At 48.5% G+C, this 69,635-nt stretch overlaps 3 protein-coding genes and 1 long non-coding RNA gene across 49 annotated transcripts in view; 1 reads left to right on the top strand and 3 right to left on the bottom strand.

The window, feature by feature from the left end:
- Positions 1 to 12,390: 12,390 nt before the first annotated feature.
- On the bottom strand, positions 12,391 to 23,091 carry Nolc1 (nucleolar and coiled-body phosphoprotein 1). Of its 3 annotated transcripts, none has more exons than XM_087587143.1 (13): positions 22,920 to 23,061; positions 20,177 to 20,232; positions 19,926 to 20,065; positions 19,691 to 19,821; positions 18,711 to 18,879; positions 16,569 to 16,693; positions 16,308 to 16,443; positions 15,618 to 15,746; positions 15,350 to 15,460; positions 14,614 to 15,237; positions 14,348 to 14,458; positions 14,117 to 14,205; positions 12,391 to 13,992 (listed from the first exon to the last, which is right to left on the bottom strand). In XM_087587143.1, exons 1-13 carry the CDS (start codon positions 23,037 to 23,039, stop codon positions 13,834 to 13,836), a joined length of 2,100 nt encoding a protein of 699 aa, XP_087443269.1. In that variant the 5' UTR covers positions 23,040 to 23,061; the 3' UTR covers positions 12,391 to 13,833.
- A 2,905-nt stretch (positions 23,092 to 25,996) lies between these two features.
- Pprc1 (PPARG related coactivator 1) lies at positions 25,997 to 42,264 on the bottom strand. Of its 39 annotated transcripts, none has more exon segments than NM_001437549.1 (14): positions 25,997 to 26,246; positions 26,462 to 26,613; positions 27,044 to 27,165; positions 27,284 to 27,350; positions 27,443 to 27,580; positions 29,151 to 29,868; positions 30,696 to 30,766; positions 31,484 to 31,541; positions 32,870 to 32,923; positions 33,196 to 36,052; positions 36,148 to 36,249; positions 36,362 to 36,511; positions 37,093 to 37,266; positions 42,083 to 42,264. In NM_001437549.1, coding segments are annotated over 14 exon segments (4,920 nt in total). In that variant the 5' UTR covers positions 42,236 to 42,264; the 3' UTR covers positions 25,997 to 26,142.
- A 7,317-nt stretch (positions 42,265 to 49,581) lies between these two features.
- On the bottom strand, positions 49,582 to 54,057 carry Ldb1l (LIM domain binding 1 like). Its single transcript, XR_015653456.1, has 2 exons — positions 53,957 to 54,057; positions 49,582 to 49,926 (listed from the first exon to the last, which is right to left on the bottom strand). It is a non-coding gene; the product is annotated as an LIM domain binding 1 like (long non-coding RNA).
- Positions 54,058 to 54,275: 218 nt separating this feature from the next.
- Ldb1 (LIM domain binding 1) overlaps positions 54,276 to 69,635 on the top strand; it is a 26,241-nt gene continuing 10,881 nt past the window's right edge. Inside the window, exons 1-11 of one of the 6 annotated variants that reach the window (NM_001438053.1) lie at positions 54,276 to 54,558; positions 63,348 to 63,450; positions 63,577 to 63,621; positions 63,741 to 63,816; positions 63,917 to 64,019; positions 64,146 to 64,318; positions 64,813 to 64,935; positions 65,115 to 65,198; positions 65,292 to 65,415; positions 65,627 to 65,769; positions 66,462 to 67,211. In NM_001438053.1, the coding sequence (NP_001424982.1) occupies positions 54,534 to 54,558; positions 63,348 to 63,450; positions 63,577 to 63,621; positions 63,741 to 63,816; positions 63,917 to 64,019; positions 64,146 to 64,318; positions 64,813 to 64,935; positions 65,115 to 65,198; positions 65,292 to 65,415; positions 65,627 to 65,769; positions 66,462 to 66,692 (1,230 nt within the window). In that variant the 5' untranslated portion in view covers positions 54,276 to 54,533 and the 3' untranslated portion in view covers positions 66,693 to 67,211. 6 annotated transcript variants of the gene reach the window in all.

Here is a 69,635-nt window from a genome sequence, read left to right as displayed (position 1 = left end):
GCTGTCTAGCTTTCTAGTACAGATGACACCAATCATATTCCAATCCTGTGGGAAAACCCTATGTTGTGTAGCCCAGCCATTCAGCATTTCTTTAACAAAAGGAGAATGTAACCCATACAGTATAATAGCCTCTTTTTTTTTTTTTTTGGTTCTTTTTTTCGGAGCTGGGGACCGAACCCAGGGCCTTGCGCTTCCTAGGTAAGCGCTCTACCACTGAGCTAAATCCCCAGCCCCGTATAATAGCCTCTTTAAAATGCTTTCGATCTAGCGTTTCTTTCTTTTTTTTTTTTCTTTTCTTTTTTTTTTTTTTTTTTTTTTTTTTTTTTTTTTTCGGAGCTGGGGACCGAACCCAGAGCCTTGTGCTTGCTAGGCAAGCGCTCTACCACTGAGCTAAATCCCCAACCCCTTCGATCTAGCGTTTCTATTTGATACCAGGCCAATCTCTTTATGCTGCACAAAGACTGGGAAGTCTGAAAGTGCCTATATAGCCCCAAGCAAATGCCCTGTGGCACACTCGGCTGAACACTATCTGGTTGTACCTGTACTATTTCCTGTTCTTCCCAGTCCCTAGTTTCACGGAGGTGCTCTAGCAGTGAAAGTATATGGAGCAGGGGAGGCAGTTTACCTTCCAGCCTAGTTTGCTTCCCATTTTCTTTTTCTTTTTTTTTTTTAAAGGAAAGACATTCTTGTAAAGATTTATTTATTTATTTTGTATATGAGTACACTGTAGCTGTCTTCTGACACACCAGAAGAGGGCATCGAATTCCATTACAGATGGTTGTGAGCCACCATGTGGTTGCTGGGACTTGAACTCAGGACCTCTGGAAGAGCAGTGGGTGCTCTTAACCACTGTGCCATCTCTCCAGCCCCCGCTTCCCATTTTCATCATGTGGTAAATTCCTGGTCTCAGACAACAAGCCTGGCGGCCGGTGTTAGTTCTCCTCCCACTGGCTCTATTCAAACACTCTCTAGGTGCACAGCCAATTCTGTAATCTTCTCTAACAGAAGAGAATTGCTGAGTTTCCCCCTTAAACTTTTTCAAAATAGTATACATGAAAACTATGAAGGAAAACCAAAAAACCCCTCTGGGAGCATGGCAGGAGACGACCCAGCAACAGCTGCTGCTATTTTGCCAACCTCTTTAAACAGCATGGCTAACACAACAAAACCTGCCTTTTCCTCTATTACATTAGAAGCTGAGTTACCTGTAATTCCTAAGCCACACTGGGCACCACCTGTAGGCTTAGATTTTTCAAAACCTACCTTTAATACGGGTTCTTAGATGCCTTAACCTCCCTTCTATCCCACCACCCACCAGAGGCAGTGAAAAGGAAAGGTTAATAGAGCAAAGGAGGATGTGGGCCTGTTTAGAAACAGTTCTTTGGAGCAAATCCAATCTGCATGGTCAGGATATCAGCAGTACAGTTCCCATGAATCAGCAGAGGCTGCTCAATCCACCCGCAAACACCATTCACAAATCGGCAATGGCAGGTCTCACAAACAACATTCATGAATCCCCAGAACACTGCCAGAAGGTTTTTTTGGGTATTTCTCTCTATGAAGTCATGACAAACAATGACCAACAAAGAGTGGCAGGGTGTACCAATACCATCCAGCATCTTCCGCTGTTGGGTTATGTTTATGTCCTTTCTAAATATCAAGGGTTCTCATAAGTATCCACTCTAGCAAAAACATCACATGCCCCCTTTTCCAGGCTGCCTCTGGAAAAACACTATGTGTCTGTTCTTAGCAAAACATCCTCTCAGGGGTTTGCTTCAGCCAAAACATCCTCTCATAAGAAGGCTTCCAGAAGATCATCACATGACACAACGGAGTCTCCAACGAAACCAGAAATTTCCACTTGAAGAACTCTCAAATCATTAGCATAATCTCCCAAAGTGTTAAGCATGACACACATCTTCTCTTGACTGTTCATGAAAGAAAGGAAAAAAATAAAGAATTGAAGACAGAATTTATAACCAGAAGCAAAATGTAGACTTGAAAAATTGTAAAAGGAGATCGTATGCAAGGCATGGTAAGTCATGCCAATAGTCACAATTATCAGACTGAGGCAGGAGGATCACTTGAGGCCAGTAGTTTAAGGCTTGCTTGGACAGCTAAGGAAACCTCATCTTAAAAAAAAAAAAACAAAAAAAAAACCCAAAAACTAAAAAAAAAAAAAAAAAAACAAAAACAAAAAAAAAACAAAACAAAACCCACAAAACAGAAAACAATGACCCAAGTATGCCTGCATTCACACCTTGTTAATGCCCAGTTTGAGAGAACCCCAGGAGACTGCCAGAGATCACAACACGGATGTAAACACACAAGAGTCTTTTATTCAGAGTTCAATTTCGGGACATAACTCTCCCTTCTCAGCAGGTTAAGAATAAGACTGGGGATTTAGCTCAGTGGTAGAGCGCTTACCTAGGAAGTGCAAGGCCCTGGGTTCGGTCCCCAGCTCCGGAAAAAAAGAACCAAAAAAAAAAAAAAAAAAAAGAATAAGACACCCGGGGGTTGGGGATTTAGCTCAGTGGTAGAGCGCTTGCCTAGGAAGCGCAAGGCCCTGGGTTTGGTCCCCAGCTCTGGAAAAAAAAAGAACCAAAAAAAAAAAAAAAAAAAAAAAAGACTACGACACCCGGGTCTAGGGGCTCCGAGTTTATATATGGGAAATGCATAAACTGGGGTTTTCGAGCCTTGGAATTATATGATTGGGTGAGGGGTAAAGTCATGCTATCCTACAAAATGGATAATGTTTGTTCAGACAACAAGGAGGGACCATATGTCTGGAAAAGGACCTTTTTGACCTGGGCAGAAATGAGTCATTTTGTTCTCAATGTCCAGGGCATTTTTACAAGCTGGCCATAGCTCTCTGGAATTGCTTGGCTGTCTCTTTCTCGTAGTTTAAGAGTGGGGGCCATATCACTTCAAGGGCATTAATTTTCTGCCTCCTTCAAAGAGAGGAGACATCTGCACCAAGGGGCAGTGCTGGCTGTCTAGGGTGGAGGGTTGCTGAAGTCCACGCCAGGGCTAATGTAGAAAGGAGTGCTGAACTCTGCACCAGGGGCTAACTGGGAGTCGAGAGTGGGCTGCCAGAGCGGGCTGTCTTTTGTCTCTTCTACCTGTGGTCCAAGAACTAGAGAGGTTGGCATAGGAGGATTAAATTTGAAGTCAGATGGGCTATGTAGTGAGTTCCAGACCAGCGTGGGCTACCTAACAAGCCCCCATCTCAAAATAAATGAGTAAATGCTGGAGAGATGACTCTGTGGTCAAGATTGCTTCCAGAGGACCAGCATTCAATTCCCAACACTTACATAGGGCAACTCACAGCTGCCAGCAATTCCAGCTCCAGGGACTAGTGCCCTCTTCTGGCTTCTGTGTGCATCTGCGGACACACGAGAAAATCAAGCACACACTCTTACATGTAAAGGTTTTAAAATTATTATACGATTATTAAAATAGAGAAGAAAGTTTTGGTACACATGCCACACCACTTGTGCAGAGGTCAGAGGACAACTTATAGGAGTTATCTTCCATGACGTGTGTCTTTGGGACCAACTCAGGTCATCAGACTGGGCAGCAAGCATCTTTTCCCACTGAGCCATCTTGTGTACCTAAAATTAGTAACTCTTAAATACATTTCTCTCTGTTGTTTATTTTTATTTTATGTGTAGGAGTTTTGCCTGCCTGTACATGTGTACTGTGACTTTGCTAGTGCCCTTGGTGCTGACATTTTGCGGGCAATGCTTTATCATTATAAAATAAATTAAAAATTTCTGCAAGTTGTATAACCAATCCACTGTAAAAATACTTTTAACCTGTAAACGTTTATAATGCATTCCTTAAAATCTTTAGTTATGTTGTAGTCAAACTAAGCTAAACTTAATGTAGGATTGACATTCTCTCTATAGATAGAGATTTCCCATATCCTGTCTTCGCCATTGTGTTGGTTTCACAATATGGTACCTGCAGGCCACCTTTTCTATTTTAATCTCAAATCCTCAGAAACCAACTGGTTTTCAGCCTTTTGGTAGTTAATAATATTCTGTTTGGGCTTGGTTTTGGGTTTTGGGGGCTTGAGGGGGTTTTGTTGTTGTTGTTGTTTGTTTTGTTTTGTTTTGTTCTGTTCTGTCTTTTGAGACAGGGTTTCTCTGTGTAGCTCTTGGCTGTCCTGAAACTCTCTTTGAAGATCAGCCTGGCCTTGAACTCAGAGATCTACTTGCCTCTGCCTCCTAAGTGCTAGAATCAAAGGTGCGCACCACTGTGGGGAGGCACTGTTCCAAGATGTGTCTCGGGATATTCAATTGTTAATTCTGTGCCAGCAGAGAGCTAGGGCCCATCACTGAACATCTTTCTTGCTCCATTTCCTCTCCTTTAATAGCGTGATTGGGCTGGAGAGATGGCTCAGAGATTAAGAGCACTGTCTGCTCTTCCAGAGGTCCTGAGTTCAATTCCCAGCAACCACATGGTGGCTCACAACCATCCGTATTGAGATCCGATGCCCTCTTCTGGCCTGCAGTCATACATGCAGGCAGAAAGCTGTATGTTGTATACATAATAAATAAATATTTAAAATAAAGGGGGGCTGGAGAGATGGCTCAGTGGTTAAGAGCACTGTCTGCTCTTCCTAAGGCTCTGAGTTCAATTCCCAGCAACCTCATGGTGGCTCACAACCATCTGTAATGGGATTTGATGCTCCCTTCTGGTGTGCATGAAGACAGCTACAGTGTACTTATACATTAAAAATAAATAAATCTTTAATGGCGTGATCATCCGAAAATGGACCCCTGTCCTGAGAGAGAAGGACTTCACTAAGGAACTCATTTAATTGGGGGTAGCAACAGTCAGTTAAACCTTTGTGAGGTGAGTAGGGTCTGTGGACTGAGTGTACAACACTGCCCAGGGCTAAAGTGCTGGGGATGCCTCATTTGCATAAGGGAGGAATCCCAGGTACTGCTGGACATGACCTCATAAGGGGAAAGGAAGTTTAACCTGGCTACCTCGCTACTGGATCTCCTCTGTTGCGGCACAGGTCTATGAGTGCTGGGACACGCAGGCCTAGGGCCAGGAGGGGCAGACTTAAACTTGTCAACCTCAGGATCAGATTTCTCAGGTTTGGTCATGCCTGGAGCCCATTTTTGTTCCAGGCCTGCTCCTCCTGGTTCCACAGCTCCCCCAGCCCCATCAATGTGTTCTTTTCTATTTTGTAAACACTCACATTCCTTCCTTACCGACTGGCATTAATAAAGATCTGACGCCCAATATCTGAAGCAGAAAGGGAGGGCAGAATTTCTGGGCAGAGTTAGGAATTCTGGGAGGAGAAGACAGAAGCAGGGGATTTGCCAGCAGGAAATGAAGCTGGTCAGATGTGAACAGGAGCAAAGAGGTGGAGAACTGACCATGCGATGAAACACAGAACTGGAAGAATAATGATTCAGATGGAGCTAGCCAGTGTCTGGCCAGCTAAAGGCCTAAGCTATAATAAATATTAAGTCCCCGTGTTCATGCAGGGCACGGTGGTGCACGCCTTTAATCTCCGGTCCCGGTACTTTTTGTTCTGAGACAGGGTCTTCTTGTTGTGCATCCCAGATTAACCCGGCACTTGCTGAGGCTAGCCTCAGATCCATGCCAATCCTTCCCCCACCTCGGCCTTCTAAGTGCTGAGATTACAGGCATTTGCCACCAAGCCAGATTCACCTTTTCCTTTTGTTTTGCTGCATGGTTTTCTGAGATTAGATTCACCCCCAGAGCAAACCCTCTTTTAACCTGAGGTCACTCAGGGAAAGGTCTTTTACCTCTCCAGGCTGTTTGCCTTCCTTTGTTAAGTTCAGGTTGGTGAACTTAATCCTTTTGTCCTAGGTTTACTTCTAGTGAAAACACTTGCCCAGATTTTCTTTTTGTCATTGTTGAGACACGATGTCACCACAGAGCCCTAGCCAAACTATGACTTGCTGCTTTATAGACCAGGCTCCAAGCTCACAGAGATCCACTGTAACCAGACTGTGGAGACTTTATTGGGTTCTTATTCCACCACCTTCTCCTTTATCTCTTCCAACCCCCAAAACTAGATAGAAGACAAAGAAGGTTAAAGGAAAAGGGGGTGCCCAGTTCCTTGGGGCAGGTGAGATCTTGTAACCAGCAATCCAGCAACCAGCAGCAGCAGCTCCAGCAGCTTGGGGAGCAGCGCCTCCTCTCTCAGAACTCTGGCATTTATACCCTCTTAAGGGTCCCCAAAATTCCAAATGTAGGTTATCTCTAGCTAGCAAAATCATTCCCTTGTCAGAGCACAAGGCAAGTCATAGCTGCTGTGGACAGTCGGAAGCAGCCTCATGTCCCACATGTACTAAACAAAACCAAACCATATTCCTATAGCAAAACATATTCATATAACACTTCTCTGCTCAAAGAAACCAAAATTGTCACTATAATCCCCCTGCCTCTGCCTCCCAAGTGCTGGGATTAAAGACATAAGCCACCATGCCTGGCCTTACACAGTTTTCTTTTTTAATGTGTGTGTATATATGTTTGTGGTCATGTGTGTGGATACACATTCACATGTATGTGCATATGTGTATGGAAATGAGAGACTGACATTAGGCATCTTCCTCAGTTGCTCTCTGTCTTACTTTTGGAGAGAGGGCCTTTTACTGCCTGAGGCTCAAGGATTATGCTAGACGGGATGGCCAGCAATCCCCAGGGACACGCTGGTCTAACTGCGTCACCAGACCTAGGATCGTAGATATACACACACGTGACAAACCAGGCACTTTACGTCAAACTCAGGCCCTCAAGTACTTCTTTGTCTGAGCTGCCTCCCCAGCGCTCAGTTTTTTTGCTTTTGGGGTTTTGTTTTTTATCTGGTTTGGTTGGTTTTTTGGTTTGTTCGCTCATCTTTGAGGGTATCCTAGGCTGACCTCAAAGTTCTTTTGTAGTCAAGGATGACCTTCAAGTCTTGTTTTTCTGTCTCCACACAAGTACTGGGCTTACAGGCACATGCCACCAAGTTCCAATTTATGTGTGGCTGGGGACTAAACCCAGGGCTTCAAAAGAGCACGGTAAGCACGTGCTCTACCGACTGAGTCCCACGGTTACTTTCTAAAGGCCTTTTCTAAACTGGTCCTCAAGTCTTCCAACCAAAAATCGATGTGTTCTTTGGAACAAAAAGTATAAATTAGGGAAATGGCTCAGCGGCTAAGAGTGCTCACTTTTTTTGCAGAAGACCTGAATCTGGTTCAGAACTCACAAGGTCGACTACAATTACCTATAACTCCAGTCCTTCAAGAATATGATTCCTCTGATCGCTGAGATCTGCATTCATGTGTACACACACACACACACACACACACACACACACACACACACACACTCTCTAAAGGTAAAATAAAAATATTTTTAAACTACACTAAAGGTAAAATAGAAGGAAAGCCGGAGAGATGGCTCAGCTGTTAAAGGCTAGGCTCACAAGCAGAAATAGAAGAATATGTGAAGGCAGTCCTCTGTTTTTCTTGGCTTCAATCTCCATTCAAAAGCAGCCGGCAGTGAGGGCTAGAGAGATGGCTCAGCAATTAAGAGGACCTCCTCTTACAGAAGACCAAGTTTCAATTCCCAGCACCCTCCTCTGGTAGCTCATGACCACCTGTAACCTCAGTGACATCCAACAGACACTCCTATGGTGCACACACCTGCATGTAGGCAAGAGTTTCATACTCAGAGGTAATATATAAAACATATTTCCTATTATTGTTCCAGACGTAAAGGTGCTTATATAAACAGATATACAGCTTTCTTATGCTTTTTGTTTTAATTAATCATTCCATTCGTTTACATCTCAAATGATATCCCACTTCCCGGTCGGTCACCCCTCCACTAGCCCCCCCATTCCACATCCACCCTTTCCCCTCCCCTTGGCCTGAGTGAGAGTGCTCCCTCACTCACGCACACTCTCCTGCCCCACCACTCCAGCATCCCCCTATGCTGGGGCATCAAGCCTCCCAGGGACCAAGGGCCTCCCCTCCCGTTGCTCTCAAGCAAGGCCATCCTCGGCTACATGTGTATCTGGAGCCATGGTCCCCTCCAGGTACACTCCTTAGTTGGTGGTCTAGGCCGAGGGAGAACTGGGTGGTCGGGCCAGCCTATGCTGCTCTTCCTGTGGGGTTACAATTTTTTTTTTCTTTTTTTCGGAGCTGGGGACAGAACCCAGGGCCTTGCGCTTGCTAGGCAAGTGCTCTACCACTGAGCTAAATCCCCAACCCCGGGGGTTGCAATTTCTTATGCTTTTATAAGATGTAATTATACTGTGAGATATTTTACAGTATATAAATATACTGTAGAAATATAATTATACTGTGAAGAAAGTGAGTTCTCCCTCGGTCTTTAGGGAGTTTGACTCTGTGGGTGTCTGAGTGTCTGAGGCCATCTTGCCTGGAGTTCACACGCTGACTCTGGTCTGTTTAACGTACCTTTGCCTCTGTCGCAGGAACTGTCTTAGTTATTCTTCTTTGCTCCAGGATTTCCTTTTCTTGCTGGTTTTTTTTTTGGTTCTTTTTTTTTTTTTTTTTTTTTTTTCGGAGCTGGGGACCGAACCCAGGGCCTTGCGCTTCCTAGGTAAGCGCTCTACCACTGAGCTAAATCCCCAGCCCCCTTCTTGCTGGTTTTTAAGCTGTGCTTTTTATGCTACCGATGTTGTATTTGGTAGGTGCACACCAAAGTGTTAGGAGTGTGAAAGCAACAAGCCAGCCAGCTCAGAAGACCTGATGCTGACCCCTGCAACCCAGGTAAGGTAGCAGAAGAGAACGGAGCCCAAGAAATCGTCCTCTGACCTTCACACGTGCACCCTGGACTTCACTCCCTCCACATTCTTCCTGTACTAGGAAGGTTGTATAGGGGTCTGGAACTGATAGAACACGCATTCATTATAAACTTCGGGGCCACTGAGATGTCTCAGCAGCACGAAGTGCTTGCCATCTTTGCTGAGGACCAGGCTTGGGTTTGGGAAACCCACAGCTGCCCCAGCTCCAGGGCTGTGACAGCCTTTTCTTTTGGCCTCTGGAGTTAACTGCACATAACGTGGCATAGACACAGCACATATACACAAATAAAAACCAAGCTCTAGAGGGGCATTAACTAGAGTGGCACACGATAGGGGCTGGGTAGTCGGGTAACACAGTCCGCACGATGATAGAGAGGTGGAGAACCTGTAGCTCCTCAGTTCATAAACCAAATGCCTCAGTGGGCCCAGTCTGGCCCTGCAGGTGTCTGTGTGGGAAGGCCCAAGCATGGAGGTGTCACTTTCACAGAGGATAGTGCAGCAATCGCAGTAGCCACAGAGATGGACACGCTTACCAGTAAAGCATGCCGGGTGGGCAACCCTGCTCTCCCTTAGATAGCTTTGTATCTGGGCTAATAACATGCACCTGCTCAGAGGGAGGGCTTCTCCCCTCTGGTAATCTGCCTACCTTGGTGAAGGGTTTATTTCTCCCAGATAATCCTTGCTGGGGAAAGTCCTCACAGACCTGCCCAGAGGCGTATCGCTTATCTGATCTCAGATCCCATCAAATCGACATTCAAGGCTAACTACATCACCCCATCAAATCGACATTCAAGGCTAACTACATCACCCCACCTCAGCAGTCGCCTTGGCATTTCCATGCCTCGGGGAAGGTGTTGAATGCAAGCACACGATTCCAAGAGGTGCACGTTCCACTGCTCCCAAAATTAGAAATAGAACTAAGAGAAACAATGGCCTACTGTTCAGGGAGGGAAGCTTGGGTACATGCTGCTCAGCTCCCTGGCTTCTTGTTCCCTGTCAGGAAGGTCCGTCTAGCTGTCCTTTGGAATGGAGACAGCAGCAGAGGTGGGTATCCCAACTTTAGGGACAGCAGAATGAGGCTGTCTTCCCCACGTTAGCTGTCCCACTAACAGGTCCCCACTGCTTAGTCATCAGCAGGTCCAACGTGCACAAAGGAGGTATAAATACTGCTATCATTATATATCTCTGGCTAAATGGAAACTCACCTTGTAGACTAGGCTGGCCTGAAACTCAGAGATCCCCGGCCTCTACCAACTGAGTGCTGGATTAAAAGGCAAAGGCTACCCCTACTGACTCCAGCTCGATTTTTATTTACCCTAGGATATATCTATTTTGTACATACATCGATTCTCCTTGTCTTTGTTTTTTCAAGACAGGGTTCCCGTGTCCCCCTGGCTGCCCTGGAACTTTGTAAACCAGTCTGTCCTTGAACTCAAGAGATTGGCCTGCTTCTGCCTCCCAAGTGCAGGGAGCACGCAAAGGTGTGCGCCACCACCGCCTGGCTTTTTTGTTTTGTAATTTTTGGACATCGCTTTTTTTTTTTTTTTTTTTTTTTTTTGGTTCTTTTTTTCGGAGCTGGGGACCGAACCCAGGGCCTTGCGCTTCCTAGGCAAGCGCTCTACCATTTAGTTTTTTTTTGATTTGTCATCAAGATGGTTATTTTAGGGTCTAGAGAGAGCAATGGTAGAACACTCACCTCACGGGCACAAGGATCTCGGTTCAATGCCAGGGCTGGAGAGATGGGCAGAGGCACTCAGTTATTGTATACCCATGGGCATCCATTGGAATATGAGTGGTCATACTGCCCCCTTCCCTCAATAGATTCCCCCTCTTCCAGGAGCCAACGGCCGACTGCCAACAGTTCCTAAAGCAGGGGTGGGGCTAAGCCTGACTCTCTCCCACTACTGTTTCTTTACGTAACTGGTGATTTTGTTAGAATCAGAACATTTAAAGCTAACAGTGTGATAACTCAAAATCAGATCATGCCTGGTACCTACAGATGGGCCACAGGGTTCCAGGAAAACTTGGCTTCTACAAGGCACACTGTTTGCAGTTGGCCTTCAGGTACCAGGCAACCACACATGGCAGAGGTCTTCTTTCACCACTCTCTAGAACCAGAGAGCCTCAACTGATATTTTACATCTATATTTAAAAGCTCAGAGCAGGAACAGGCTTCCTATGCAGTGGGTAGGAGCGCCACCTGCTGGCCCCTTCAGTAACTGCAGGTTAAGCAGGCTCTTTGGCGTGCTTGAACTGTGAAAAGAGCCTTTAAAATGCTTTTGTTTCCTGGCAGCTGTGTTTGAGTCAAGAGTCTGAACTCTTGCGTTACCTATCATTCACGAGGACTTGGATTTGATCTCCTGCATCATGTACAACCTGGTAGGTTGCACACTGCAATCCCAGCACCCAGGAAATTGAGTTCATGGTCAGCTACATAATGAGTTTGAGGCCTGGGTTACATGAGATTCTGTCTTTAAAAAAAAAGTAAGCTAAAAATAAGACACTGAGCCGGAGGTCCTGAGTGTATTAACAAGGACCCACCTGGTGAAGAAACCTGACTCCTAAGTTTGTCCTGTGACCACATGCACACTACGGTGTTGTCCTCCCAACACATACAAGTAACTTTTAACTTAGGTTTACTCACTTTGTTTCCTACATGCATGTTTACACACGTGTGCTCAGTGCCCAAGGTCAGAAGAGGACACTGGATCCTCTGAAACTGGAGTTACGGATGTGGATGCTGGGAATCAAACAAGTGCTTAATTTAAATAAATATAATTTTAAAAAGGTTCTTTTTAAGAAAAGCATGTGCAGGGTTAGGGATTTAGCTCAGTGGTAGGGCGTGCCTACCAAGCGCAAGGCCCTGAGTTCGGTCCCCAACTCCGAAAAAAAGAAAAAAAAGAAAAAAAAAAAAAAAGCATGTGTGAGGCGGTGCAGGTGCAAGCCTTTAGTCCCAGCACTCGGGAGGCAGAGCTCTTGAATTCGAGGCCAGCCTGGTATAGAGTTCCAGGACAGCCAGGACCATCCGAAGAAACCCTGTCTGTAGACTCTGTAGACTAGACTGGCCCAAGAAATCCTTCTTCCCTTGTCTTCCCCAAGTGCTGGGATTAGAGGTGTGGGCCAACAATTGCCTGGCTAAAATAAAAACATGCTAATGTGGGGTTGGGGATTTAGCTCAGTGGTAGAGCGCTTGCCTAGCAAGCGCAAGGCCCTGGGTTCTGTCCCCAGCTCCAAAAAAAAGAAAAAAGAAAAAAATGCTAATGTAAAAATTGTTTTTTAGTCTCCAGATGATGCAAACACAAGTAACAGAGCTAATTTTGGTTTACAGGTAATTAGTTGTACTAAAGCCTGAAAAAGAGCTAAGCATGTCAGACAACATCTTTACAATACAAAAATAAAAGTTAAAAGGGGGTGGGGAGTTTAGAGGCCAGAAAAGGTACTGAGGTAAGGTTGGTTGAGAACTGGCAAACTGAGAAGCTTCTATAGTGAACTCGTAAGCAGGTGTCAGCCCCCCCCCCACTTGTTCTGCTGTGTACAAAGTTATGAGGCCTCATTCGCACAAAAATACAACTCTGAACACATCAGGGACCATCCATTTTATTGTTTTGTAGTAAGACACAGAACTTTGACCATGCAGACTTCCTCAAGGAGCTGCCACAGGCACCCACTTTTAGCAGGTTACCAGGTGACCATGGAAACCAAACCAGGGAGGCTCCGTGTCTGTTCTCACCAGGTTAGCCAGGGTGCTCTTCTCCCTTCCCTCACTCTGGCTGAGCTCTGCCAATGGTCAAATCTTACGGCTTTATAATTTACTCCCTTGGCCCAGGGATCTCTGCTCATTCACTTCCTGCCTTGATGGAAATCACACTCTGTCCTTGAATGGTAGGTAAGCGCCACTATCACCCAGATATGCCTCCCAGCCCCCCCTGGTTAGCCTGTATCAGTAACATCATATAGTTAAGGTACCAATAATCAATCCAGGGGACCAACTTAAATAAGACATAATCACTCCCATGTGATCCCTTTGAGGGGAGGGATCCAGACAGAACGGTCCTGCCCAGACCTCTCCCAGCCTCACTGTCCTTCGCCTGCTCCTCACTGCAGGTGCCCAGGATCTATCCACCGTACCTACTTCACCCAGAGGCTCAGGTAGGTCATCTCCACTTCCTTGACCAGTGCCTCAACCATGCAGGAGTTTACCATTCTGCTCTTGATGATGTTAACAAGAATCAAATATATTCATGAGCTTATATACAACAGCGGTAAGAGTCAAGTTGTTGCAAATGCCTCTCAGTGTCAGAAAAGCTTACTTCGAAATTAAAACTAGAACACACTGTAAACACGTAGCACTAATAGCTACTGAGAACAAAACAAAAACCGTTGCATCGCACTCACATCGAGAATCCTGCCTGTCAGTTCAGTAGGAAATTGTACCAAGAACTGCAATTTTATCCCCAAAGTTGGCAGATCCACGCCGGCTTCGGGAAGCTTCGGTGTCAGGCCCAATGGATGAAGATGAGCACAGGGCATGCTTAGCAGTCAAACATCACAAGACTTATGTCAGGGCCCACCGGGGCTTTGAGGGGTGGGATCAAATGTGGGTCTGCGCACTCACATAAACAGAATCCTCCATGTGACTCTGTGCATTGCCTTAGGCAAAGACTTTAATCTGTGGAACTCATCTCTGAAAATCACAACAAAAATCTGTATGACATGATTTAATATAAAATATACAATTTCTCAGTATGAAGACCAACAGAACAGGAAGGCAGCTGACAACCAAATGGATTTCTTAAAAAATAAAACAAAACAAACAAAAAAACTTTTTGTCTTTGACAATCAATGCTCAAAAACAAACCTGTCCAGAAGCAGGAGCATGGAAGGACTATAGACTGCAGTGTCAAAGAACCTGCTTCAAACTGTCCGTGCCACAACTCTCTCCTAATAACACTGAGTTTCTGGGTCCATTGGAGGTGAGTGCCAGCCTCCCAAAGTCACCCTTCCTTTGCTAAAGATGACACAGGTCACTCGCTGTCAAACTTGACGGAATTGACCTGGACAGAGATGGAGCCTCCCCGGTAGCTGCCTCGCTTCTTCTTTGTTTTTTCGTGCCGGAAGGACTTTCCTTTGGTGAACTTCAGAACCTGATTGGCTCGCTCACCCCAGTCTCCAGCTGCACCTCGCTGGTAGAAAATGAGGTTATTACACAGAAGATACACTCCAATGCCCTGTCACCCTTCCTCTATTGCCCCTTCAAAGCAGTCTGTCCTTCCCTCCCAGGCCCCAAGAGTGGGAAGCACCCCTCACCTTGGCATCGAAGGAATTGTCTGCTACTCGAGAGTCCACCTCAATCTCCTCCTCCCTGACCCTTCGGAAAGGGGAAGATGCCCTTTTCTCTCCCTAGAGAGAAAATGAAGTAAACGTTAAATTGGTGACAGCTAGCTCTCCTCAAAAGAACGTGGTATCAGGACAGACTGAGCCAGGAATCAATGGTCCCATGAATCTATGGGCTGTGTTCTGAAAACAATGTGGGACAACGTGCCTTCTTCCTTTTTGGAAACGTATTAGGGGTCTGCAGCTTAACTTTCTTAGATTGAGGAGTTGCTGCTTCATCTGCTGTCTCATTGTGCTTCCGTTTCTTGCCTGAACCTACAATAAAATAAAAAAGCCAGACTTAGTTAGGAACCAGGCCTGCTGAGAGCCTGCCACGAGCACTTGGGAGGCAGCCATGCCATCTCCCTGTGCACCTCCCTCCTGAGGACACCCCAGTACAAGACAAAACCCAGGGGTGACTAGACACGTGCCTGGCTTGGTCCCGGCTGCCTTTTTGTTCTGTTCTGTGTCTTCCTCTTCCTCCTCACTTTCCTTGCCTGCTTTTCCGTTCTGAGAAGCTGGAACGCCATTGGCCTTTCCTGCCTGTGGTTTGGGAGTAGCTTTGCTCTTGGGCTTCTTTTTCTCTTCTTCACTGGAATCTTCGGAGGAGCTGCTGCTGCTGCTGCTCTCGGCTGCTGCTTTCTTCACAGGGGTGGGTTTGGGAACGGCTGCACCTGCTGCCTTCTTCTTAGCGGGGGGTTTAGGCGGCGTCTTCTCCTCCTCACTGCTGGAACTCTCTGAGTCGGAGCTGCTGTCTCCACCAGCCCGAGGAGCCTGTTTGGCAGGTAGAGAGGGTGCTGCTTTGGCGGTCACCCTGGCCTTAGGGGTTGTCACACTTTTCTTGGTGGCCTCTTCCTCACTGGAGCTGCTCTCCTCCTCGCTGGAGCTGCTGTCAGCCTTTCTGCTCTGAGGTTTCTGGCCACTGCCCGCAGGCTGCTTAGGAGTTGCCACTGCCTTTGCAGCAGGCGGCTTAGGAGTGACAGCTGGCTTGCTTAAGGGACTCTTGGTGGCACTGACTGGCTTGGCAGGAGCTTCATCCTCAGAACTGTCAGAATCTGGAGAGAGAAGACAGAATGAACAGCTCCCCAAACCAAGTTCAGGGGAGCCCTGTAACGACAGCCCAAGACAGTAGGCACCCCGCTAGCCCAAGTGTCTGAGCAGCGTTACCTGAGCTGTCTGAAGAGCTCTCGGCCTTTTTCTTCACTGGAGCTGGTTTGGCGGGTGTCTTGGAGACGACTGTCTTAGCTGGAGTTTTCTTCTCTTCCTCAGAACTTGAATCTGGGGAGAAATTGTGACATTAGGATGGGTCCAAAATTGCAAGCCAACCAGAAGAGCACTGGGAAGAGCGCAACAACGCACACACGGTCCTAGCCTTCTCTCCAGTCACATCGCAGCTACAGATCCCCTCCTTTCGCTCACCCTCCCCGTGACTCACCAGACTCCTCGCTGCTGTCTGCACTGCTGTCTGCAGGCTGTGTCTGCGCGGCCGCTTTCTTTGGAGACTGGGCTCCCACGGACTTTTTGGATAAAGAAACAGAAGGTGGTGGAACTGAACTGTAGGGACCTGTTTAAAACACAGAATAGTTTTGAAACATGCATTTGGGAGATTCATGCCTGTAATCCTGACACTCATAAGGCTAAGTAGAAGACTGATGTGAATTTGGGGCCATGGAATACAGAAGAAAATATTAAATAAGCAGTAAAATAATAGGTCTGGGGGTGATATACACCTTTAACCTCAGCTCTTGGGAGGCAGAGGCAGACAGATCTGAGTTCAAGCCCAGCCAGGTGTACAGAGTGTTCCCAGAGCGTCAGAGCTACATAGCAAGAGCAAAAGTGCACACAGGCCTGAGGACATCTCTCCTAAGTACAGAACCTGCCTAGCATGCACAAAGCCCTGGATTTAAGCTCTAGCATCAGCAAAGAAAATAAGTACTTAAATTCTTTGAACCTGTCTGTCTTTAGGGTTTATTCCTTTTCTGCAGATTGTGTGCTGGGTTAACAAGTCATTTCCAACTTCTGGGTCTACATTACATGATGCACTGTGGCTGCCTTCCTTTCTGTAGAAGCTGGATGCTGTGCATTAGGACTTATTTTATGGACATTGACGCCCCTGTCCAGTCACCTGCTTTTTTCTTCATGGGTTTTTTCTGTTCCTCTTCCTCTTCACTGGAAGAGTCCTCACTGCTAGAACTCTTTTGGGTGGGGGCAGCAGTTACTTTTACTGGTGCCTTGGCCACGACTTGCTTTTTAGGTGCAGTCTTCATTGGAGAAAAAAAAATTTAACATTAGAGGAAAACACCCTCCCAAACAATCCTGACAGAGGACAGACACTCCCTGAAGCCCCTTTACATCATTCCCGCTACAGAGTTATAACCCTAATAACCTTCTTGAGAGGTGCAGCTGCCTTCTTCTCTTCCTCTGAGTCATCACTGCTACTGCTGCTGCTACTGCTGCTGCTGCTGCCTGCTTTGCCATTGGCTGCTTTAGGCTGTGCTTTCGCTGGTGGACCTGAGAAACAAAAGCAATATTAAACAAGTTGGGGAACTTCAAAAAAATTCCCATTGGCTACCACCGGACTTAAAGAGTCTCTCTAATTTTAAGGCTAGTAGAATGGCTCAGTGGGTAAAGAATGACCCGAATTTGATGCCTACATGTTATATAGTAATAGGAGAGAACCAACTCTTGAAAGTTGTTCTCTAAGCTCTATATGTGCATGCTGTGAGATGTGCAGATTCATCACACGTACAATAAACCATATAATGCCCGCTTCTAAAGTCTTTCTCTTCAGACTCTAATCAGAAGGAAGAAACAACTCATTTGTGGAATGGAATGAAAGGAATACAGGTGGCTGTGAAGAGCAGCAGAGAACACACGCGGGCTGTGTGCACCTAAAAGACAATGTAATACTTACCACTGGTGGCTCTGCTGTGCGTCAGGCTCTAACCCCAGGCTGAGCTTAGGTGTGTATAACTATGCTAAGAAATGTCCATTAATCCCAGCACTCTAGGGCCAGGCAGAAGCAATTACCAGCTCTAGGCCACTGGACTACAGTGAGACCTGACCTGACCCACACGTGTGATGCGCATACCCTTGGCAGAGGTAGGTGAATCTCAGAGCTCCTTGGTCTACAAAGCTAGTTCCAGGACAGCCAGGGCTAAAGAGAAACCCTGACTCAAGAAAACTAACCAAAAAGGGGAAAAAAAAAATCAAAACAAAAACCCTGTTTTAAGCAAACAAAAAGAAAATTAAAGATTAAAAAAATAAATAAAGATCAAGGTGATAGATGGCTCAGCAGCTATGAGCATTTACTGTTCTTCTAGAGAACCTAAGTTCAGTTCCCAGCACCCACATCACATACCCTTTAGTCCTCTGGAGTCACTGCACACATATGGGGCACTAGAATGGGCACTCACATACATATTTTAAAAGTGCATTTTATTTACTTACTAGACTTATTTATGTGTTTTATATCATGGCTACTTGGTTTACAAGTACATCTCTACACCAGAAGACCCCATCAGACAGTGGTGAGATCCCACGTGGGTGCTGGGAAGTGAACCCAGGACCAGGGTAGCAAGTACTCTTAACCACTGAGCCATCTAGCCAGCCCCACAAAACTTTGTTTTTAAAGGAAAATGAAGGTCTGTGTGTTTGTTTTTGAGGTAGGGCCTCATTACCTAGTTCCAGCTAGGTTGGACCCGAGATCTGCTTGCCTGTCTCTCAGGTATAGAAATTAAAGGCAGGCCGCAACACGCCCAGCCAAGCAGTACAGCATCCCCCAGGAATTCTACCATCAGGAGAGTCTGATTCTAAGACCTTGAATTTAATTGCACCTCAGCACCCTGACTCAGGACCATCTATCTTTCAAGAGTGATATGAGCTGCTAAGCAGAACACAAACCTTAGAAAAATTAAAAAAAAAAAAAAAAAAAAAAACTGCTTCTCTTATTATATACTGGTCCTAGCTATAATGTTTTGTTAAATTGTTTGATTTTTTTTTTCTCTTTGAGTGGCCTAGAACTTGCTGACCTTAAATTTTCAGCAGTCATACTGTGACTGCAAGGATTATAGGCATACACTCACCACATCTGGCTGTGTACATGTGTGTAGTACTGAGAATTAACCCCAAAGCCTCACACATGCTAAGCAGGTACTCTACCTCAGCCCTGTCTATCCACGGCCTTATTTTTCCCACTAAAATTTTGAGACAGGGTCTGGGGAAATTTTCCAGGCTTAGCTGGGGTGTGGTGGTACACAAACACCTTCAATCCCACCAGTTGGGAGGCAAAGGCATTAGGGGTGGGTGGATCTCTGAGTTAGAGGCCAGCCTAGGAGAATCCAAGACAGCCAAGGGCTACAGAACAAAACCCTGCATCAAACAAACAAATTCCAGGCGTTATCTTCTAGTTCCCCAGCCCCACCTATCTGGATGGGGCAGAGAGAGCAGGCTTTTATAGCCAGGTCTGGCTAAGGGAAGCAAAGAGCACCACTTCACACTGGTCCCAACTCCCCTCCCAGGGAAATACCTGGTTTGGCTGGGGCTTTAGTCGGGGCTTTAGCTGCCGTAGCAGCTGCCTTTGGCTTCTGGGTCTGTGGTGCTTCATCCTCTGAGCTTGAGTCAGACTCGGACTCAGAGCTCTCTGCCTTCTTCGGAGGAGGTCTGACTGCCTTGGCTTGGGGCTTAACTGCTTTCTGCTAAAACAAGAGAGCAAAGATGGTGGCAAACGCCTTTAATACCAGCAAGTGGGAGGAAAATAACTCTGGAAGTTCAAGGCCAGTCTGCTCAACACAAAAGTTGCAGGATAGGGCTGGAGATGGCTCAGCGATTAAAAGCGCTAGCTGCTCTCCCAGAGGTCCTGAGTTCAATTCCCAGCAACCACATGGTGACTCACAACCATCTGTAATGGGATCCGATGCCCTCTTCTGGTGTACTCATATAAAGTAAATAATTTAAAAAAAAGAGAGTATTAGAAAAAACAACAACAAAAAAGTTCCAGGACAGCCAGAGCTACAGAGAGGATCAAACAAACAAACAGAACACAGGACGATGAGCAAGGGCTCCTGAACAAGATGCTTTTATTTTGGGTTTTTTTGAGACAGTTTCTCTGTGTAGCCTTGGCTATTTAGAACTTGCTCTGTAGACCAGGCTGGCCCAGAGCCTTTTTTTTAGGAGCCCACTGAAAGGGCAAGAAAAACTCAAAGATACAATCTAAGAATATCCAAACAACGACTTGATAAAAACTAGCCAGTTCCTGACATAATCTTGTCAACAGCTCCCAGCAAAACCCTTGTATTCTCAGGGCCCTACACAGTATCTCGAAGACCACAGAGCCCCTGGGCAGAGAAGAGAATCCTGCCTGCACCTCAATCTCATCATTCAGACTTCAGCATCTCCATAAGCCCCCAGAATTATGCAATATAGAGCGGCCTCCACCACCCAGCCGGCCAAGCTAGATGCTCCATTTAGTTTCATTTCTGAGCCTTCCTTACAGCCAAGGCTACATACCTGGACAGGCTTTTTCTTTTTGTCCTCCTCCTCCTCTTCCTCACTGGACTCTTCACTACTGCTGCTCTCTGAAGCTTTGGCTGCTGCTTTCCCAGCATGCTGAGGCAAACTGGCTCGCTTGGCAGGGGCGGCTGAGTAGAAAGAAATATAAGTGCCCATGAGAACAAGTCCTCCAGGCAGATGCCATAGGGTCTCTCTGGACCCCTGCCCCACCCCACACCTCACACAGTCTCACCAGCCTTCTGTGTGGGAACTTGGGCTTTGTCCTCTTCCTCACTGCTGTCCTCACTGCTGTCACTGGATGAAGTCTCTTTCTTAGCCTTTTTGGCCACTGGTCCATTTGACTGCAGTTTCACCTTCGGGGCTTTGGTGGACCTGTTGATGTAGATTAGGCTGGTTTCTGAGGGATCGACCTTCTCAACCCAAGGAGCCCAACCCAGCCCACCTAGGGGAGAAAATAACCCAAGTACAGCAAGGAAAGCTTACTTGAGCCAAAAGCTATAAATGTCCAAGAGGGAAGAGGCATTGGCGTCCTGCTGTGTCTGTAAGAAAAGAGGCTTGGTTAAGGAAAGCGTCTCTCGGTCAGATTCTGTTACTCTTTGATCAATGTAATTTGTCAGCCTGGCATGGTCCCAGCACTTGGAAGACAGACTGGCAGATCTGTGAGGCCAAGGCCCAACAGGACTATATACAGAGTTCCAGGACACCAGGGTTATGTAAAGAGACCTTGTCTCAAAAGTTGTTTTACTGGCTGGAGAGATGGCTCAGTGGTTAAGAGGTCCTGAGTTCAAATCCCAGCAACCACATGGTGGCTCACAACCATGTGTAATAAGATCTCATGCTCTGTTCTGGTGTGTCTGAAGACAGCTACAGTGTATTTATATATAATAAATCTTTTTTAAAAAGTTATTTTAAGGGGCTGGGGATTTAGCTCAGTGGTAGAGCGCTTACCTAGGAAGCGCAAGGCCCTGGGTTCGGTCCCCAGCTCCGAAAAAAAGAACCAAAAAAAAAAAAAAAGTTATTTTAACTACCTACTCAATTTGAAATGGATGTTACATCTTAAGACTTTTCCTACTTGTATAAATTAGGAGAAAAATATTCCACTTACATATCACCTAACACTGAACATGAAAACTTTATAGCATAGCTATTCCTATGCCTTTCCATCCACACTTTTACCAGCGCCCACATCTGTTAACTCCAGATCCACGCAATCCTGACACCTGTGGCTTCATATTTTCTAACTATTAACTTTTTTCCTAAACAATTGACTTTTAAAAGTCAGAAAGGAAAAAAAAAAAAGTCAGAAAGGCGGGGCTGGAGAATTGGCTCAATTCCCAGCACCCACATGGTAGCTCTCTACTGTCTGAACTCCAGAATCTAACACATCACACACATTTACATGCAGGCAAACCACCAACGTGCATGAGAGAATACATAAGCAAACAAAGGTTCCAGGTGTGGTGGCATATGCCTTAAATTCTAGCATGTGGGAAGGAGAGACAAGTAGAGATGAGTTTAAGTCTACACAGTGAGCCCCAGGACAGCCATAACTATATATTGAGACCCCATGTCTTAAGAAGGAAGGGTGGGGGGGTTGGGGATTTAGCTCAGTGGTAGACCACTTGCCTAGCCTGGGTTCGGTCCCCAGCTCCGAAAAAAAGGAAAAAAAGAAGGAAGGGCGGGGAGGAGTAAGGGGCACTGGAAGAAGGTCCATCGGCTAAGACCATTCAGGAACAGGTGGGCATGTATCATCAGATCACATGCCAGGCTGCCCTGGCTCAAAGAACTCTCTTATGTGGTCTGGTGGCCTGTAACCCAAGATTCCCAGGATCTAAGGCAGGAAGATCATAAGGCCAAGGCCAGGTCAAAAATGGCCACAGAAACAGGAGGGGACCAGGCAGTTATGATGGTGCAGCCTTTAATTCCAACGCTGAGGAATCAGAGGCAGGGGCATCTCTGGGAGGCCAGTCTACTCTGCATATGAGTTCCAGGCTAGCCAGGGTTACACGATGAGACATAGAAAATAGAAATAGAAATAAAGCAGAAGAAACCTAAATTGTCAGTCATGCTATCACCCTGAAAAAAAAAAGACCGTAAGTCTACACAGTCTTTCAAGGTGTTTCCATGAACACTACAGCTTTTCTTAAGATGCAGACGAGACATTTCACATTCCTTCACTTAATTTTGCTCTTACATGGATTTGAAGTGACACAATAGCTGTCACTCATCCCATGGTCCCTGTGTGTCTACAATGAGATTACTGGCTTGTGTATTTTTCGCTTGGTGAATCTCATTCACTCAAAAGCTGTAAATAGGGCTGAGCACACCTTTTTATCCCTGCTTTTGGTAGGCAGAGTGAGAGCTGAGTTCAAGGACAATCTGGTCTACAAAGTGAGTTGCAAGACAGCCAAGGCTACACAAAGAGAAACTCTTGTCTTGACAACAAAAACCAAAATGGCATCCTGCTATGTTCAGGCATGCTTAGGATGAGGAGGCTGAGGCAAGAGGGACAGAAGTTTACATCCATCTTCCACTCTACAAGGACTTTTATACACAATATAAAGGGTTGAACTTTGTTTTAAATAAAAGGATGCCCAGGATCATCAATGTAGAAAGTGGTGGATCTGGCCTAAGCCTCCATTTGCTTTATATCACTACCTGAAGCTCCAAGCCCAGTGCCAACTTGACAGGGAAAGATGCTCACGCTTTCTATGGTATACTGAAAGCAGCCTATCCCTGCACTCATTCATTAAGTAACTAAATAAATAATGATATCCTAGTTTTCATTGCTACGCAGTTTATCCCTGCACTCACTCATTTTTTAAAGTGTATAAATAAATAGGATCCTAGCCTTCACTAGTAACAATTTATCTTTGAGTCTCAGGTAAAACTGCAACCAAGTGTAAGTCCAACAAAAAGTACAGCAGAAGCAGGCACCGCCAAACCAATGCTCCGGGAGGGATCTATCGCCACATGTCCTAGGTCACGAGGGACCCATGCCTGCCACCACTGCAAAACTCACCAAAAGCCGTAAGATTCGGAGCTAGTCAGACGTGATGGAAAGAGATGCCGAGACCTTAAGCCTCAGAAAGGTCGGCAGAGAGGCTTCACAGACATTAGACTGACAGACCCCAGACCTCGATTTCTTGACTTCTAAACCTGACAAGGCCTAGACTACCTTGGAGAGTCGTCCCACCCCGGCCCGCAAACCAAACCAAGGACTCACAGCGCCTGTCGCTTTTGCAAATTTACTGGCCACCTCTGAGAGCTGGTTATCTCGCAGAAAGCCGAGCACAAGGGGATAAAGGTCGCTGGGAACCACGCGGCGCAAGCCGGTATCCGCCATACTCCGGGTTAAACGCGTCACTACCGTTGCGCACGCGGTACGACTGAAGAACTCCAGAGCACAGCCAGGGTAGAGGGCGGGCCCAGTGTCGTCATCACGTCGCGCGGCGCGCAGCGGAAGAGTGGCCCCCACGAGGCAGGGCTCCCTCCGCCCCGGAGGCAGGACGCATGCGAAATCTATAAGTTCCTTCCGGTCTCACACGCGTCGTCATCCTGTAAAGGGCGGAGCCCACTAGCCTTCCCCCCCAAGGAGGCGGAGCTTTACGTCAGAGGTCACGCTCCCGTCCGAGGCGGGAAAACTTGCAACTTCCCGCGCATTATCTCTGCTGAATGGACTTCTATCTATAGAAACGTAGTTTCCAAGCCCCGGCTGCTATTCAGACCCCACGATAATCAAAGGAATGGAGAACTCGAGTCTCTTTCACCTTTCTAGAGGTGTCGTCTACTGCTCAAGCTCCCACCAACAATGACTTCTTCACATCCTTCACACCCAGTGAGACTCAAATCATAAGGCAATCTTAAAAGTTGTGGTGACAAAGGTGTTAGTATCCCACATTGACTGTCAGTCACAGCTAGGTTTAAAGACTGTTATCCCAACCATACACAACTCGAAAAGGGGGAGGAGAGCACGGGTTCATTCCAGAGAAAAGATCAAGGGACTCAATAACCCTTTCTTCCTTAAGTCAGAAGTCACACTGAATTCTGAAAACTCCACTATCAGCTATTTTCCAGGTCACATTAGTTATCCCTCACGAAACAATAAAGATGCACTTCCTGTGAACACCTTTTACTTTCCTCAAAACAGTCGCTCCTTCTAAAAAGAAATGTTATCCTATTTCCCAGAGGAGGTGCTTCTATCCATCCATCCATATTAATTTTTTTAAAAAAATCCACGCGCCAGGACGGTGATCAAATTAAATTGGTGAGCTTACCTGAAACACTTAATAGACACAAACCCCAGTTGAGAAAACTTTTATTCTCATAGGCTTGGTGGCAAATGCCTTGAAACCCAGGGTTGAGAGACAAAAGTAGGTAGATCTGAGGAGAGAGGGAGAGGAGGGTGGGGCAAAGGAGGAGGAAGAGGAGTTCTTTTGAGTTTGAAATACTATAATCCCAACACTTTGAAGGCAGAAGCAGTTATCCCTTGAGTGAGATCCAGGATAGTCAGGTTTATACAGAAAAACCCTGGCTTCAGAAGACAAACAACAACAACAACAACAAAAAAAAAAAAAAAAAAAAAAAACCCAACCCCAAAACTGTATCTTCTCCATCCCACAAGTGTCTGTATTCTAAAATATCTCCATGCACAGGCTGTCACTGTAAGAGAGTAGGCAGGAGAACTGGGGTTTCAGTCCAGTCTGAACAACTCTACAGAACCCAGAAAGGGATTGGTGTAAATGTTAACCCATAAATACCTGAGTGTTCAGATACATGACAAGGCTGTACAAGCAGGGTGCAGTGGCTCCCTCCCACCAGTAGCCCCAGGGCTGGCAGGACACGATTGACCCTGGAGCTCACTGGCTAGATTGCAGAGAGATCTTTGGAAAATGAAGGGAGGGGGCCTAAGAGACTGCTCAGTTATCACAAGCATTTACGACTTTTCTAGAGACTCCGGAAACTCAACACCCTCTTCTGGCTTCTGTAGCTCCCACAGGCACACATACATGACTCACAACACACACACACACTTATGTTTGCGATAGTCTCAAAACAAAATCTTAAAATGGGTTTGGTTATGCTATCTCAGCAGAAGTTCAAGGCTACTCTGGCCTAGATATGGAGGTTGTAGAACACAGCTGAGGTGTGGTGGCACACACCTTTAATCCTAGCACCCAGGTGGCAGAGGCAGAAGGATCCTGAGTTTGAGGCCAGCCTGATCTACAAAGTCAGTTCCAGGACAGCCAGGAATTCTTGCCTCAGACGCGTAACACTAAGATGGGAAGCAAAATAACGGACACCGATCCTGGCACCCATACATGGGCTCACACCTCCAACACGGCATTTCTCTGTGTGTCTGTGTGTGTGAACACAATATCCGCCCCCCCACCCCCCAAAAGATGGGGATGTTAGCTCAATAATACAGCTCTTACTTCCCTATGTATGAGGCCCTGGATTCAAACTGCACCCAGTACTACAAAAATAAAAAGGGGGTGGTTTAGTGCCTAAAACCCAGAGTGATGATAAGGACCTAAAGGCAAAGACAAACTGCCTGCCAGGTGTGGTGGTTGCTACACAATCCTAATGCTGGCTGGGCTCAAGGGCCAAGCCAGTTTAGTGAGCTTCAGGACTACGAAGAGGTCAGCACTCCTGATGGTGGGACTAAGAGACTGTCCTACTGCCTCTGTACATACATTCTCTCTCTCTCTCCCTCTCTCTCTCTCTCTCTCTCCTCTCTCTCACACTCACACACTCTCTCTCACACACACACACACACACACACACACCCCAACAGGCTGGGGGGATAGGGCTGGTAGAGTGCTTGCCTAACATACAAAAAACTCTGGGTTCAATGCCCAGCACCATATAAACCAGATGTAATAACGTGTGTTCGAAATCCTAGCACTTGGGAGGTAGAGGAGAGCAGAGGCTCAAGGTCATCTTTAGCTACACAGTAAACTAGGACAGACTAGGATACAGGAGACTGACAAAATAAAATGTAAATTTACATGTCTTTCAAATCTGAGAGGTCTTTACATGTGACAGATGTAGGAAGCCAAATTAACTAAGTCAATGTGGCCTTATACCTAACTAGAAGAGGGGTCGGTTAGTCCTAGGATCTCAGTGAAGGCCTTGTGTTCATAGAAATACCAAATAAACCAGACATCAGGACACAGAAAGGACACTCTGGAGTTCCCTCTACTTCATGTTTATTAGATGTTCCCCTCAGACCCACCTTACATATAAAGCCAAGTTAATTTGTTCAATACCTGTTATTAAAAACCAAATACCACTTAAAAATCCCGATTTAACATATTTTTATTTAACTTTTTTTCATTTCCTTATAAAAGTCTTTCCACACTAGCAGCTCTCTCCCCTAGAGTAGGGGAGGGGGTTGAGAGGTTGGACACCTCCAGAGAAAATGGATGGGGGAGGAAAGCCCAGGGTTACCTCCTTAGGTTCTTCTGGGCCTGTTTCAACAAAGTATCAAAGTCAAGAGAATCGAATTTGCTCTTGACAGGAGCAGGATCAAAGTCTTCCCGATTGGAGTCTACAGAAGCAGAGAGGGACAAACATTAGGGTCTCTCACCACACTTCTCAAACGGGAGCCAAGGCCCATCCAAGAAGCTGATGCAGTCAAACTGTCTTACTTGTGAACAATGTGGGAGGGCCCCTTCCCACTCACCCGCCATTTTGGTTCTCTGAATGTCAAAGCCAAATCTAGCTTTTCTATCAACTGTTGTCAAGCTCTTTTCCATCACTCACCAAGATCAGAGTAACTCCTCTTGCAGAACTGCCTTCGGCCCCCAAAGCAGAGATCAAAGGGCTGCTCGTCTGCCTGCCGCAACTTGTGGCCACTCTCAATGGCTGCAAATGCCTCTTCAGCATACCGGTAAGTGACGAAACCATAGTTGTCACTAGTGGAAAGGGTGAGCCATTTGGGCACAGGTCATGGAGAAGACCCAAGGTACAGAGGTGTTTTTCCTCATTTCCCCAATGGTCAATCCTCTGATTATAAAACTAAAGGGAACCCCACCCAGCCCAGCCCAATCAAAGACAGGAATGACAGAGAAACATCAAACTGTAAAAATTTAATGGAATAGGGGTTGGGGATTTGGCTCAGTGGCACAGCGCTTGCCTAGGAAGCGCAAGGCCCTGGGTTCGGTCCCCAACTCCAAAAAAAAGAACCAAAAAAAAAAAAAAAATTTAATGGAATAAACACCCTAACTTTAAGACTTACCCTTGGAGGGGTTGGGGATTTAGCTCAGTGGTAGAGCACTTGCCTAGCAAGTGCCAAGGCCCTGGGTTTGGTTCCCAGCTCCGAAAAAAATTAAAAAAAGGACTTACCCTTGGACACGAAAATGAATGGTACACTCCTCAATCTCTCCAAAAACAGAGAACCTCTGCTTCAGCTCCGACCGAGTCATGCGGCCAGGTATTTTCCCAATGAAGACCACCCTTCTCTCTTCCTATATTGGATAAAGGACAAGTGACACTCTTGAGCCAGAGCTGCAGCTGTTGATGGCTCTGAGCTCATGGCACAGGGTAAGCCCCTCCTCCCATGACCTGCCCTGCTGCCCTACTCACTATTGCACGCTCCTTCTGCAGTACTCTCTGCCTTTGGTAATGGTCATTTGAACGGTAAGAGCTGTACCTGACAAGAGAGGTACCATCAGCCCCAGACACAAGTCAAGACTCAGAACTCATCCTGAGATGCACTGCCCTCAAACACATGTTCATGCTCACCGCCGCCTCCGGTCACTTCTCCTGCAAGGGGACACAGAGGGAGACCGGCTTCTGGAACTGGATGATGAAGATGAGGAGGAGGAAGAAGAGGAAGAGGAGGAACATCTTCTGGACCGTCCAGAGGAACTACAGCTGGACCTGTAATAAAGGGCACAGGAATGATGGTAGTGGGACAGATAGGTCCACCACCTCAGCCAGGTCAGACTCCCTCCCTGTCAGGATGTTCAGGACCATAGAGAAAGGGAAGCGGAAGTTTCAGAAGAGTTTATTTGCAGGTAACGAGTGGGAGAGCCTTCATAAAATTTTAGATACATCAAGCATTTTTACAGTTTTACATATTTTTACTACCCTTTTCCCTGAGATGGGGGCCTTACTACATAGCCCAAGCCGGCCTTCAACTTGTGATTCTCTTATCCCTGTCTTTGCCAGCACTGGGATTGTGCTGCCATCCCTAGTATGCAGAGTTCTTCTCTTGGTGCTGAGGACTATGCCATGGCCTTCTGCATCCTTGATACACCTCTATTAATACCGAGCTTTGATGACTGCATGTTTTCCACTGTGCCATTGAAATGAGAAAGAGGAAGGACGTTCAGGGAAGACTGGGGAGATGGAGGACTAGCTAACCCTAGGTTTTTTTTTTTAATCTTTTTTTTAATTTATTAAGATTTATTTATTTCATGTATGTGAGTACCCTGTAACTTTCTTCAGAGGCATCAGAAGAGGGCATTACAGATGGTTGTGAGCCACCATGTGGTTGCTGGGAATTGAACTCATGACCTCTAGAAGAGCAGTCAGTGCTCTTAACCCCTGAGCCATCTCTCCAGCCCCTAACACTAGTTTTGACAGCTACTCTGCAGTTCTGGGGCGAGGTATGATAGCCTGAATTCTAAGTGTTCCTCTGCTATATCTCAAAGGAATTCCTTAACTAAGGTGAGAGGGAGGGAGGTTACCATGTCAGAACCACTGTTCACAGCCATCTCTTAAGACAGGTCATAAGTGCTACAGCACTGTTTTTGGTTTGTTTTTTTCTTTTTTTGGAGACAGTGTCTCATATACCCGAGACTGCCCCAAACTCTTTATGTAGTCAAGGATAACTTAACCTGTCACCCTTCTGTCTCCACCTCCTCAGCGCTAGGATTGTAGGCATGTAAATGTCTAATTTCCGAAATGCTGGGAATCAAATCAATGGCTTCATGTTTTTGAGGCAGGCACTCTACTGACTGATGTACACCAACTGCAGCACCACTCCACACGGATCTCCCTTCTTTTAACAATTACATACAATTGCACACAATTTAACAGTGTATGCAAAGCAAGCATACAGAGGTCCAGAGGTTAACTTTTGAGAACTGTTTGCTTCATTCCACCATACAGTTCCAGGTGTCACACTCAAGTCACTGAGCCTAGCAGCATGCATCTTTATCTACTGAGCCATCTCACCAACGTGTAAGATTGACCCACTACCCTGTGTTAACAAGAAAAGACCAAATACCACCATAAGCACCTATTATAATAGTATGAAATAACCCCAATCAGACCAAACGCTATCTGCCCAAGCCACATCTCAAGTAAACGGAAACTTGAGGAGTATCCTAGACTCCAACAATCCACGAAAAGGAATAAAGCCCTAGTGTCTGAAAGTTCAAAGGAAACCACAAGAGTGCAGGACTTCCCAAAGGGCAGACTCTAACAGGCCATCAAAGCTCACCTTCGCCACCTCTTGTTTGGGGGGGAGAGGGACCTGGACCGGGACCGGGATGAGGAAGACACCGATGAGGATGAGGATGCTTCACTGGTCCGGCTGGACCCAGAGCTGACAGAACGGCTGCTACGGCCACGGCGGCCTTGCCAGCCCCGACTTGGGGGGCTGGCTGATCTGCAGGCTTTTCGGTAACAGCGCATTGACCGCTGCTTGTCTGGGGGCTCAGAGGGAGTCCTAGTGTTCATTTCATTCCGGCAGGGTGAGGCCTCAGGAGACAGCAAGGTGGATGGGGCAAAACAAGGCGCTGACGGATCTGCCTGCTCACTGCTAGTCCTGTGATCAAGCGGTTCCTGGGAAGTGGTTGTGCATGGGAGTGGGGGGGCAGCTGAGCCCAATGACAAGACAGGTTTGATAGTGATGTCCTGATGGCGCTTGACATTCCATCGAGAGCCCATCTCTGAAATGACTAGGGCAGGCATCTTTTTTGGGGGTGTCCTGCTTCGGACACAATAGTCATGGTCCCCAGAGCCCACATGGACTGGACTAGGGCCACGGACCCCTTCTTGGAGGCAGGCTGCAGCTGGAGGTTTGGCCTCTGTAATTCCTTCAGGCTTCAGGGTTCCCTCTTGGGCAGTAGATTTAGGAGATTTGGCTTTGGCCAACAGTGAGACAGCAGCCAGGGGTTTCCATAACTGGTGGGGAGGGGTAGCTGGCGGGGTGAGCCCTGTGGGGGGAGGGAGGATGGAGATAGCAGGGTGAGATCCAGTTTAATAGTTCAAACTCTGTTTCTAGGCTTAAGACCCCACTGCTCAGAGTGCACTAACATCAACAACAGTTCGAGTTCTCTCACTGCTTTTATAAATGAGATCCATACCTGACTGAGGTCAGCCATTCAACTACCTAAACCTCCTAGTGACCAGGTTCTACCTAATTCACCGAATCGTTTTCATGCTTAAACGCACTCCTCCACCAGCCTTACCTAATGTCTAGGTTGCATCTTACCTAGACTCATACCCTAAACTTACCTACGTCCCGTCCCGTCTGGCTTTTCTGTTTTCTAGATTCCTGCTAGACACACCATCCACAATAATCAATGTGAGAATGCATTTTCAATTGTTTCTCCAATGCACACACAGGATGAAGTTTAAGCAGCTTAATATGGCATTCAAAGTTCCCATAATTTGACCTCCAGCCTTAACTCTTGTTTGTTCTCTGTCCATTTCCCTAGATCAGCTTCTACTTACTCTCTGGGTCAAACCAAACCACTAGCTGCAAATAGCAAACTAGTTGCTTCTGTACTTCAGACTGAGTTTATCCCCTAAAAGCTACCAACACTTGACTGACAGCAGTGATTGTTTTCAGCTTAGGACAACAGTCTATACAACCCTCCCCTTATTGCCCTCACTTCCAACTGAATACATCTGCCCCCTTGCCCATGAGCACAACAATGGACATCAGATGTCTGCACCCAACGCCAACACACACTTGACGCACAGCAGATACTGCACATGTGCTGCACAGTCTAAGAGCCGGAGTCCAACCTGAACCCACCTGCCACGTTGGCCAGTTCTGGGGCGTGTAACCGGTCTAGGGGTTTCTTCTCCTGGGGAGTGTCAATGCTGCTGGCAGGGGAAAAGGGAAAGCCTGGTTCATTGCCTCAATATCTTGTACATCTGCTTTCCTCAAAAAGCAATGAAAGGTGTATGTAGAAAAGAAAGGATGCCCAATGTGGCCCCAGTCTTCTAGCACTGAAGGGTCTTAGTGACCAATGTCTACGTAGATGGGGCTCACTCGATTCAGGCTGGCTGACTGGGTAGAACCTTCAGAGAAATGATCCTGAACACAGCCCCCACCCCCTCCTTTGGTAAGGAAACTTGCTACCAAGTTCAACTGAAACCAGTATGAAGGACATGCTCAGCAGATTAAAAATGTGAAAAATAAGGCCTCTCGTTAGAATACTGCAAAGTAAAAGGGTTCAGGTGCCTGTGTCCTCCAAGGAGTTAGGGGAGCCCCTGCTATTTCCCCTACTTTACATGATCCCATCATCAGCACTGCACAAGCCCGAAGTCTGAAAGCAGAGGAGAAAAAGTCCCCGATAACTTGCAAAAATTAGAGGGCACCTCCAAGGCACTTGGAATTCCTGATAGTACATACCCTCCCCAATTCATTACCCCTGACAGTGTCTGGTGGCAATAGAGAAGGGGACAAAAAATAGGGGAAGACACTAGAGCGGATGAACATCCCTGCCACAAAGGTGTCCGGTGGGCAGTCTTGGAGTGCGGGCTGGCTGCTGACCAACAGCTGTAGGGTAACTCGCTCACTCATCTCTCCATACTTACCCTGAGTTTCCTACAGCCACGCTGTCAGCAGGAGCCGGGAGAGGACACTCCTTTTTGGCTGCAAAGAAATCATACTAGTTAAAAGCCCAACCAGGGGGTTGGGGATTTAGCTCAGTGGTAGAGCGCTTGCCTAGCATGCGCAAGGCCCTGGGTTCGGTCCCCAGCTCCGAGAAAAAAAAAAAAAAAAAAAAAAAAGCCCAACCAGATGTTCCAAACCGAAGCGGCATAGAAGTGCATTCTGATATCCAGAGAAGTAAGAAGTTTGGCCTAGATAACCCCAGTGAGCTCAGATTCAGTCTCTTCCAATGCTATCTAATCAATGAGATTTAATTATTTCTTTTCTGCTCAGAAATACCCATTCCCAACTGAATGTGAGAGTTCAAATTGATGGACCAAATTAGTTATTTCCTAGCCATAAATTGAAATAGGGTCTTAGTATGTAGTCCAGCAGGATTGGAACTCACCATATAAAACCAAGATGGCCTTGAACTCAAAGATCTGTTTCCTGGTGATGGGAATAAATGTACATACCATACTTGACCTTAGACTTGTCTAAGACCATGGCACAGGCTAAGCATGGCTTCTCCCTGATACAGTAAGTTCCTCCAGAAGATAATACAGTAATCTTCATGGCACCTAGCACATGCTTTGTCTTACGAAAGTCCAGCTCCTCACTGTTTTCTAATGGATCCCTCTCCCCCAGACAGGGTTTCTCTGTTCTGAAACTTGCTCTGTCCTGGAACTCACTCTGCAGACCAGGCTGGCCTGCAACTCAGAGATTGACTTACTTCTGCCTTCTGAGAGCTGGGATTAAAAACATGTGCCTCAATGCTTGGCTCCAAATGCATCATTAAAAAAAAAGAAAAAAAAGAAAGAAAAGAAAGAAAGACATTTTATGTCTGAGTGCTCTATCTGCATGTCCTCCTGCAGGCCAGAAGAGGGCATCAGAAATCACTCTAGATGGTTGTAAACAACCATGAGGGTGCTGGGATTTGAACTCAGGACCTCTAGAAGAGCAGCCAGTGCTCTTAACCACTGAGCCCTCCAAATGCATCTCATAGGAAGTATCCAATACCTCTTTTTTCTGTCTTATATGCTACAAAAATCACATGAAATCCCACCTCTCAAAGCTCCCTACAGAAAAAGTCCCCATTCGATCCTACCCTCCCTGCGTCCTCTCTTTAAATTACTAAGACTATGTCACATGTCCCTAGCTTAGACTACTCTCCCAGATGAAATGCTGTCTCCCTGTGCCAAGTAAGTGGCACTTCTGATGGTCAACACTGTCCTCTACCCTCTACCCCAGTTCAAGCTACTATAAGGCTAGACCCAAAGGAAGCATAGACAAAAATAAGAGTTGGAACAAATCTACCTAGGTTTCCTCACCTTCTGATTTCTCAAACTGCTCCAACAGACTGGACAGGTCTGATGCTTCAATCCCTGTGAAAGAACAACACAGGATTAAAATCTAGCCTTCACCAACTGAGTCTACAGGCCCCAAGAACCTCCTTGCTTTTCCCTTTACATGCCTCCCTGTGCACCAAAGTGAGTGAACCGAGGAAGGAGTACACAGCAATAACTCAAGTAAAACTAGAGCTACATCTCAAGAACACTCTCAAAGAAACCCAACAAAGGGCAGCCTCATGGAAGTCCCTCCTCCCTCCCGTCCCATGGATGACACTTCCAGCCAGCCCCTGCACAATGTCACTCACCAATCTCACTGATGAATGCCTGCACCACATCCTCAGAACCCTGAGCACGTGGGGTGGGCAGGAAGGACAGCCTCCTTAGCCGGGCTGGATGGACGGCAGGCAGTTTTGCGACAGTGCTCTGCTTTGGTAACAGAACAGCCTTCGTAGCCGTAGAGATAGGCTTCTCCCTTGGTCTGTTCTCCTGGGTCTCCGGCTTTAGCCTCTCTGATTCAGATTCCCCAATAGCCACGCCCTCAGCAGACAGAGTTGGTAGAACCTTGATCTGGGGACTCTGTACCACAGGGGACACTTTGTGTTTCGGTTGGGGAGAGACAGGCACTGGCTGAGCCTCCAGCTTCGTAGGTTCTGCTGGTGGAGCTATGGGGCTGGCTGGCCGAGAGCTCAGGGAAGGGGTCACTGGCACAGGAAGTGTATCTTCCGGAGGACCAGCTGAACTGTTACTGGGTTCCACACTGGGTGGGGGAACAGCTCTACCAGTAGAGGCTGAAGACAATGGAGGTGGAGAAACAGTAGACCAAAAGGGAGGCTGTTGCAACCCTGGGCCCCACCCAAGGGACCCATAGGCAGAGCTGGAGCTATAAGGTGAGACTGGTGCAGGAGGGGGTACCCAAGGCACATTGCAAGTTGGGGGTACAGCATAGGTACCAGGGGTACCCGACACTATGGGCATCGCTGGTGGTGGGGGCAGACAAGAATAGCCAGAAGGAGATACAGAGGGGTAACAAGGCCAGGGCGGCACAGGGGCATACTGAGTATAGGGGTCAGGTGGCATTTGTCTCATTGATACTGGAAGTCCAGGAGGTTGCAAAGGAGGTGGGGGCAGGCTGGGGACACCAGGACCACTTGCAGGAAGAGGAAGCAGAGGAGGTAAGCTCGGAGGGAAAGGCAATGGCGTGGGCACTGTAGAAGGGGTGGGCCCAGCAGGAGCCATAGACTGCAATGTAGGAGGGGGAAGTCTAACTGGAAGTGGCATCTCATGAGATGACACCTGTTCAGAGTGAGTTGAAACCATAAGTTTGCTTGCAGATGGCTCAGGAGTAGGGGAAACAGGGTTAGAACCCACAGATACAGAACAAGTCTCTGGTACAGCTATAGGGCTTCTCTGTGGGGCTGTCTTCTTGGTTGGGGCTGATGGAACAAGACAAGGGATATCTGCCAGCCCTTTGGGCGTCTCTGGGAGACTTGGCCACTTTCCAGCTGGGGGCTGAGAATTCCTGTCTTCTGCTTCTATTTGCCGTTGCCGCCGTCGTTGACGGTACTCAGATAGGCTGAGGGGCCGAGGTCTGGCTTCCTGGGTTGTAGCACTGGTACTACCTTCCACCTTCAGAGGACCTCCAGCATCCTTGACTTCAGGGGTGATGACCTTAGGATGGTCTGAGGGCTCTAGGGAAGGACGAGGCCCCTGAGCAGCAGTGGCAGCAGCAGCTGCACGTCTAGGATCAGTTGGTCTGCACTTAACTAGCACAGGATCTCCTGGAGCCAGGCCATTTGGAGCAGGGTCAGCTGTCCCTGGGTTAGCTAGGATAGCATCAGCTGGAGACAAGTGATTTGAAGTGGGAATAGCCACTGCAGGTTCAACTCCTGTCCTGTCATCTAGGACTGGGCTACTCAGAATTGGGCCTCCTGAGAGAGAACCAACCAGCTCTGTACAAGATGAAGCCTGGTCAACAGGTACAGCAGTGTCCACTGCAGTGGAGTCACCTTCAACAGAGTTAACTGGGATGGAGTCAGCTCGAGCAGAGTCGTTTAGTGAGAGTGTGGGGTCGGCTTGGCTAGTCTCCACCAGCTTAGGACGGAGTTCTAGAACATCTTCCTCAGCAGGACTATCCTGTCCTGCATTCTGGTCCTCTGGGTCTTCAGACCCAGTTTTCTCCAAGGCAGCTGCCCAGGCCCGAGCCCAAGCCCGTGGCTTCCCTCTGCTCTGAGGGGCCGCAGTCTCTCTCTGAAGCTCTTCCTGAGGCTGTTTCTGTAAGTTGCCTGCCTGAGAGTTCACCTCTGTAGCCACAGTAGACTGTCCACGAGAAGATGACCTCAGCCTCCTGGTACAGCCTTCCAAACAGGCTGTTGGCTGCTCCTTCTTCTTCTTCTTCCTACCCTTTCTAGGAACTCTCTGAGAACCCTCACTTGCATTGGCAGGTAGGTTCCGAGGCTCCTTGGGGGCCAATGACTCCATGATGTCCCTGGGCTCCAATAAGCAGGCAGAGCTCAGTGGTAATTCTTGATCAGGGCAAGGAGCGACTTTAGGCACACCATCTTCTGTTCCAGGCTCCATGGCGGGCATGAGTAGCTGCAAGGCAGGATCAGTCCCTACAGACCCATCTAGGAGCACAGACTGGGATCCTGAAGGAATCTGCCGCACGACCACTGGGATCTCCAGGTCATCACCAGCTGTGGCTGCCTGGCCCACAATCTCCAGCACCACACAACCCTCAGGCAGTGTCAGATCATCAGCCTGCTCCTGAAGCTCAGCGTCAAGTGATGCCAACTGGGTGAGGTTGGGTAAGCAGTAGGGGTGCATGGCCCGTACCAGCTCACTCAAGGAGGAGATGCTCTCGTCACCAGGTGCTGACACTGCCACATTTGCTGCCCCTGACTTGTCTTCTTCCTCAGGGCATGCCAGGTGCATGGGGAAATCCAAGGTATTCACCGAGTTGTCAAGTTCGCCATCAAGCATCTGACCACTGAAGCCGGCAACCTCTTCCTCCTCCTCTCCATCACTGCGCTGCTGGGGAGGAGGAGACTGACTCCATCGAGGTCTTGGTCTTGAGGATCTCCAGCTAGGCAGCTTAGGGGAAGAAGTTTCCAAGAAAGGAGGTGGAGAGAAGTCCCACGGAGAATCTGCAAGGGACATCTCAACCTACAGGAGAAGAACAGACTCAGGAAGCGTTCTTCAGCACGTGCTTTCCAGATGTCCTCCCCATCTGTGCTTCAGGAGGGTTCCAGGTCACTTACCCCACTCACCCGACTACTTCCTGCGCTGGGCCCCAAAGGGTCCATTGCGGGGATGCGGTCACGTTCTGGAGGTGTCCGAGAGAGATTGAGCAGCTTGTGCAGCTAAGAGGAAGGAAGACCCCAATCCAGTTTGCACAGAACTGTGTGAACAGGCTCACAGGTGGGGTTGGAACCTTTGGGCTAGCTGTGTCCCTCCCTGATCCCATATACTCACAGAGGAGCTCTCCCGAGGAGACACGAGCAGCTCTGAATCAGGAATGGTATCAAACGGGGACAGGTTCTCAGAATCTGCATTGTCCAAGATCTCCGTCAGAGCTGTGAGCAGCGACATCTCATTCTGGTCCTCCAAAGATAGCCTGCTCTGCTCCAGGAAGACAAGAGGACCCACAGATCTCTAATAACCTACTAGGCCACAAAAAGAACTAAGTGCCAAGAGAACTAATCTCCCAGACTCACTTAGTTTGCCAGCAAGAAGGATCTGAGTAGCAGGAAGCATGGTTCCAATCTTTTACTGTTCACCCAACTCTGTAGTGCTAACTGAGACGGGTTAGAGTGGGTCTTAAGCTTGGGTTTCACATTCTTGTACATTCGTGAGGCATAAGAAACTCAGGAAACCATCCTGGGCTAGACTGGAATTAGGCTTGAAAGCAATGTCTATGAACCTCCTAGACATGTAGGTCAAAGACCCTGAAAGGAGAATAAGCTCTGGACCACAGTCCAAGCTGAAGGCATCCTTCATAGACTGTATTTGACAGTCTGCAGTCTAACTCCATTTAAAAAATAATAATAAACATTAAAAAAATAAATCTTTCAAGGACTTAGGTTGGACATCTGAGGCCAAGGATATGAGAAAACAAAGCCATTGCTGAAACAACTCCAAAGATTCAAGACAAAATCCCAGGCAAAGATCCTCTCTAAAGAACTCCAAGCCCTGTCCCAGCTTACCTCTCCAAAATCCTCAATGAGGGATATAAGGGAGGCGTCCATGTAGTTCTGCATGGTCTCTAGTAGTGTCTCATCCTGCAGTATCAGTTCCTCCATTTCCAGGTCTTTCTCCCTTAGAGATGGGCCCAGTCGAGAAAGACTGACAAAGCTAGAGTCATCTCCTTCCTCATGGACCTAAGGCAGAAGAGGAAGAAGGTGAATCAGAAAGACCCAAGTCTTCTGGAGGGCAGCTAATTGATAACTCCATTAAAAACAGGTATCCAGGGGTTGGGGATTTGGCTCAGTGGTAGAGCACTTGCCTAGCAAGCGCAAGGTCCTGGGTTCGGTCCTCAGCACCAAAAAACAAAACAAAACAGGTATCCAGCCTCAGTCAATGAGCTTAAAACAACAGCATTGCTGCCGTGGTCAAAGGTCTGGACCAGCTTATAAAGATGTGCAAGCCACAAGCAAGAGCACCAACTAGGACGGCAATGTTCTGGGCAGGAAAGAGTTTAGACTCTAGCCGCAAATAGTTGGAGCTGTTATTAAAACCCGGGAGCAAAACATCAGGAAGATAAAGACTGACCAGTGAGGGGCTGGGGATTTAGCTCAGTGGTAGAGCGCTTGCCTAGGAAGCGCAAGGCCCTGGGTTCGGTCCCCAGCTCCGAAAAAAAGAACCAAAAAAAAAAAAAAAAAAAAAAAAAAAAGACTGACCAGTGAGATGGCTCAGCCGGTGGAAGCGCTTACCTCAGAAGCTGACAGACAGCCCAAATTCAGTCCCCAACCCCAGAAATGTAGAACAAACCACAGCCCTGTTTCCTCACCAACCCATGTGCACACCAGAGTGCATGTTCACCCATACTCATAGAAACATACACGTGCACATAAACAATGACAATAGCAATCGTAAAGGTTTGGGGTTTGGGGATTTTTTTGGAGACAGGGTTTCTCTGTGTATCCCTGGCTGTCATGGAACTCAGTCTGTAGACTAGGCTTGGCCATCAAACTCTAGAGATCTGCCTGCCTCTGTCTCCCAAGTGCTGGGATTAAAGGCATAGCATACACTTGTAACATAAATGCTGGAAAAACTAAGGCAGAAGGATTATATGCCAGTCTGAGATCAGACTGGTTACTTAAGAAAAGGCTGTCACAGAGGGGAAATAAATGTTAAGAAGGCCATCTGCTGCTGGGCAGTGGTGGCGCACGCCTTTGAGCTGAGCTCTGTGCACACGCCCAGAGAGCCACAGGGCCTCAGTCCCTATAGTACACCAAACATTGGAATGGCTTAAACCTTTACTCCCAACAAACAAAAGTGGTGGCACACGCTTTTAATCCCAGCATTTGGGAGACAGGAACAAGCAGATCTGAGTTCAAGGCCAGCCTGGTCAATATGGGAAGTTCCAGGCCAGTCAAGATTATAGAGACTATCCCAAATGCACAAAACAAATTAAAAATGCAAGAAACTATTACTTTTTTAAAAAAAGATTCATTTATTTATTTCATGTATATGGGTACACTGTCACTGACTTCAGACACACCAGAAGAGGGCATCAGATCCCATTACAGATGGTTCTGAGCTATCATGTGGTTGCTGGGAATTGAGCTCAGGACCTCTGGAAGAGCAGTCATCTTAATCACTGAGCCATCTCTCCAGTCCAAAACTATTACTTTTTAAAAGAGGAAAATAATAGACTCCCAATTCCATTGGGACAAATACGATTGTACTCATTCATTCATATTCTTCTATGCATCACAGAGGATTTATATGCGCCCACACTCCATCATTACCCACTACTCATCACCATGTCTCACACCCAATATTCATACTCCCTTTTCTTCTTCGGAACTGGAGACTAAACTCCAAGACTCTACAACTGAGCTATACCTCTAAGACCCAATGGTGAGCCACAATATGTCACTGGTAGTTATAGGAGAAGAGTCTCTTCACCGCCCTTACAAAATGGAAGCTAAGGAAAAAGCTTGATTGCAGAGATGGAGAGGCCCCGCCTCACACACTTCTGTGAACAAGCAGTGTCTTCAGCTTTGTCATAAGGCAGGACCCGCCCAAACCTGTCAAGTGTTGTAGGCAGGGCATGGGCAAGGCCCAAAATGGAACTGGTGAGGCCAGAGCCGCAGCTAAGCATATCTGCCCTTGGAAGCATGGTATAAAGGCCTGAGAACAGGATCAAACAGACAGGCCAACTCCCTCCTGCACCAAAGGGAGGTGGACCACTTGGACTCCTCCAACAAGTGTGCCCATACCCTTCTAGGCACCCGATCCATTTAAAAGGTAGAGCTGTAGGGCCCAGGCAAAGAACCGGCTGGTTTAGGGACACTTTAGGAATCTAGGCCCAAAGCTAAAGTGAGAAGGTGGCAGGTTTTAGGGACTAACCCCTCCCACCCAGGTCTTCACAATCCTGTAATTACACGCAGAAGCTGAATAACGCATGGCTCAGCAAACAGGCATGGGTGAGCAAGTAGCCTGCATCTCTAGTTGCCCTGCCTCCTTCTACTAGTGCCTCCAGCCACTAGGCCAGACTGGTCCAGCTCTATAAACCATTCATCTCTACCTCCTCCCAGCAGGCGCTAGAGGCCAAGAGGAGACATCTACCTCCCTTTACATGACTTCCTTCACCCACACACTTCACAATCTCCAGGTACAAGGTACAAACCCCAGGTTCCTAGGGGAACAAGATCAGCCTTTGGCGAGTGAACTCGCTGCCAGCTCCAAAAACCTCTCGGTTGGCCTCTCACACCAACTCTGCTCATCCAGAAGTTAAAGCCAACTTTTTTCTTTTTGACACAAAGTCTCAGGTAGCACAGGCTGGTCTTACTCTTCTATGTGACAAAGATGATCCTTAAACTCTTGATTCTCCTACCTCTAAGCCCAGGCTAGAGACTTCTTTTTAATGTCTCTATAGACTTTAAACGATATATATATATAGTTATGCTATATAACTAGCAGAGCCAGGAGCAACAACAAAAAACCGGGTAACATGTCATTTCCTAGGACTATCATAAATCCCTTCAAAAGACACAGCACTGCCTTCTTAGATCCCAGCACTCAGGAGGCAGAGACAGGCAGATCTCTGAGTTTGAGATGACAGCCAAGACTACACAGAGAAAGAAACAAACAAACAAACAAATTCCTTCTTGGCATTGGATTTAAACACCTATAATTGTTTATGTTTTGCTCTTCCTGCTGGCCTCTTCAGCTTCTCCACTCCCACCCCACCCTTCTGCTATGCTGGCCTCTCAGTTCTCCCCATAAGCCATGCCTTTGATCTTCGCATCCTATTCCCTCGGATAAAAAGGTTTTTTATACAGCCTTAGGAGTCTCAATTTAAAATGTCTCTTCCATCTGTAGACTCTTCAAATTAGATTCCTGACGACTACATAACCCCAACTAATCTGCACTTTCTTTTTTTTTTTAATTTAATTTTTTTTTTTTTGCACTTTCCTTTGGTCTCACACGCCATTGTTTTATATCTATCCTGAGTACAACTTAGGATACTGCAGGGATCACATCTGTGTGGTTTAGCAACACATCTGTGCTTAAACATATAGCATCTCGATAACTACTGGGTTGACAGACCACGTAACTTCTATTACTGCTGGATCTTGGACACCTACTGTCTCTCCCCGATAGTGTTGGTGAACAGTGCTGAACACAAAAGATGTGAAAAGTTGGATGAAAAAGGATGGTTGATCCCTAAGTCATGCCCTGAAAGTCAATCCCCGCCTAGGCTGTTTTGCTGGACCTAGAATGCAGCCAAACCTCGTTCGGGGTTACTGTCAAAAAGACAATTCATTCCTGCTCATTTCACTGCAAACCTGGTTTGACCATTTTCAGAAGCCCAGCACTTAATAGCAGGATAAAGACATTTTAAGAAGAACACACACAATTTCAGCACAAAACATGCCACTGAATGTTCAGCTACATTCAACAGTTCTCAAACCACCTCCAATCTTTCCTATCTCCATCAAAAAAATTCCAGAAAGCCTCACAGACACATTTCACAAAGCTGTATCCGAGAATTCACCCGAGCACGCCTCAACTATCTCCTCCCAAAAAGATGCTAGAGAAATATGAGGGGGAAAGTTAAACTAGTCACAGGTAAGTTGACACTCCTATGACCCTTGAATCACACATACGAAGGACTGCAGGCCACCAGACGCTGTGACACACAACTCGCTCCAAAACGGTCAGACAGAAGCCTCCACAAACTCATTTCTCCTCAACCCTTCAGCCTCAAGTCCTCACACCCTGACATTTCTAGGAAGCCGACTTTGAGAACATCTGGAAAGTCCACCATCTACCGACCAAAGGCGTTTAGGCACAGACAAGACAGGAAAAACTCCTATAGCTCTGAGCAAAGTTGCCTCCAGCAGCCCCTACCTACCTCCAGACCAGAGGTCCCAGCACAGGCAAGAGATGGCGGGAGCGGCTGGGACACACCCAGTTCCCGGCAGTGCGGCTCCAGCGCGGATACTAGATGCCCGACAGCCTGGGACAGGAGCCACGTGGACATCCCTTCCCCGCCCCCACGTGGACCCGCGCCCCGCACTCCCCCCGCCCCCGCCGGCAAGCCCTACCCACGTGGGCGCCCGCGCCGCCTAGGGGGAGGGGGAGGCAGACAACTTCTCCCGGGAAATTGTCCCCCCCCAACACCCCACGTGCTCCGAAAAAGGAACTACGGCGCCAAGCTGGTGGAGCTTCTTCGGCATCCTTAGAAGTCTTATCCCTCAACTCCAATCCCGAATTCCTGACGCCCCAGCTAGGGTCACGTTTCTGACGCCCGACACTGTCCCTCTGGCGTTCCCAGGAATCGCCGCAGGGTTCCTGCCCCTGCTGGCATACCCCCCTCAAACAACTTAGGTCCTCTCAGTCCTACCCAACTCCCGCAGCATCGGCACGCAAGTGCTTCCTCCCTTTCCTGTGGCGTCCACGTGTCACCGCCCGGCACACGCCGCTTTGCTGCCAGCCGCGGGCCGCCGGTCACCCTCTCACCTGCTCCGCCGGGCTCACGGAGCCCACGGTCCCATGCGGCGCTTGACTTCGACTCGCCCAACCGCCGCCGCGCACTCCACCGCCAGGGTCAGGACCCGGGCCCCCAGTCGGAGGCGGCGCGACTCGGTCTCTCCGTCCCCGGCGCGCCGCCATCTTGGCCCCTGAACACCCAGCGCTGCTCTGATCGCCGGCGCCGCCTCGCCCAGCCGATTGTGGGAATGGAACTACATCTCCCGAAGGACACTGCAAGACTACGAATCCCAGAAGGCCATGCAACGAACCACTTTGAACCCAGGAAGACGAGGACCCTGACCTCCCTCGAGGATTTCTGGGAATTGTAGGCTTTGAAGGAAGATTAGCGGGTAGTGCTGTATGCGTTTTGTAGGGCTCAGTTTTGCCCAAGCTGCTGAGTACGCAGTAAAAATGGAAAGAGTTAATATTTGCGTACCACTTTATTTTTGTTAATTTGTCCAGATGTGAGACCTCTTTCTTTGTTTGACGTTCTACCTGCTGCACTTTCCTTTCACCTTACATCAAGTCGACCTCTGTTTTGAAACAGCACCCCCAAGTGGACACTCCCAGTATAGACCCTAACCCTCACCTAATCTCATACTGCGGCACTAGTGCAAATGTTTCTATTAAAATACCGCATTTTCCATTCTTTCTCTACAGTTACTTAGAAAACTACATTGGTTTCTCTCTTTCTAGCTTCTTTCCTACTGCTCCAGAAACCCTTGCCATCCTTCAAGTGTTCTTGCCTTTGTTTCTCTGCATGGAACTTCTAACCTCAAAATAGCCTTCAAGTCTTATTTAATCTAGGAAAGCCTTTCTGATTATCCCCGCCAGCCACGATCCTTTTCTGTATTTTTACACTTCATTCCTATTTCTAATGTTCGTTCATTCATCATAATTTCCTTGCTTTTAAAGCAACATTTATTATTACAAAACCATAGGTTATTTGAGGGGGTTAGAGAGAATGCTCGGCAATTACGATTACTTGCTGCTCTTCCAAAGGATCTAGCACCCTCATCAGGTAGCTTACAAACACCAATAACTCCAGCTCCAGGGGATCTTTACAGAGTTGGGGGGGTCATTTACATTCTCATGGCATATACAAACACATTTGACAGTCAATGAGATGGCTCAGGCCCTAAAGATACTTTACCACCAAGCCCGAGTTCCATTCCAAGAATCCATAAGGTGGTGTGGTGGAAGGATTGAAAACTGACTCTAGGGGCTGGGGATTTAGCTCAGTGGTAGAGCGCTTACCTAGGAAGCGCAAGGCCCTGGGTTCGGTCCCCAGCTCCGAAAAAAAGAACCAAAAAAAAAAAAAAAGAAAAAAAAAGAAAACTGACTCTAAAGATGTCTTTGGGTGGGTTGGGGATTTAGCTCAGAGGTAGAGCACTTGCCTAGCAAGCGCAAGGCCCTGGGTTCAATCCCCAGCTCCGAAAAAAAAGAAAAGAAAAAAAAAAGTCTTTGGGTATCCACACGTGTGTGCCCACTCTTGCAAACCCATAAACAGAAAATGAATAAATCTATGTAAAAATTTTTTTTAATTTATTTTATATATGTGACTATACTGTCGCTGTCTTCAAACATACCAGAAGAGGGCATCGGATCCCATTATAGGTGGTTGTGAGCCACCATGTGGTTGCTGGGAATTAAACTCAGAATCTATGGAAGAACAAGAAGTCAGTGCTCTTAACTGCTGAGCCATCTCATCTCTCCAGCCCTGTTAAAAAGAAAAAAAAAAAATCATTTGAGTACACAATGCCTAAGCACACCAGAAGAGGACATCGGATCCCATTACAGATGGTTCTGAGCCACCATGTGATTGCTGGGATTTGAACTGAGGACCTCTAGAAGAACAGTCAGTGCTCTTAACCGCTGAGCCACCTCTCCAGCCTGTTCATTTGAAATAGTACAAAACTAGGGGCTGGCTCAGCTGCTGAGAACACTGGCTGGACCCAACCGTCCCTACCTCCAGTTTCAAGGCATCTGCAACCCTCCTCAGTCCCTCACAGGAACCAGACACACACATGACACATAGACATTCGTGATGGCAAAACATCTATACACACAAGTAAACAGTAAGGTAGAACTACTAGAGAGAGTCAGCATCTGCTTCTCACCTCCAAACGCACGAAAGCACACACAGATCAAAAGGTTTAGCATGCTGGGTCTGGTGGCGCATGACTATAACACTGGCATGGGGGTGGGGTGGCAAGAAGATCATGAGCATGCTCAAGTCCCCGGAGCCTGTCAGAGAGATCAACAATGAAGGGACCCGATGACCTGAACATTCCTTCCCTGGAACCCACATGGTAGAAAAAAAGGAAAGAACCAACTTCTACAAATTGCCTTCTGAAACACACACACACACACACACACACACACACACACACACAATCATATACACAAAACCAATAAATAATGTTAAAAAAAGAAAACCAGTGTAAGAGTTCAAAGCCAGTCTCCACCATATAGAAAACTTAAAACCAACCAAGTCTGTGTAAAACCCTGTATAAAAGGGATAGCAACACACACTGGCCATTGTATTGGGGCGTGGGGGTGTGTGTCTTTGAAGCAGTGTCTGAGCTAGCTTTGAATTATGCAGTCAGGCTGGCCCTAAACTTGTAACAGTCCTGCCTCAGCCTACTGAATGCTGGGATTACAAAGACTGAGCCAGGAAAACTGACTCCAGGTTCGTTTAACGATGGCGTCATTCTGTATGTGGAGGCTTCACAGTTTGCTTTTTTTCACGTATCAATGTGTTAATGAAGTCACTAGGTTCCTGGGCTATGAAAGAAAACTAGTTCCATTACATGAGCATATAATTAGATGTTTCCATTATTTCTTGGTTTTTCGCACTCACATGCTATTATTGAAATATGTAACTGTATACGTCTTATGTGGCTTTGTACTGCTTTTAAAGATTTTACTTATTTGTTTTATATATATGATGAGTGCATCGTTGCTGTCTTCGGACACACCAGAAGAGAGCATCAGATCTCATCTCCCATTATAGGTGGTTGTAAGCTGCCATGTGGTTGCTGGGACTTGAACTCAGGAGGAACAGTCTGTGTTCCAAACCGCTGAGCCATCTCTCCAGCCCTGGCTTTGATCCTCCTGTCTTTAACCCCAAACTGGGATTATGGACATTTACTACCATGCCTGGCTGTTAGATTATTTATTCATTCATTTATTTATTCATTCATTTATTTACTGGTGTAAGAGGTAGGGTCTTCTTTAGAGTCTAGGTCAAAGATGAGTCATCTATAGTCAAAAATGACATTGCGCTCCTTATCCTCCTAACCTCATACCCCAGATTCTTTCTTCTCTTCATGCCTCTGCTTACATCTGTATTCAGAAACGTTCCTTCGAGGTCAGAGAGATGGCTCAGCAGAGACTGCTCTTTCAGAGGTTTTGAATTCAATTCCCAGCAACCACATGGTGGCTCACGACCATCTGTAATAGAATCTGATGCCCTCTTCTGGTGTGTCTGAAGACAGCTACAATGTATATAATAAATAAAGATTTTTTTTTTTTTTTTGCTTCTTTTTTTCGGAGCTGGGGACCGAACCCAGGGCCTTGGTTGGGGATTTAGCTCAGTGGTAGAGCGCTTGCCTAGGAAGCGCAAGGCCCTGGGTTCGGTCCCCAGCTCCGAAAAAAAGAACCAAAAAAAAAAAAAAAGATGTTTTTTTTAAAAAAAAAAAAAAAAGGTCCCCAGCTCCGAAAAAAAGAAAAGAAAAAAAAAAAGAAAACAAACTCTAAAAAAAAAAAAAGGAAGGAAGGAAGAAAGAAAGAGGCGGCTGGAGAGGTGGCTCAGTAGTTAAAAGCACTGACTGCTCTTCCAGAGGTCCTGAGTTCCATTCCCAGCAACCACATGGTGGCTCACAACCATCTGTAATGGGATCTGATGCCCTCTTCTGGTGTGTCTGAAGACAGCGACAGTGTACTCATATAAATAAAAATAAATCCTTTTTTTTTTTGGTTCTTTTTTTCGGAGCTGGGGACCGAACCCAGGGCCTTGCGCTTCCTAGGCAAGCGCTCTACCACTGAGCTAAATCCCCAACCCCAAAAATAAATCTTTTAAATAAATAAGTAAATGAAACTGTCCCTGAGGAATGACTAAGAATGGCATGGAATGTCACTGTACTCTCTCCTGTGGAAGAGACATTCTAAAAGAAGTTAGGGTGTGACACTCAGCTATATTCCTAGTGCCCAGGAGGCTGAGGCCGGATGTTAGAGGACAGCCTAGGCTACCTAATGAGACTTGCTCTTCTCCCCCAAAATGCAGGCATTGGGGACAAAGCTGTGGCTCAATGACAGAGCACTTGCCTAGCATATGAACTACCCACAGTTTCATCACCATCACCTCAAAAGAAAGATGCTCTGGCCAGGTACTTCCTATGGACTCAGCTGGGGAGAGGCTGAGGTAAATCTTGCCCGAGTCCACAGGTTCAGGGCCAGGCATGTGGCAGTGAATTTTAGTGAACAAGCAAGCGCAAGGCCCTGGGTTTGGTCCCCAGCTCCTAAAAAAAGAAAAAAGAAAAAAAAAAAAAGAAAGAAAAACAACAACAACAACAGCAACAACAACAACAGCAAAGCCAGACAGGGTACCTGATGATGAACACTTTTTTTTTTTTTTTGCCCTCCAATTCTGAAATAGCTTCTTTGTGTATCCTTAGCTGTCCCAGATCTCCTTTTGTGGACCAGGCTGGCCTCGAACTCACAGAGATCCCCCCAAGTGCTGGGATTAAAGGTGTGGGCCAACACTGCCTAGCAATCGCTCTGGTCTACAAAGTGAGTTCCAAGAGAGCCGGGGCTAGATAGAGGAACCATGTCTCAAAAACAAAATCCAAACAAAACAAAAGAGAAAGATAATAGGAAAAAAAATTCCTGAGTGTCCAGTGTGTGGGGAGATGGCTTCCCGAGTGAATGCATATTGCTAATACGAGCAGAGCTATGTCAGAGACCCTACAGTCTTAGACCCATAGGAATGGCGGCAAGTTCTTCCCTTGGTTCCTCCGAAAACGTTGGTAGTGTGCGCAGAAACTACCAACCAACCACAGCTTCCTGCTCCTACATGACTGCTCCCCTGCAGACATGGAACCAAAATTAGTGAACCTGCTTCCTGATTCAGGTTCAGCCGTGTACGGCAAACCAGCTGTGTTTCCGGGCTGCTCGCCTGTCTTCGTCAGAGTGCACGGCCCACACAAGCCCAGCTCTTCTCTATGCGTTTCTTTAACTCCCCGTCATCCACGTCAGGCCCTAAGGACAGACATGAACTTGTGGCTGGTGGTTTGTCTACAACCCCGCTAGCACGGCACCCGCTTTGCATGTGCACGTCCTGAGCATTGAGCTGCAACAAAACAGAGGTGTTCTTCCTAAAGACCAAGAAGAAAAATCTCAGAGACCGGCCACCCGAACACTGGGAACTGCCGCCATTTATCTGCGTCCATTCCCACCACAGTCTGATCTAATTTTCCCGATGGACTTATCTTTTTATTATTTGAATAGGGTCTCACCCTAGAGCTCCAGTTGGTCTAGAAGTGGCAAGCCTCCTGAACTGCTTCCCCAGTTTTAGGACTCCGTGTACCTGTCAGCATGTCCACTTTTTAAAAAATGGATTTCTCGTTTGTTTGTTTGTCTTGCTTTTTTAAAGATTTATTTATTTATTTTATGTGAATACACTCTTGGCTGTCTTCAAACACACCAGAAGAGGGCATCGGATCCCATTACAGGTGGTTGTGAACCACCGCGTGGTTGCTGGGAATGGAACTCAGGACCTCTGGAAGAGCAGTCAGTGCTCTTAACCTCTGAGCCATCTCTCCAGCCCCAGAAGGCTTTTGTTGTTGTTGTTGTTGTTGTTGTTGTTGTTGAGATAACAGTAAGTATAATCAGTATGGTATACTCATAGACCCTATAAAAATTTTCAATAGGAAGACAGTGATCAAGAAAGCCAAAAGCAGGACGGAATTCTGAAGGCACCAGATATGCACAGGGTGCATATAAATAATATGCAGACCCAACACTCAATAGACATTAAAAAAATCTAAAAATACATTTATAAAACCTTTTCCTAAGAGAGAGACATTAATTCACACGACATGTTTTTCCAATATGAATTATCAATCAGAAGTCAGGCATGGTGACACAAACCTATAATGCCAGCCAGCATTCAGTCAGCTGAGGCAGAAGGATTACTTCAAATATAAGATCATTCATGACTACTGTGACTTCCAGGCTGGGGCATCTGAGAACCTATCTTTAGAGAGAGAAAGAGAGAGAGAAGGAGGGAGGGGAGAGAGTAGAGAAAAGGAGGGAGGGAGAGAGAGAACCTGAGGGAGAGAGGGGGGAGAGAGAGAGAGAGAGAGAGAGAGAGAGAGAAGGAGGAAGGGAGAGGGAAGGAGAGGGAAGGAAGGGGGAGGGAGGGGGAGAAAGGAGGGAAGAGAGGAGAAGGGAGGGAGAGAGAGAGTCTGAGGGAGAGAGGGGGAGAGAGAGAGAAAGAGAGAGGGAGAAGGAGGAAGGGAGAGAGAGAGTCTGAGGGAGAGAGGGGAGAGAGAGAGAGAGAGAGAGAGAGAGAGAGAGAGAGAGAATGTTATGCACTTGGTACTACAGGCCTGTAATCCCAACGTCTCAGGAGGCTGAGACAAGAGGAGCAGAAGTTGGCACCGACTGGGCAACATAGCAAGCTTCAGGTCAGCCTAAGCTACAGTTCAAACCCTATCTAAGAAAAAAAAAATCAACAGGCATGGGCTGCATTCAGAGGAGTCAGAGGCAGGAAGACAGCTGTTGGTTCAAGGCCAGCTTGCTCTACACAAGACAGTTTCAGGCTGGTTCAGCAATACAATGAGATCCTGCCTCATACTCCTGTGTCCAAAAACACTTAAAGACCTTTCACAAGGGCTCCGCCCCATCTCTGCATCATCCCAGGTCTACCTGCCAAGCCCTGGGGCCTCTCTTCCCTCTTTCTGCTGGCACCATAATTCCCAGGGCAGCTCCAAAGATGCTTTTTCCTTTGCATGTCTGATCCCTGCTGAGGAGGAGGAAGGGATGACCTAGCCGCTTGTTAGCTCTGTGACCTTCCGAAAATTTCAATGACCTAAATTCCCCAGGCATGGTTCCTCTACATCTATTGAGATGATATTTCCTTAAAAAACAAAATGAGGGCTGGAGAGATGGCTCAGTGGTTAAGAGCACCGACTGCTCTTCCCAAGGTCCTGAGTTCAAATCCCAGCAACCACATGGTGGCTCACAACCATCTGAAACGAGTCTGATGCCCTCTTCTGGTGTGTCTGAAGATAGCGACAGTGTAATCATAATATATAATAAATAAATAAAATATTAAAAACAAAACAAAACAAAAAAAAAACAAAATGAAACTGGGACCCTAAATCACCTAGGGTGGGAGTGGAAGAATCAAAGGTAATCCTTCTAAAGAAGATAGTGAGGAAGCATTTACTAGATAGTAGGTAGAGAAGAGCAAGAACTACTTTTGTTGTTTTGTTTTTATTTTTTATTTACTTTTTAAAAAGATCTATTTATTTATGTGAATACACTGTAGCAGTCTTTGTGAATACATTGTAGCAGTCTTCAGATACACCAGAAGAGGGCATCGGATCCCATAACAGATGGTTGTGAACCACGTGGTTGCTGGGAATTGAACTCAGGACCTCTGGAAAAGCAGCCAGTGTTCTTAAGCACTGAACTATCTCTCCAGTCCCCAGGAGAAATGGTTTTAAAGGAAGGTTAAAGTGATTAACCTTGGGGTTGGAGATTTAGCTCAGTGGTAGAGCGCTTGCCTAGCAAGTGCAAGGCCCTGGGTTCGGTCCTCATCTCTGGAAAAAAAAAAAAAAGAAAAAAGAAAAAAAAGTGATTAACCTCCTGGGCTAAGGGTTGTGGGTCGGTGGTAGAACATTCACTTTACTATGTGGCCCCCGATAGGCGGGCACTTACTATTGGGATTACAGGTGTAAACTGGGCTAGGACAACACCTGTCTTGCCTATATGTGGCCTAGGTTCGATGTAGAATAGTCAATGGATAACTTTTGGGGGGGTCCTCTTTCTTCTGCTGTCGTAGACTCAAGGTATTGATGTGAGTCCTGTGTGGCAAGGACTTTTACCCACTGAGCCATTTTACCAGTCACACAAAATTATTTCTAAGAAAATATATGGAGGAGAGACCCTTGATCCTGTGAAGGCTTGATGCCCCAGTGTAGGGGAATGTCAGGGCGGAAAGGTGGGGAAGCGGTGGGTGGGGGAGGTGGGGGATCACCCTCATAGAAGCAGGGGGAGGGAGGATGGGATAGGGGACTTCCAAAGAGAAAACTGGGAAAGGGGATAACATTTGAAATGCAAATAAAGAGGGCTGGAGAGATTGGTCAGTGGTTAAGAGCTCTTCCAGAGGTCCTGAGTTCAATTCCCAGCAACCATATGGTGGCTCACAATCATCTGTAAAGAGATCTGATGCCCTCTTCTGGTGTATCTGAAGACAGCTACAGTGTACTTATATATAATAAATGAATAAACCTTAAAAAAAAAAAAAGAAATGCAAATAAAGAAAATATCCAATAAAAAAGAAAATATATGAAAAAATAAGTTTCATTATGACATTTTCGGGGTTGGTAATGAAGTTCAACAGTTCTAGCATGCATAAGGCCCTGGGTTCAATCCCCAGTACTGACAAAAAATTAAATCATGATGATGTCATTTTCATATATGCTTTAAGCTTTATTCTTTTTTTTTTAAAGTTATTTTCTGTGTGTGGGCGTTTTACTCACATATATGCACTTATACTGTGCATCATTCAGTGCTCTACAGAGAGGTCTTCCTTCTTTCTCAATGGGAGATTCTTCTGGGTCAGAGATGTAGAAGGTGAAATGTAAGGACGGAGACAAAAATCAAACTGCAGCAGTGAACAAGTACCAGGCTGTGTGCTGGGCGTTGTACACCTTTATAAGTGGTCTCCTTTATAAGGACGTTGTACATTCCGGTGTGAATGATGCCTGTGCATGTGTGTGTGCACAGAAGAGGGCATCAGATCTCCTTACGTTATCACTGTGAGCCGCCATGTGGGTGCTGGCAATTGGACCCTAGTCTTTTTATAAGAACATCCTGCATGAGCCAGGGTGCACACATCTTTGATCCCAGCACTGGAGAAGCAGGTGGATCTTTAAGGCCGGCTACACAGTCATCTCTCCAGCCATGTACTTCCTTTTTTTATTTACCCTCCTTCCACTCTTCTCCCCTCTGTCTCTTTTTGCAAGAGACCATACGCATAAAATAACTCCCTCCCCTCCGACATGAGTTGTATTCAGCTCTCTGAACCCCAGCGTGTCAAAGCTGAGGGCAGGCGGAGTTGCACATGGTTTGGTTTGGCGGTGTGCTCTCTACCACTGAGCTGTGTGGCCCAACCCTGAGCCTCAGTGTGCTTGCTTGTGCAATGCAGGCGATAAACAGCACCTTCCAAAGGTCCTCATGAAATCCTTGGGAGGCGGAAGCGGTAGGATCAGTAGTTCCAGGCAAGAGAGAAGCTAAGTGGGTAAAGGGTTTGTTCTGCAAGCATGAGCACCTACCTAAAAATACAGATGTGGTAGTAAGTGCCTGTAATCCTAGCACTGGGGCGTTGGGGATGAGCACATCCTTGGGGCTCCACAGCCGTCAGGGTTAGCCAGTCTAGCCTAACCTGGGAGCCCCACAGCTCAGTGAGAGACTGGACGGTGTTAAGATTAAGATGGCTCCCGAGAAAGTACGCCGGAGGTTGACCTCTGGCCTCTGCACATACACATGAAACTATGCACACACACATGCACAGGCATCATTCACACCGGAATGTACAACGTCCTTATAAAGGAGACCACTTATAAAGGTGTACAACGCCCAGCACACAGCCTGGTACTTGTTCACTGCTGCAGTTAGATTTTTGTCTCCGTCCTTACATTTCACCTTCTATATCTCTGACCCAGAAGAATCTCCCATTGAGAAGGAAGGAAGACCTCTCTGTAGGCTCAGGATCTGCACGGAATCTGGTCTAGCTAGTTGTCTGGAATGAGTGGCCTTGGGGGTAAGTGGTCACAGGACCGGGAGAAGGCACACTCTCGGAGTCAAAGCTGAAAGACATTCCCCTTCCTCCATTCCGCGCTCTCCTGTCATCTTTGAAATAAACTCAAAAAAAAAAAAAAAAAGCATACTGTACTAATAACGTCTATCCAGTACTGCTACATGGGGAGAGAGGCTATGCTGGGATCTGGGTATACATCGTCTGGTTTATATCTCATCAAGCTGCAGGTACCAATTACAGAGGGTAAAGCCGGGAGTTCAGGGTGGGGCTGTAGGCTGCCATTCAGCTCATGAGGGGGTTGTGCTGGAATTCAAATCTAAGCATCCAGAACCCTGGGCTATTTTGTTGCCTTAGGTCCTCTCTGCTCCCTCTAGTGCTGACCTCTGAAAGAACGTGGAAAGGAGATGCACTCTGGCAGAGAGGATGCTGCCAAGGAAATGCTGGTGTGTGGATGTTTTTTTGTCAAGTCCTTCTATGCCCTTGGTGGGGGTGGGGACGGGGACGACTTCAAGCGGAGTAATCCCGAGGAGCAACTCCTATTCTCAACGCTGGGGGAGGGGTATTCTCATTCCCAGGCACGCCCTCCTTTCAATCCTCAGGCTCTCCTTCCATAGTTTCTTGCTCCTTAGCAAAAACCTAAGGTTGGGGTACTTGGTCTCATAGCACCTTAGCCTCCACATTTGTAACCGTCTCCTGGACAGTCAAGCCACCTGTGCAAACTCTTAAGTCGGGGTAGGGAAATCAAACACCTTGGTCAACCAATCCCCATTTTAGCAACAAAGGGAAGCCAATCTACTCAGTCTAGCTCAGAAACCTTAGAGAGAAGATACCAGCCCAGGTTCCCAGAATCTACCCACGGAATACACTATGAAGCCTTAGAAAGAAGCTAAGGCTTGGGGACCCCCCACCCCCCGGAACTCCTTCAAGCAGTTCCCCTCCTCCCCGCTAATAGGTATTTCCTGTTTATGAGGCAGCTAGGGCTGGGCTTTGGGGAAGGGATGGAAGAGTTCTTCCCCTCTAAGGGTTGGGTTGAGGAGTCCTTGAGGACTGCCTGAAGGTTGGGAGGGTTCTCCCTTTGGAAGAGTGTTTCTTACACAGACTGTCCAGGATGCCCCACCCCCAGCCCGCGCCGTGGCCTCTGTCCCTATGGGTAGGGGGCACTAAAGGAGTAGGCTTCCTGTTCTCCACTTCCAAAACCCTCAACAGAGAGCTGCTTCCAGGGGGCGGAGGATGGGGGTGGGTGGGTAGAAGGTTCCAGGGCTGGAAGGAGAAAGTGGGGGAAGGGAAGTGTCTTAATTGGTGCGTCAGAGCTGCAAGAGGAAAGGATGGCCTTCCTAGCCCCCCCCCAACCCCCAGCCTAATGGTCATACCATAGCCCTGTGTCCCCTTGCAAAATGCAGACCTCAGGCCCTTAGGCAGGGGAGGGCGGGGTCCCTACTTAATTAACCCTTTTAGCTCTAGTCCCAACTGGTTTAGCAGGCATGGTCTTGTTAATTTAGAAAGGGATGAGTCTAGGGGTTGCTCTGAGAATTAGGATAGTGCTCCTTTTCCCACCCAGCTTTGGGTGAAGCGTGTCACACAGGGCCTGTAGAATACGGCTAGGGTCTCAGCGAAGAGCACAGACAGGGGTCAGAGCCCCATCCCTCCCGGGGGTGGAGAGAGGGTACACCTCACTGCCCACCCAGGCTCCGCCTCCCCCAATCCCCGCTCCCGCTCCCGCTCAGCCACGCTCCCAACCCCGCGCACCCGGAGGACGGACGCCGAGCGTGAGGCTTCGCCTCCTCCCGCTCCCAAGCGCCCGCCCTCACCGGGGTCTCTGCCTCCGTCTCGTTTTTTAAGAGCTGCGTCACATGCATGCGGTTCCCGGGAGCGCTCCCTGCCCCTCGCCGCGCAGCGCACGCACGTCGTCGCTCGAGGCGCGCTCGCCCGGGTCACTTTGACACGGCTCTCCCCTCCCACTACCAGGACAATTAGCATATTAATAAAGCCCGGCCCAGCTCGACTCGGGCCGGAGAGCCGGCGCCTGCGAGAGGGAGAGGACGCGCGAACGGGAGCGAGCGCGAGGGCGGCGGCGGGGAGGGCGGCGGGAGCGCACAGACACGCACACGCACACGCGCACACACGGACACACACTCCGGGGACGCACACCCGCGCGTACACACGCAGAGGCAGCTCGCCTTCCTGCCTGGCTTCCTTCCTGTTTGCTCCGCGCCTGACAGGCCCCTCGCTGCAGGCAGGGGCGGCCCGCACCGGGCAAAGGCCGGGCCGGGCCGGCGGCGCGGGCAACGGGGGCCGCGGGCGGCGGCAGCGGCTCATGCCCAGCCTGTCCCTGCGAGGGGCGGGCATCGTGACTCGGCTGGGCCCCCAGCAGCGGGCGATGTGAAGATGTCAGTGGGCTGTGCCTGTCCTGGTGAGTGGGTCTCAAGGCCGCTTGGCCCCTCTCTCCCTCTGGGCCCCTTTACCCCTGGTTTGGCGATAATTTGTATGTGGGGGGCGTCGAAGGCAGGGTGGGGGTCGGGGACAGTATGGAGTTAGTGGGGCCTCAGTCGGGGGCGGGTTTTCTGCTCTGTATAAATGCGCAGCTGCCCAGCGGCACGGGAAGGGGGTGCTAAGGATGGCTTGTATTTTTTTTTTTGAGGGGGGGAGGCTAACTGGGGAGGGATGGGGGGACTGAAATTCCCAGAATTCCAGGGTGTTAGCCAATCAGAAGTGACTTTGGACTTTTGACCCCCCCTCGGGTCATCGTAGAGTTCTGATTGGTTGATTTGGGTCCCCCCCCTTTCCTGCTGCTTATTGCCTCTTACATATTTTGTGACATCCACCCCCCCCCCTCGGGCTGTTTCTTAGGATGCTGTTTGGGGGAGGAGTTGATTGGAGCCCATCTTACCCCCCTTTAACTTTTCCTGTCTGTTGCCAGGGAAGGTTGGCCCTCTGAGGGACAGAAAGCACTCCTAGGGGGTGTCAGATAATTGGGCCCTTGGGTCTGCTAGCTCTGTCTTCGTGGGAGGGGGAATGTAGCAGTTCCAGGTGGGGCATGAAGTTGAGTGGTTTGCAATTTTGAGTTGGGGGAGCAATGCTTGACCCCCCCCCCAAAGTGAACACTTGAGGACCCAAATTCAAATCCCAACGTTCCCTAACAGGTATCAGATCTTGCCAGGGAACACCTGTGTCTGAGAGTGTTTGAGATTTTTCTCGCAGGGTCGGGGTGTGGGCTCTACAAGTGCTTAGAGGAAAAAGTTGAACCCTGTGATGGGAGAGGTAGTCTAAAGAGAATACTAGAATATAGTCTGCCCCCTCCTTATAACTCTTGTGTCTTCAAACTGGCCTACCTTCCAGGATGGAGGCAGCTATCTCTAGTAAAGTAATACAGTGGTCTGTATGTCCTGTATTCTGCGAAGCCTGTACTTCAGAACTAGGGCCCTCCAGCCCCCCAATACTCACACAAACACCATCCCCCAAGGGAAGCTGCCAGTGCAGAATCTTCCTTGGAAATCATGTGACCCTGGCCAAATTAGACTAGGTTGGGCCGACACTTAAAGTGACTGCTGAAGCTACATTTTTGGGGCATAGGGCCTAGGAGAAGGGATAGAAACCTTGTGGAGCATCTGGGTGTGGGGACCCCCGGCTCCTGCTACAGAGGGTGGGAAGGAGGAGGAGGAGAGGAATCTCCCTAGCCTCATATCCTTCCCACCAGTTTGATGTGTATGTTTGTGTGTGTGTGTGTGTGTGTGTGTGTGTGTGTGTTCTCTTCTGCAATTGGCCAATGTTAGACAAGATAGTTCATGCTCTTGGCCCACCAGTGGGTCTTCTCCCTACAGTATCATGTAAGAGAACCCAAAGTAAGGCAAAGCTTTAAACAAGCTAGTGGGCTGAAACTTAACCCCCAAGACAGGGCTTCTCTATGTAACAGTTCTGTCTGTCCTGGAACTCACTCTATAGATGAGGAACTGCCGAGCTCAAACTCAGAGATCCACCTGCCTCAGCCTCCTGAGTGCTGGGACTAAAGGCCATGTGTCACCACCGCCGCCTGACTGAAACTTAATTTTTTTATTCTTGGGGGTTTTATATGGAGAAGTTGTCAGGCTGGGGTAAGATGGGAGATTGGTCCTGGAATTAGGGCAAAGTACCTGCATGCATCAGTGGGAGACTGGTTCCTCATGGAGACAGGAAGAGGACCCATGCCCAGGGGTGTGTATGTGCAACTTCAGTCACTGTTCCAAAACTCACATTGTTTTTGTAGTATGGTAGCTTGCCAGAGAGGGGGGGGGGAGCGTGAGCTCGCACACGCATGCACAGGATAGCTGAGAGCATCTTTTTCTTGATGATGAAGTCTGATAGACTGATGTGTCTTGGTGAATGGATAGACATTAGACTTCAAGAGGAGACCACGTGGGAAAGGGCTTAAAGTGAGTGAGGCCTGTCTGTGGAGAATGGTAGGAGTTGGGGTAAGGAGGGGAAGCGACAGCCTTGCATATATGGGTAAGAGCACATGCTTCATTCAACCAAGGGCATTCTAGCAGCATATAGCAGTTTAGGTCTGAGGACCAGCACCACTCTGAGCAGTCCTGGGGCCTAGGCACTCTGGCAGTCTGCCTGCCTGAGTCTCTCCTTTGTGCTCTGCTGTCTCTGGGCTCCTCCTCCTCCCCCAGCCTGACAGACAGCACATGCCCCACACATGTGACTGAGGGAAGCCAGAGCACACACAGCCACATGAATACACACGCAGAAACACCACAGGATACACATGTACACACCCCTCCAGCCCCCTTGGTGCTCCTCCGGTGAAGAACAACATCTCGAGGCTAAATGACTTGAAACAGGAACAAGCCTTGCGAAGGAGCATCTCCCTGGGCAGGATGCTGAGGGGCTAAGGCCTGTCTAGGGCAGCATGTAGCTCAGAAGGGTTAAGGCAGGGAGAAGTAGGGGGAGGGGAGGAGGCAGCAGTGGTGGCGGCTGGGAGCCAGGAGAGGAGGATGGCAGAGCGCCAGGCCAACGGGAGGCCGGGCACAGACAAAGGAAGGGGGGCAGGCACACTGGAGGCCTGGGTCAGGGGCCCGGGCAGGGGGCAGTGCTGGTACCTCATACTGTGGGCTGCTTTTCTTTGAGCCCCCACCTCTAGGAGTACTCCTAGGCCTCTCTCCCCTTTGTCATTCTTTGTTGCCCCCCCCCAATCAATTTTTAGGGCCTTCTGACATAGACTTAGTACCGTTGACTGGACCTTTTCTGCCCTGTGCACTGGGGGAACTGGGTCAGAGCAGGAGCAGACTTGCTACAGAAAAGGAACTGAGAGCCTTTTGAATGATAGGTCAGAGTCTTGATACATCTTGGTGCTTAAGAGCTCCTCTCACAGGGAGAGGGGAGGCCCCTTGTGGCTCCTGTCTGACTAGACAGGCAAGGTGGGGGGTTCTGAGCTCTGGGCCTCCCCCATCCCTATGTGGACAGTCATTTGAATCCTGGAGGGGGCAGGGAATGGGACTAGGAATGGCTGCATGGCTCCAGGAAAGGGTTTATAACCAGTCCAGGTTTCCAACTTCAAGCCTTCCTGGCTCACTTGTTCTGTTGATGTTTGTGCATTTGATCTCCTGTGCACATGTCCCCGTGTATCTGTGTGTGTGTGTGTGCGCGTGCGCTCAGGTGATGGCTGCCGACACACTTTGGGAAGTTTATTTGTGTTTTTGCTGAGGCCGTTTTTGAGTTCCTTGATTCTTCCTCTGCCTCTACCTCTTGCGTGTTGGCAATGCCCAGGTCCGCATGCTCCATGTGTGTATGTGTTTATTTTAAGACACGGACTCATTCTGTAGCCCTGTCTGGCCTGGGACTTGTTATTTAGACCAGGCTGGCCTTGAACTCACAGTGCTGTGATTAAAGGCTTGTGCCACCACATCCAAAAACACGTATTCATTTTGTAAAATGGTCTCTTCATATGGCTGAAGCTGGCCATGGGACTCCGTGTAGTCCAGGCTGTTCTGAAACTCATCGAAATCTTTCTACTCAGCTCCCCAAGTACTGGGATTCCGGGTGTGTTCTACTCTGTCCAGATCAGTTTAGAAGGTACGAATGAATGACAGGCATTTTTTTTTCTTTTTGTTGTTGTTGTTGTTGGAGGAAGAGGAGGAGTGTTTCTTATTTCAGAATTGGGAATCTAAATTTTCAAGCTAAAAGGAATGTCTTGTATCCTGGTGGTAGGCTGTATATTGCAGGTTCTGGCTAAAATGGCATAGACCTCAGTGTTTGTGAAAGCTAGAGTATAGCATATGAGCAGGCTGTGATTGAGAACAGGTTCCAGGGAAGATAGGCTCTGGAGAATCTCTGTGTAATAATTGATTAGGATATCCATGTGACAGCATGTTCCAGACTCAGCAAGTAATAAAACAGTCTCAGTGTGTAAGGTCGGGATACACGCATGGTCCTAGCACCTGTAAACATGGAGGCTGGGCTCTTAGCTAACTCCGAATTTGTCTACGTGCGCATCCCTGGGCTATGGGTGTATGTAGGGTTTAAGGAGTATGCATCAGATGCTGACCTATGTGACAGTGAGAAGTGTAATTTATGTGTAGAGCATGTTTGCAGAGCCAGGTGCAATAGTATCATTTTCTTACTTCTGTGTGTATGCCACGAAAAACCCCGTCCATCCTTGTATTGATTGTTCCTGAATAGAGTTGGGGAAGGAGGGTAGTAGGGTAGGGGGGGCCTTCTTCAAGTTGCGTCTGTGTATGTGTTTCTTTTTTCTGTCTAAAGTAGTAGGGCCTGGACTTCCAGGGAAGTTTCAGAAGTATCTCTTCCACTAGGAAGAGAGATGAAGCAAGTCCTATCGCACTAACCAAACAGCTTTATTAAGACCTGAGAAGGATTCTATAGTCCCTTTTGAGGGCCCTTCTGTAGACCCTTGGATAGGCAAGTTTGCCCTCCTTACTCTGACAACATCACTTTCCCTGGCATCCACGTGGCTTCAGGGGTGGTGTCCGGGAAGGGTGTTCCCTATAAAGAGAATCTAATCCAGGGCTTGGGGCTTGGTTGTGTTTGGGGCAGGGAAGCCTGGAGTGTCCAATCTTTTTTCTAATATTTACAAGCTGAACTCAAAAATGTGGTTCCGTCAAAAGTAAACCTCCAAGCTTCCCATCTAGCTACTCTTGGATTTCTCCAGAGGACCCCAGAGTAGCAGCAGCTCGGCCCGGATTTTAACCTAAGGGATCTGTGGGAGGTTTGGCTGACTGGGTTAAGATACTAGGAGTCTGCAGAGGCTAGCACCTCCCTTCACCCCTTCATGTGGCTCTGGAGGGTACGTTTCGCTGCTGGTCTCCCCTGGCCTCCCCTCGGTCCAGGTCTCCCCTAGCCCGATCTCTTCGGTCCCCAGTCCCCCGTCTCAATCTCTTTTGTTTTTCTCAGCAGTCCCTCCTCGCTCCCTCCCTCCGCTCTTCCTCCTCGCTCGCGGGGAGGGGGCGGGGCCGGCGGGGCAGCTCCACCCTCCGCCCGCCCTGGGGCCTCCTTCGGAGAGAGGCTCAGAGAGCGAGCAGGGAGGAGAGGGAGGGAGGAGGGAGAGAAAGGGAGAAAGGAAGGAGCAGGCGGGCGCTGCGTGTGTCTGAGTGTGCCAGTGTGAGTGAGTGTGAGTGCCGGGCCCTGCCTCTCCCGCCTCCCCTGCAGAGGGGCCCGGTGGCCTAGGGAGGGCGGGCGGGCTGCTTGGAGGCAGAGGCAGCGAGAGGCGGCGGCGGGCAGAGCCGAGGAGGAGGAGGAGAGAGGAAAGAGCCGAGCAGCCATTGTTGAGGGAAACCTTGCAAACAAAGAAGGCTCCGGACTCCCCGCGGCCCCCCGCCCCCCAGGCCGGCCCCCTGGCCCCCAGCCCCCGGCCCAGTGGCCATTGTAACTTTCCCCCCGGGCTGTGGACCCCGCGGGGCGGGCGGAGGCTGTGCATGCGAGTCTTTGTGCGGCCTGCGGAGTGGAGCTCCCAGCCAGACCGGCCTGTCCCACTCGGGACATGAGCTGCTGAAGTTGGCTCCACCTTAGTCCTCACCCTTGCCAGGGTCCCTGAGGACTTCCAGGCGCTCCCCGCACCTCCCCTGACCCCCTCAGTTCTCCCAGGTAAGTCTGGACACCTTAAAAGCTTGTTGGGGTGGGCAAAAGGCCCTCTCTGTCTAGCCCAGGCCTGGTATGTTGGCAAAGGGAGAAGTGCCTCAGCTCTTAGCATGGGGGCTACAAACCTGCTGACCTCTGGTTAGCCCCGAAAGGGAGTAGGCCTGCCTTCGGGTCAGTCTGGTTACCATGGAAATGCCCAACCGGAGGTACCTTCTCAGACCAGGATGCTGCTTCCAACCTGAGCAAACTTTGCTAGTTCTGAGCTCTTTTCAACCCCTTCCTAAAGGCTTCCAGATTGTTGAGGGGCAGGTGTTGACCTAGGGCTGGAAAACACATCTCCTTCACTCCTACCCCCACCTTGGTCCCTGTATTCCTCCCTTGTGGACAGGCAGCAACAGGGACAGATGGTCAGGGTGATGTCCCTCCCCCCTTCTCACTCCCAGCCCCTTGGACTGGAGCTACCTAGAGTTGCTATGGCTCTTGGAGAGATGCGGAGTTTGCGCCCATTCACTTGAGGTGTAAATAGAGTCTCCAGAGTTTGGGCTCTAGCTCCCCAGAACTTTTAACCTAAACCCCAACAGTGCCTGTGAGGAATTCTGCTCTTCTTCTCAAGTTCTTGAGCTGATGTTTTACTTTAGGAGACCCAGAAATGCAGGGCAGAGGTAGTTAAGACAAGAAGAGATGAGGGCCACTTCTGAGGAAGCAGACTCTTGGGTTCGAAACATAGGCTCGGCCCTCTGTGGGCTACATAAGTTCCGACTTTCTGTTGAATGGAGAGTCTTGGAGGCTGAGTAGAGACAGAATGGCTTTCCTGAAACACAGGTTTAGTCCAGGACTAGCCTGTAAAAACAGTGTGGGAGTGCTTAAGAGCATGGGGACGCGGCCCTGTGGGAGATCCTGTGTAAGAGGAGGACTTTTTGTGGGCGCCCTGATACTGCCTGGGGCTGCTGGGTTCCAGCCCTTGGTAGGCGTGTTGGGGCGAGCTGGGCGAGCTGAAGGTGGAAGCCTGCTGGGCAGGATGAGGCACACGCGTGTGCAGGTACATACAAGCTCTGGCTCTTGGCACCTTTCGAGACTGTAGTCTGGGCCCCTCTGGGACCCCCCCCCCCCGCCCATGTTGTAATATGGGGCCCCTGGAGAGAAAATTAAATGACACATGTTGGCACAGGGTCTTCCTTTGTCTCTTCCCCCCCAGGAGGAAAATAGATTTTATGTTTAAATTAGGGGACAGGGCTCAGATGCAGCCAACACAGGTAACCTTCAAAGTACAATCAAGTTTTAAGGGCTATAAAGTGAAAAAAACGGTCAGAACATTGGAGTCTGTGCCTCGGTTTCCCCCCTTCTCTGGTGAGGTGGGGAAGAGTAGGGTTGCCTGGGTAACTGGCTCCTATCCAAGTATGAATTTAACTGTGGCAGTCAGAAACTAGTGTGCCAGGAAGTGTATATGCCACTTCACAGAGTGGAGGAGGGGCACCCCCACCCCTGCACATGCCCATGTACACCACAGAGACCTCCTAGTTGCGTTTGCCTCCTAGACTGAGCTGCTGGAACCTAGGTCCTTTCCTCGGCTTCTCTGTTCCCTTTGTAAGTAGAATGCTATCTTAGTAGAGGCTCAGCTACTTCCTTCCCACCTCAGGTCTCCAGAAAAAGCGTTAGACTTTGAGTTTCTGGTCTGGAAACAATACTTGACCCCAGTATAGGTGTGGGCATGGGGGCTGGGCTGATAAGGGAGTGGCTGTTGGTGGGGAGGCTGAAAGCTCAACTGTTTATCTGGTGGGCCCCACCCAACAGGCACACCAGCCCCCTTATCTTTCTATCCCTTGTCCTCCTGAGACCCTGCAGGGCCCAGGAAGAACGAAGAATCCCTAAATCCCTCTGCCCCCACCTTGGTCACTTGAACACACGATAAAAGGAGATCAGAGGTTAGGAACTAGAGTATCTAGGCTCCAGTCCTAGCTTTGCTGGTTACTGATGGTATGTTCTTGGCTAGTCCCTTTGGAGCCCTCAGTTGACATATCTTGAAAATGGGTGTCTTAGAAATGGTAATATTATTGTCAGTCCCCGCCGCCTCATAAAATTATGAGAATTGAATGAAGTTCTACAGATTAAAAAAGGAGGTTTGGGGGTTGGGGATTTAGCTCAGTGGTAGAGCGCTTGCCTAGGAAGCGCAAGGCCCTGGGTTCGGTCCCCAGCTCCGGAAAAAAAGAACCAAAAAAAAAAAAGGAAGTTTGTCGGGATTTTAATGTCTCATTGGTCTTTTTTCTGTGTCATGGTGTTCCTTTTTGCCGCTGAGCCCTGCATGTCGTTCAGGCTCAGCCAAGGCAACAGGATCTTGAGTGTGAACTGGAAGAAGGGCTGAGTACTCCCTCCCAGCTTGCTTGCTCTTTCTTTCTTTCTTCTTCTTCTTTTTTTTTTTTTTTTAAGATTTATTTATTTATTATATGTAAGTACACTGTAGCTGTCCTCAGACACACCAGAAGAGGTCATCAGATCCCATTACAGATGGTTGTGAACCACCATGTGGTTGCTGGAATTTGAACTCAGGACCTCTGGAAGAGCAGTCAGTGCTCTTCACCACTGAGCCACTTCTCCAGCCCGCTCCTTCCTTTCTTTAAAGTTTTGTTTTATGTTTAATTATGGGGAGAGGGGTATTGGAGTATGTGCAAACAAGTGCAGGCACCCACAGAGGCCAGAAGAGAGTGTCATGTCCCTGGGAGCTAGAGTGACAGTAGGTTGTAAGTAGCCTGAATTGCTGGGAACCAGATTGAGGTCCTCAGCCGAGTGAACGGTTCATGCTCTTACTCCTAGCCAGGTTTCCAGCCCCACTCCCAGTTTCTTAGTTAAATAAGAAGGGAGCTAGATTTTGAAGGGGTGAGAGGTGATCTTTAGGATAGTCCCCCTAGGTTGGGGATTTAGCTCAGTGGTAGAGCGCTTGCCTAGCAAACGCAAGGCCCTGGGTTCGGTCCCCAGCTCCGGAAAAAAAAAAAAGGATAGTCCCCCTTCTCTAGTCTACCACCGTCTGGTAACCAGGGCAGAGACTCCAGAAGACCAGCCCTTCCTATACAGTCTAGCAGGCTTCCAGGGAAGCTCCAAAGAAGCTCAGGGGATCTGTGCCATTCTCTCTATCAGGTTGTTCCTCAAAGTCATTCAAGCTGTACTCCCCGAAGGAGCCCCCGAACGGCAACGCCTTCCCTCCCTTCCATCCCGGCACCATGCTGGATCGGGATGTGGGGTGAGTTCTTTCCTTCTTCCTAGTCCTCATTAGACAGTAAACCTCCTGAAAGGAGACTGGGACGTCCCCGCCTGCTCCATTAGTTCCCCTTCCACCACGATTCTCACAATCTCTTCCTTTACACAGCCCAACTCCCATGTACCCACCTACATACCTGGAGCCTGGGATAGGGTAAGTGGAGTACAGCCAGTAAGGAAGCCTTTCCTTTGCATGCGTGTGTGCAGAAAGGGGGTGAATAGGATGGCTCTGCCACTGACCTCCCTTCCTCCCTCCCTCCCTTCCTTCCACAGGAGGCACACGCCATATGGTAACCAGACAGACTATAGAATATTTGAACTTAACAAACGACTACAGAACTGGACAGAGGTATGGCGAAGGAAACAGATTTGGGGGTGGGGGTGTGTGTCTAGGTGAGCATCCCTGTGGGATGTTTTATCACACACATGCTCACCTCTGGGTTCTTCAGGAGTGTGACAATCTCTGGTGGGACGCTTTCACGACCGAGTTCTTCGAGGATGATGCTATGCTGACCATCACTTTCTGCCTGGAGGATGGACCAAAGAGATATAGTGAGTGCCCTCTGTGAGAAGGAGTGTTAGCTTTCTCCACAGTCTGCAAGTCTGGAAGGGTTAGGAGGTCTGTCTTGGTCCTTTTTTAAGCATCTCTGTCCTGAAGGACGTGTCCTGTCTCTATAGCCATTGGCCGGACCCTGATACCACGCTACTTCCGAAGCATTTTCGAGGGGGGTGCTACGGAGCTGTATTACGTACTTAAGCACCCCAAGGAGGCATTCCACAGCAACTTCGTGTCCCTCGACTGTGACCAGGGCAGCATGGTGACCCAGCATGGCAAACCCATGTTTACCCAGGTCAGCAAACCGACAGGATATGGAACCCACCCCCGGGCACCTGGATTTGATTTCCTCTTTCCCATCGTGTACTCCAGCTGTTCCCCCGAGGAAGCATAACCTGAAGGGAAGCAGCCAGATGAGAAGAGAAGGGAGGGCAGGCAGAGTGGCCAGCAGATACTTGTTTGGTTTATTTACCTCAGTTCCCCGGGTCCCCGAGGTATACGGTGAACGAGAGCCTGCTCTCATAGAGCTTCTAGCAGATGGGCTTTTCTCTGGCTACTTGGGAAAAGGACGAGGATCTGTTAAGCTTTCCTACTGTGGTGTGTGAGTGGGTAAAGGACAGGTATGACAGGTATATGGGGAGGGGCATGCTGCAGCAGTTACACACCTAGATACTCGCACAGGTAGCGGAAGTGTATGCAGGGGAGAGCTGTGAGCCGAGGGAGAGCTATTAGAGGCACGTTTTTGTGTGTGTGGCTAAGGGGGCAGGGGTATGACAAACCTATCCCCAGGTGTGTGTGGAAGGCCGGTTGTACCTGGAGTTCATGTTTGACGACATGATGCGGATAAAGACATGGCACTTCAGTATCCGGCAGCACAGAGAGCTCATCCCCAGGAGTATCCTGGCCATGCACGTGAGTTGTGGGCAGGACCTAAGATAAGGGGGAGGCTAGCAGCAGCAGGGTTGAGTGGCTGTGCTATTTCCTGAACTTAAAATAGAGGGGAGAGACGGGTTTAATACTTACTAGCCCCTTTCTCTTACTATGTCACGTGCTCGGGTGACCAGATGCCAGTTTTCTTTCCCCTTCTCTAGGCCCAGGACCCCCAGATGTTGGATCAGCTCTCCAAAAACATTACCCGGTGTGGGTTGTCCAATTCCACTCTCAACTACCTCCGAGTAAGCCTCTGACCACTTCGGTTTTGTCCCAGCCTCTCTTATTTGAGCTCCAGGTCTCTCCCCTCACATTATCACCTTCTGGTCTACCCCCAGCTCTGTGTGATACTGGAGCCCATGCAGGAACTCATGTCCCGTCACAAGACCTACAGCCTCAGCCCCCGAGACTGCCTCAAGACCTGCCTTTTCCAGAAGTGGCAGCGGATGGTAGCACCTCCCGGTGAGTGCCTTGCCCCCGCCCTCAGCAGGCTGTTGACAGGACACCTGAGGCTGTAACCCTTATCTCCTCCTGACATGAAGTTCCCTCCGTTCCTTTTTTACTCCTGGGACTACAAGACTGAGAACAGGGTAAAGGCAGGCTTCTGAGGAGTGGGAATGGAGAAGAGGGGTCCAGGACCCTCTCCCACCTGAGTCTTCTTTCTCCGGCACAGCGGAGCCTGCACGACAGCAGCCCAGCAAACGGAGGAAACGGAAGATGTCAGGGGGTAGCACCATGAGCTCGGGGGGCGGCAACACCAACAACAGCAACAGCAAGAAGAAGAGCCCAGCCAGCACCTTCGCTCTCTCCAGCCAGGTACCTGTAAGCATCTCGGCTTTCTTCTCTTCTGGGCTGCCCCACTGCTCACCCCTGACCCCAGTCTGAGCCTGAGCCCACTCACAGACATAGAAGCAAAGTCAGTTTTCCCCATGTACTATAGAGCCAGCATGACTTGACCCCTTCCACTCAGGAGACAAGCTTTGCCAGACACATACATGCATGGCCGGGATCACACAGTCTCAGCCGTAGGCACACAGAGCATGGGACAGCAGAGTCTGCTGTGAGAACATAAGACGTTCAGAGCAGATTCTGTGTGGCAGGTACATATATACCATCAGGACGCACTCACTGGTGGAAGGATCTGCAGAGTTGGATGTTGCATGTGTAGAATACATACATGCACATTAGTGCACATAACACAGTCACCTCCCTCAGTTTTGGTCTGCTCACTCCTACAACATATGGACAGAAGCTGAAGGGTCCCTAAAATCCAAAGGAGATGGAGTAGGGAGCTAGTGGAGTAAAAGTGTGTTTCTTCCCAGAATTCGGTGGGTAGGGGCTAAAGGCTATGATGTTCTGGAGTCCTTTTGTGGGAAGGGATCCAGGAGTTGGGTATGAAGAGGGGTCGGGGTGTTCTAGGGAGGGTATGGGGGCTCTGGGGATATCTGCCGCCCTGGGTCGGGCGAGCCCCTGCCCCGATTATGTTTGGGGACCTCCGCCACTCTCAGGATGTGATGGTGGTGGGGGAGCCCACCCTGATGGGCGGGGAGTTCGGGGACGAGGACGAGAGGCTCATCACTCGGCTGGAGAACACCCAGTTTGACGCGGCCAACGGCATTGACGACGAGGACAGCTTTAACAACTCCCCTGCACTGGGCGCCAACAGCCCCTGGAACAGCAAGCCTCCGTCCAGCCAAGAAAGCAAATCGGAGAACCCCACGTCACAGGCTTCCCAGTAAAGGCCCTACCACGGCCACCCAGGTCTCTGCCTGCTACCCCTCACAGCTCCAGGGAGCAGAAGCCAGAACGAAGAGACTGGGCGTCTGAAATGGGCAACCTCCATCTACCCACTTCAGGGAGGGACTGGACTCGCTGGGGGCAGGTGCCAAGATTTGCCCCCGAGTTGCCCTGGGCTGGGCCTGGCCCCTGCAGAGCCTTTTGGGGGAAGGGGGTACTCATGTGGATGCCTATATGGACCCTGGGCTTCTGAGAAATGTCCTGACCCTCCTCTCCCCAGGGCATTTGTCCCCATTCGTACCCCAGGTTCTGGGTACCCCATCTTCCTGATTTATCCCTTTGAGCCTGGGGTTTATACCCACAGCCCTTAGGGGCTAAATGTTGGGGCCTTGGTTGAATGCCCTTTCCCCTAGGCGGCTGTCAACAGAGGGTAAAATTCTGGGCTCCTCCCTTTTGCCACTTACCCAGCTCCAAGTTTTTAAAAAAAAATAATATTATTAAAAATGTAAATTAAAAAAAAATCACTCATGTTCCCTATTCCCCTGTTGGAAATCCAGCCACCTCCCTTCTTCTGACAGATGGAGGGTCTAGGACCCAGGTGGCGGTGAGAGTCGAGCAGGGGAGTATGCATACCATTTTATACAGTTTGAGCCTCTTCAGACCAAGGAGACACTTCGCTATCTCTTCTCTTTCCCCCACTCTGGGGTGATGAGCTTGGAGCAGGATGTCCATCATTGGTTGGGGATGGGATCATTGGTGACCACATCTTTTGACAACCCCCTGTTGTCTGTCTCCCCAGCCTCCAGGGCTCTGGCCTGGCCTCCCAGTCTTGTGAGTCTCTCCAGCCCTACCCCTCCACAGTGTGTATTTTTACAGTCCTCTACTAGAACAGCTGTTTTGGATGGGTGGGGAGGTTCCCTCCCTCTGGGAGCACAGAGGGAAGGGAGCATTTGTCTGTCGCCGTGTTTTTTGTCTCAGTGTCAGGAATAGGTCTTTGTCCACTCTACTCCAGAACTCTCCTCTCCCAGCCCTTCAAACTGTGCATCCAGTCCTAACCTCTCTGACTGAGGGGAAGGAGCCGCTGAGGTCATCCTGCTTAAGCCCATTAGGGAGGAAAGGGCCTCTGTCCTCCCCCACGCTGGAGCAGACATTCCTCTCCCCGTGTCCCCTCCTAGATGGAGGAGCAACAGCCGTGTCCTCAGCTCCATTTCATAGTTGGAGCATGTGAGGCTCGGAGTGAGGAGAGGCCAAAAGCAGGGTTCTGTGGCTCATGGTTTAACTGCCTCTTGTTGTGGGCAGTCCCAGGGTGTGTGGGTGCCTCTCTCCCCATTCTCCCTTTTGGATTATGGTGTCCCTTGGGCCCTACTACATTCTCCGTGCCAGCCACTTTTTCGAGGATGCTATCAGGAGCCAAAGTAAAGGGCGAGATGAAGTGGATGTCCCATCCCCACTGTAATGATTTTTTCCCTCTATTTTTTCTTTATTTTTTTTCTTTTTTCTTTTTTTTCTTTTTCCTTTTTTTTTTTCTTTTTTTTTTTTTTTCTTTTTTTCTTTTTTCTTTTTGGCCATTTGAGTCATGTATGGAACCAATCAATAAAGAGACTTTTTTGGTTTGAGAGTGTTCTGGGTAGTCATTGGTAAAGTTTGTAGGCATGGTAGCACTCAGAGGGGAGAGAATCTTTATGAGTTCAAAACCAGCCTGGTCTGTGTAGTGACTCCCAGGGCTACACATACAAAATGCCTCAGTGGGCTCAGTGGGAGGCAGGCTTTTTCAGGAATTCCTTCCTTCCTCCATTTCTCAGCGGAGCTGTCCTGAGTCTGCCTTTAACTCCAGGTTCCAGACTTTTTTCCTAGGAATCCCACCCTAGCCCCAATACCTTAGATGTGGTCTTTCCTCAGACACCCCCACTCCAACTGCTGCCCCTCACCTATAGCTCTTAAGCAGGGCTCCTGAAAGCCCTGATTGAAGATGTGGGGAAGGGGACCTTGGAAGGAAATTGTGTTGCAGGACCTTGGGGCAGTTAGAGACTGTAAGGCTCTTTGTTTTTTGGGAGACTCATAAGAAAGAAAACTCAACCGCTCAATTCAGTTGAGGTCTAAACAAGCCTTCCCCCAACCCCCACACACCCCACACCCCCACCCGCATGGCCCCTGCTGAAGGATTACGAGAGAAGCAGAAAGGTTTGTCTTTGGCCAACTTTGGTTGTGGCCACCTAAGTTCCATAGGGAGAGATAGCATCTCTTAGCTGCTAATTCCAAGGCCTACTTCCCTACATTGAAGAGACTCAAGATAAGGTAGACCCTGCTGTGGGTTACAGCTTGAGGCCTCCATGATACCCAATGGTTTTTATCCTGACTGGGGAAGCCTTGGACCATTCTTCAGTGTGCTTCTGCCTCAGCTTCTGATGTCAGAAGAAAGATAATAGAGGAAAGACGTGTCTGGCTGACATATTCGCAGCCCCCTCCACAGTTACCTGTCCTATTGCCAGCCTAGGTCCTCAAGACCCCAAGGACCATTTACACATGAACATGTACACACACACCCATACACACACAGAGGCTTGGCCTAGCCTGACAAGGACATTGGCCACCGCTTTCTCATTAGAGTGCTAGGAAATAACTGCAGGTGTTTGGTCTACAGTGTGCTTTTGGCCTCTTTTTTTTTTTTTTTTTTTTTTTTTTGCCTGAGTGTGCCAGTGTATTTATGCATATGACTACAAGCCGAGGGGATCCTGGGTATATGTATAAATGTACGTAAGTAACATGTTAATGTGGATGTGTGTATGTATGTTTATGTACGTGTGTTGGAAAATTCATTCAGTGAGTGTCAATGGAGGCCTCTTAGTTACCAGAACCAGTTCTGGGTGCAAGGGGTTTAGAGCTGAGAAGGCAAAGGAAGCATGAGGTACATGGAGGAGGCTCTTAGGTATATAATGAGGGTGTGT

The sequence above is a fragment of the Rattus norvegicus genome, chromosome 1 (genome assembly GCF_021556685.1).
Source record: "Rattus norvegicus strain SHRSP/BbbUtx chromosome 1, alternate assembly SHRSP_T2T, whole genome shotgun sequence".
NCBI classification, from domain to species: Eukaryota; Metazoa; Chordata; class Mammalia; order Rodentia; family Muridae; genus Rattus; species Rattus norvegicus.
The sequence above is the reverse complement of the archived record's forward strand: the minus strand, read 5'-3'. Positions and strand labels throughout refer to the sequence as shown.

Coding starts and splice junctions, on each gene's coding strand:
- Pprc1 (XM_087550656.1), bottom strand. CDS start 42,235: ATGGCGGCGCGCCGGGGACGGAGAGACCGAGTCGCGCCGCCTCCGACT. Junction 37,267..42,082: donor CCGTGAGCCCGGCGGAGCAG/GTGAGAGGGTGA, acceptor CTTCTGCCTTAG/GTCCATGAGGAAGGAGATGA. Junction 26,247..26,461: donor GAGGAGTTACTCTGATCTTG/GTGAGTGATGGA, acceptor CTGCTTCTGTAG/ACTCCAATCGGGAAGACTTT.
- Nolc1 (XM_087587143.1), bottom strand. CDS start 23,039: ATGGCGGATACCGGCTTGCGCCGCGTGGTTCCCAGCGACCTTTATCCC. Junction 15,747..16,307: donor ACCCATGAAGAAAAAAGCAG/GTGACTGGACAG, acceptor TGTTTTAAACAG/GTCCCTACAGTTCAGTTCCA. Junction 15,461..15,617: donor AGACAGCAGCGAGGAGTCTG/GTGAGTCACGGG, acceptor ATTTCTCCCCAG/ATTCAAGTTCTGAGGAAGAG.